The sequence below is a fragment of the Bubalus kerabau genome, chromosome 8 (genome assembly GCF_029407905.1).
Source record: "Bubalus kerabau isolate K-KA32 ecotype Philippines breed swamp buffalo chromosome 8, PCC_UOA_SB_1v2, whole genome shotgun sequence".
In the NCBI taxonomy this organism is placed as follows: Eukaryota; Metazoa; Chordata; class Mammalia; order Artiodactyla; family Bovidae; genus Bubalus; species Bubalus kerabau.
In genome coordinates, this window is record NC_073631.1 from 38,076,329 (window position 1) to 38,148,417 (window position 72,089).

The 72,089-nt window shown below is 36.3% G+C and overlaps 2 long non-coding RNA genes across 2 annotated transcripts; one reads left to right on the forward strand and one right to left on the reverse strand.

Annotated features, from left to right (window-relative positions):
• The first annotated feature begins 32,750 nt into the window (after window positions 1-32,750).
• On the forward strand, window positions 32,751-51,748 carry LOC129658526 (uncharacterized). Its single transcript, XR_008717388.1, has 3 exons — window positions 32,751-32,886; window positions 51,101-51,169; window positions 51,462-51,748. It is a non-coding gene; the product is annotated as an uncharacterized LOC129658526 (long non-coding RNA).
• LOC129658525 (uncharacterized) lies at window positions 43,364-59,836 on the reverse strand. The gene is made up of 4 exons (XR_008717387.1): window positions 59,697-59,836; window positions 55,050-55,215; window positions 54,710-54,844; window positions 43,364-43,515 (listed from the first exon to the last, which is right to left on the reverse strand). It is a non-coding gene; the product is annotated as an uncharacterized LOC129658525 (long non-coding RNA).
• Between the last annotated feature and the right edge of the window lie 12,253 nt (window positions 59,837-72,089).

The window sequence follows — 72,089 nt, forward strand, 5'->3', positions numbered from 1 at the left end:
ATTGTGGTGCTGGAGAAGACTCATGAGAATCCTCTGGACTGCAAGGCTATCAAACCAGCCAATCCTAAAGGAAATAAACCTGGAATATTCATTGGAAGGACTGGTGCTGAAGCTGAAGCTCCAATACTTTGGTTACCTGATATGAGAGCTGACTAACAGGAAAAGACCCTGATTCTGGGAAAGATTGAAGGCTACAAAAGAGGGCAGAGTTTGCTGAAATTCATGTCCATTGAGTCGTAAGTGACTGAACTGAGAGGATGAAATGGATAGATAGCATAACTGACTCAATGGACATGAATTTCAGCAAACTCTGGGAGACAGTGAAGGACAGGGAAGCCTGGTATGCTGCAGTCCATGAGGTCACAAACAGCTGGACACAACTTAGCAACTGAACAACGATAATAGATAACCATTAACCATCACCTGTATTTCGCAAAGGAAATACTAGCCCAATTTGCTTTGAATTACTAATATATCAAAGATATAGAAACAGACTAATTTTTAGTATGAATTTAGAATCTATTATTTCTGAACCTATTCAACATTGTAAATGCAAGGTTTTTTTTCTCTAACTCCTATCTTCCAGGAAAATATCTATAGACACATTTGTCCTTCATCAGAAACATTGGCAATTAAATTTTCAAAACTGCTTGGCTCAAAGTTTTTTAAAAGAGAAGTTGGTAATTGTGATCAGAACTATGATATACCACACTTGTTTAAAAAAATAACTTCCTCAATGCTGATTTTTTTATATTCCTTGACTAGATCATTTAATTTGGAAGTACTTTGCTAAAAAGATCATCCAGAATAGCCTAAGGATGCTTACGAAAGATGGACAAGTTCTGAAGAGTCAGCCAAATTCAGATCTAGTTTTAAGAGATTATTCATAAATATAGTATGTCAGAACAGGTTAGAGATCATATTCATATTCGCCTATTTGTAAATCTTTTTTTCCTTGAATAATGTCCACCTCCACTTCAAAAATGCTTACACACTTGTATAAAAATCTAAGCTGGTTTTTCAATAATATATTTACTTATTATGGACATGTTGAATACTTGATAACATACATGTTTATAACCAAAAAATGTTGCATAAATAGAAAGTCCTGGTTGCATAAAACATGTTATTATCCATAAAGGCAGTATAAATTATCTTCTTATGACAATAAAGAAAAAATCTAAAACAGACTTTTTAAAAAATAAAGGATCATACAGCAAACATTTTCCCCTCATCTTTGGCATCTATAGGTAGAATATCAAGTCTAGTAATAAACTGTGAAAACAAATCAGAAACTTGTTGGATAGAAACCAGCATATTATTTCATTTAAGCCAAATGAATTTAGTTGGTTTAGGGATATATATATATATATATATATATATATATATATATATATATATTACTATTTACTAATATTCATCCTTGGGAGAAACAGAGAATCTCATCTTGAAATATTTTCTAATTTAAGTCCAGCTGTATATATTAAGCAACCATGCCAACTTAAGGAGGCATTTACATGTTCTAATTATAGGATCATAGAAATTACAGATAAACACATGATAGCTACTGATACAGAATTCTCATAGATGAAGAGGAATCTCTTGTGCTGAATTTTACTTAGTAACAGATTTACTTTGAAGAAAAACAATGTGGCTTAGACATTTGAACATGAAAATTTTTAAAGTGTATGACAGAACTATAAATGCATGTCTTCATTGTCAGTCCTCAAGAAGTTAGCAAAATGATGAATTTACACAGAAATAAAGGCATATGGCAAGTGTTGTATATATATGGCATTTCCATATTGTCAAGCAATGCAAAAACTCACAGGACATATTAATTAGATCGATAAAATAATACATACCATTCTTTTCTACTTCTAAGCTCATTCCAACTTTGGCTCTTCCTTCCTTATTCTAGTCTTTGTTCATTCAGCCTTTCTCTTTAAGAAATAAGTAGAAGCTAACACACACACAGAAGAAGGACATGGCACCCCACTCCAGTACTCTTGCCTGGAAAATCCCATGGACGAAGGAGCCTGGTAAGCTACAGTCCATGGGGTCGCAAAGAGTCAGACACGACTGAGTGACTTCACTTCACTTCAACACACACACAAGGCTTAATTTCATCACACATGCCACATTTCTTCCATGGAAGGAACTGGTACTATCATCTGGATCCATTTATTCAGCAATAAAATGTTAGTAAAGATTTATCTCTTCAAAGAAGTTTTGACAGAAAAAACACATCAGTTCAGTTTGCTTCAAAAAAATCATCCTGGTAAAACTCCACCTAGTTTTATACATTTATTAATCTCAATAACAATTATTTTTATTGATATCTTTAACCTAAATCACTCATTTAATAAAGAAGGCCTTTTTAAAGCCTTATTACTTTTAATATCTTAAAGCACCTTTTACTAACTCTTGTTTTTACAGTTCTGAATCCAGTTTTATTCTACATCTGTGAATTGTTTATGGTCCCATATAGTAAAATCTGAATATCTCCCACATTCCCCCATAGGGATATAAGTACTGATCCGGCAGAAATTCCTAAATAGTGAAGTGTCAGTGATTGGCATTCTATCCAACAAAGCATGGAGCCTTGATCCAAGTATTGAAGTCAAGTAATAATCCTCTAGAAAGAGACAAGCTTCAAATACTGGAGATACCAAATATATAAAGGAAGTATAATGAATAAGAGCCAAGGTCAAAATCAAAGTCATATAATATGAGATTGATGTTAGTTGGGAATAGGATCAAATAGATCTGGAGTTATGACAAGAAATCTCTAATTGCTGGGAATTCTATGTATTTGCACTTTGGTCTTACAGTGGAATTTCATGATTGATTATAGAATCAAAGCCATAATAGACTCAGTCTTTTTGAAAAACACTCAAGAATTACCAACATTTTATGATCTTCTTATAGTTTCCATAATAAACATTAATCTGCTTGGCTAACATATATTTTATCTAAAATTTTGACATTTCAGTAAAGTCAATTAAAAATACATTTAGTTCAATATAAAATATTACTTTAGGTATATATTCAAATAGATATTTCCCTAAGATACTTCTCTAAAGCTAAAACAAAAAACTTGCTATGTTATATACAGAAATTAACCCATGTTTACTAAGTATTATAAATGTAGAGGTAATAAATTCTAAAAAAAAAATCACAAAATTGTTAAAAATGGATATTTTTAGCACCATTAGATTGAATTAAGAGTTTTTTTTTCTACTTTCTACATATTTTAGTGACTAAATTTTCATTGTATAAATTACTTTTAATAATAAAGTATTTTTAATTTTTATAAAAGCAATATATATTTCTTAACAAATTTTTAAATACTAAAGCAATAAAAAGCTCCATGTGTTATTTCTATCAATACATTTCACAACTTTACCTTCAGATATAAAAGATCATATTTGTTAATCACATAAAATCAACATTATTCAATTCAGTCTTGTTTGCTCTTACTTAAGTTTTTGAGCTTGAATTTACATACATCCGCTGAAGCTAGAAACGGTCTATAGTTACTATTGTATATATGCCAAAGTTTCTCTGCATGCTCAGTGTTATGATTTTGTGAATTGCTTGCTTTCTGTCTTTTCCTCTCTTTCTGTCTCTTTCTTTCTCTCTTTCTGTCTCTGATACCCACATACCCCATACACTCCTCCTCATTTACCCAATTTTCTTCCAAGGGCATATACATCATGCTAAGAGGCTGGTTGGAAAAAAAATTCCACTGCCATCCACTTATTTGGCACCAGCCTATCCCTAAAATAATCCCTGTCTTGGCACTGATCCTGGATCACCAATCAAAACATCTCATTTCTTTTTGATGAATTTCTTCTCTGAACACCTGGGCTCTTCCTGCTATTTGATCTAAGTTGGGGACTTTCAAAATCACCTAAATTGTCTAATATTGAACATCAAAAAAAAAAAAAAAAAAAAGCTTAGCCCTTAGTCAGATTTCCCAAAGAAAAGCTCTTTGTCTGCAATGCAAATTTTCTATCCTCTAACCAACAATTTTTCAATTCTAAATTTAGGAAGTGCAGCCTTTATCCATCTGTAAAAAATCATGGCATTCTATCCAACAAAGCATGGAGCCTTGATCCAAGTATTGAAGTCAAGTAATAATCCTCTAGAAAGAGGCAAGCTTCAAATACTGGAGATACCAAATATATAAATGAAGTATAATGAATAAGAGCCAAGGTCAAGATCAAAGTCATATAATATGAGATTGATGTTAGTTGATGTAAGTTAGTTACTTAAACCAGATTAATAGAAACCTCCTCACCTTATTGTTGTTTCAAGTAACATTTGACTACAAGTGACAGAGACCAGCATTAGCTAATTTATACCAAAAAAGGAACATAAAAATAGTGCAATTTTAGTTTAAGAAGCAATAAGCATTATACATATTAAGATAATTTTCAAATGCTAATGAAAGCCAGAAAAGAGAACTTGCCTATTTTTAGATAGGGAGATCCAGTGGTATGTTAATTCTCACAAATTCGATCTAAAATTTAGTTCAATCTTGATAATATACCAGTAAGATTTCTTTTAACTATAGCAGCCAATTATTAAGTTCATATTAAAAAGAAAAAAAAAAGGGCAGACAATCCTTTCACAAATAAAAGTGAAAGTTGCTCAGTCATGTCCAACTCTTTGTGACCCCATGGACTATAGAGTCCATGAAATCCTCTAGGCCGGAATACTGGAGCGGGTAGCCTTTCCCTTCTCCAGGGGTTCTTTCCGACCCAGGGATAGAACCCAGGTCTCCCGCATTACAGGCAGATTCTTCACCAGCTGAGCAACAAGGGAAGCCCATACCTCCCAAAGAGCACTGACATGGAACTAACATTGCTAGAGAGTAAAACGTATTATGCAGTTACAGTACTTAGAATACTAACTCTTTATTACATGTTACTACATTACTCACAGCCTACTACTATCTTCATGATACTTCATTGAAGTGTTCAGTTCTTCTAGGAGAGAAGGTACATCTTGAAACTAAGACAACATGATTTGGGAGATGACTAAGAACTCAAAGAAGAATCAGGTATTAAATTAATCCCATTCCTATGTATTTTCTGAAGATAAAAGGAAATGTATATTGTGTATATCATCTTTATTCATGATAGCCTAAAAGTGAAAACAACTTAGTTGTCCATAAATGGGATAATTGATAAACAAATTGCAGTATATTTACACAATGAACTAATAGCAAAACAAAACACCAATACTAAAATAATGAAGGGATCTTAAATACCTAATGTCAAACAACAAAAACAAAGTACCAAAGAATACATGCTGCATGATTCCATATACACTAAGCCCAAGAATACTGAAAAGTAATTCATAGTGATAGGGTCTCAAGAGTCTTCTCCAACACCACAGTTTCAAAGCATCGATTCTTTGATGCTCAGCCTTCTTTATGACTCATATCTCCCATCCATACATGACTACTGGAAAAACCATAGCTTTGACTAGATGGACTTTTGTTGGGAAAGTAATGTCTCTGCTTTTTAATACATTTTGTAGGTTTGTCATAGCTTTTCTTCCAAGGAGCAAGCTTCTTATAATTTCATGGCTGCAGTCACCATCCACAGTGATTTTGGAGCACAGGAAAATAAAATCTTTAACTGTTTCCACTTATTCCCCATCTAATTGCCATGAATGATGGAACCAGATGCCATGATCTTAGTTTTTTAATGTTGAATTTTAAGCCAGCTTTTTCACTCTCCTCTTTCACCTTTCTCAACAGGCTCTTTAGTTTGTCTTTGAAGCCATTCTCAGATTCCAATTCAATTAGCCCATGATTATGTATTTAAAAAAAAAAAACTCAAATAATCGGAAAGCAGAGACATGAAGATGAGAAGCCAACATTTTAAGACATTGGGGGTAACCCTTAGAGCTGTTATAGCCATTCCTTCACCACCCCCCAAGACATAAACACAGTTTCTACTGTTTTGACTTTTGAAAGGGGCAGTCAGTTTTGACTCTGAGATTTAAATGAAGTAACACAATTATTCCAGAACAATATTGGATCTTATAAGAGCTAACTTACTCCCCAAATTATTTTCTCCTTGTTAGAATGTGAGCCTCTAATGTGCTTCACTGTCTGGATGGTCAATTGTTTCTGAATTTATGATTAAGAGTAGTAAATCTTACAGTAACCTGTCCATTTTTATATGAATTGAGTTCCTTAGTGAGTATAACCAAAGCTATAAAAGAGGCAGCATTACTAAGTCTATAATACTAGCAGACATAGAAAGACAGAGAAATTAAAACCAATTTCAGAATAAGTTCTCTTCCAGTACATTTCTGTTATTAATGTAAGGAGTTCAGTTCAGTGGGTTGGATACCACATAACATTCTTGTCTATGTGAGCTACAAAATCCACATTGGAAGCCAATGATTGGTTTTTGTGGAGAAAAAACTACTCAGCCATAGTGAAAGCCAAGTCTATCTTAATGAGGGATAGTACAAGTAGTTGAGAACATATACCCTCCATCACTGGGATCTATTTCTTCAAGAACCATTTAAAAATAATAAGATACCTAGAGACAAGGGCTGATCAATACCTATGAAGCATGAAGCAAGTTATCACACTGAGTATATGAGAAGTCTTTTCTACATCAGAGGTTGTTTTTTTTTTATAAGTATTCAAGGGAAACACAATTATTTTATTGACCCTGACCTACATCTCTCTCTCTAAATTATATCATCTTATTTCATTCTTGCTCTTGCAAAGTTCCCAAGCATCTCATCAGATATCTTTTGCCCAGGAAACTAATACAGTTTCTGATCTGAGGCTTCTCTTTTTTCGGGCAGTTCTGCATTTACAAAGGAAGATAGATGATAATAATTTATGGTAAGTTGTTAAAGTACAAAGTATGACAGATATCTAAGCACTGTGCTAAGGGAACCAGAGAAGAGAATGTTTCAATTAGGTGATGTGAGAGTACTGACTGGAGAAGGCAAGAGTTCAATATGCACTCCCTAGAGAAAAAATAAAATTTTGAAAGAAAATAATGGAAGAATGAAAAAGAAGTGTATAATCTATGAACAAGGTACACTGCTTAATAGATGGATTGTGAAATATTTAGGTTTCCATATTAAAGAACTTGTTTATTTTTTCTGCAGTAGGCACTCATCAGGTGAGTTTGACCAGGTAAGTGATTGAGCCTGACCTGTGCTTCAGGAAGATAATTCTGACAATATCATGCAGAATGGATTAGAATGAAGAATACTAGAGAAGCAGAGATCAGTTTGGAAGAAAAAAAAAAGGACTTAAGACATGAAATGGAAAAAGAAATACATTATGGATATAGAATCAATAGAATTTGATAAGCAAGTAGAATTGAGAAACAACTATTGGGGTAATTCTAAAAAGCTTTTCGTCATTCACCATCTCTCGTGGGAAACACAATGGACCAGAAGTATAAGAAAACAATAGTCGTCTCCCTGAAAACCAAGTTTCAAAAGCATAGTCATATCTCCTAAGTACAAGAAGTGAAGAACATCATATAATGGAGGGATAGGCACTATGAATAATTCTGGGAAAAGACTAGGCAACCTATTAAGTCATTTTTTGTCTGTGAGTTTTGTATTAATGGAATGGAATATGTGTTTTCCTTTTCACAGCATAGCTAACTGCCACTACCTCCTTTTAGCCTGCTTCCCTCTTTCATTCTTGTTTCTGTTTCCCAAGAACTGCATCCTGCATTCCTTCCTTCCAGCACTGTTTTTAGTACACTTGCTTTTTTGTTTTTACATGTTTCATTTAATAATCCTGATTCATTTTTCACCATTGTGAGCTTCTGAAGCCATTTGCAATATTCTTAAGTCAAGACATGTTGATTCTCCATACTGATGGCTGAGCTGCCTAAGACTAAACTGAATTCCCCACAACTTGCTTTGGATTTGATCCATTTTCTTTCCCTGAGTGGGTCCGCTTTTCCTAATGGGGCTCCACAACTTTGCTGGTTTTCTGCTGTTTCCATTTCCTTAACTCTTCACAGCCTCTTATTTTACATCCAGCCTGTCTCCTTTGTAGTCAGAACACAAAGGTACTGGGTTGTCACCATTTTTCAAATACTAATGCTGAGGCAGATAGCCATCATAGTGAAACGGGCGGAAGGTTACTGGAAAGATTCTGAGTGTTGCTTGAAATTTGATGTCATTAGTCACTTTATCCCAAGGTTTCAGAAACAAGCAATACAATTACATGTTACCTATTCTCATATCTTTGCTTCCTCTTACTGTGAAAAAAAAAATTTGCTCTGGAGAAATATTGCTCTAGGCACCAGTGTAGCTGGATCAATATAAAATCAAAGTATATTTTATATCATGTAAGATTTAAGGCTATTTTATAAGTTTTTTGAAATATAGATTAGTTTTTATTTCATTAAGCTTTCTATATGAATTTGTTTAAGTTAAAATGGACTTGCATTCACGAATCCTGGTTCTAAATCTCAAAATGTTAGTATATAACAGTGTTAAAAACAGTCTAAACATTCTATCTGGGTCTTATTTTCTTATTCATAGGATGAGAAACTGGACCAAACAAGCTTTATAGACCCAAACTATTTTAGAACACAGCCAGTATCATGAAGATAGTTTACTCTCATCTTATAAGAGATTATATTATTCTCCTGGCTCTTCCTCCACCTTCATACCTGCTTCTCTCAACCAATAAAAAAAATAAAAACAAAGAAAAGAAATCCTAGAAATTGTACTTTGGTTTAGTAGTGTATTTTTTGTTATGATTTTCATAATTTTTATGTACGTAATAATATCTACTGATTAAGTCAATATCAGAAATTAATTCAAAAGTAAGTTTGCACTGTCATCAAATTAGAAATCCAGTATAATTTCCTTGGCCTCTATATTAATTGTACTTTACAGTAATAATTAATATTCTTTATAAAGAATGGCTCTTTTCCATGTCACAAATTTGATCATGATCCTTTTTCAAATCTACAGAACCAATTTAGAAGAAATGAGATATGGTTTGTGTAAGAATTAAAAAAAAAAGAATAATATCCTATCGTGACCAATTATTTCAAGAATGTTTGCCTCCTGCTGTGTAAAACTTTATTTGCTTGGGGCAGTATGGTGAGTCCTTATTTATTTAAGCCTCATTTAAAATATACCATACAGTACAAAATGCCATATCACAGATGCTGCAGTTCATTAACTCAAGGCCATATCATACTCAAAAAGAAACATAGTTCTTCAATTAATCTATAGATTTTGGATAACTGTCCAGAACTTATTACCATTCAAGATGATTATATACTTTTAGCATTTTTATTTTTGGTTTAGTGAAAGTTCATTTCTCAATAGCATTTACTCTTTGTTCAAACTGCTGCCGACATAAACCATTCTGTTTTAAAAATTCTTCCCAAATTCATTCTCCCATGTACACTTGTTGGAAGCTTTAGTGGTATCTAAATTAGACTTGGCAGAAATAAAGAGACTTTCAACTTTTGGACGGCACCTCCTATGGGGCACTGGTTTGAAAGAGGCAAATTGAAAATGAAAGAGATTTGATGTTTCAAGGACTAAAGCAAAAAATGTTTGGAAGTGGCATAATTTAAAACTACAATAACCTATGTTTACTTATAATGGCTAGGGAATACCATGGTTTGCTTAATTGAGAACTGTAGGTAATTCAAGGATACATATGCCATATGTGGATTACTGATTTTTAAAGTGCAATGTGATAAAATACATTCAGCCCTAAAACTTGGTTTTACCAAAATTTGAACTTTGGGGATTCAGATGGTCCTTCATTGTTTGTATATTCTTGGGTTGCCAAAACATACTCCCTTTCTAGCAAAAGAATGAGTTTTTATTCCATCCCAAAGAAAGCAATGTGTCTTGTAACAAAGAAGAGGGTTGACTGGTTACAAACAATTGTATGTTTTTAAAAAATATGTGTTCTATATTCCTACTGCTTGTCAGAAGAGTCTGTATGTGGGAGCTCAGGAGCAATTCAAGACCTGCACAGGAGGCACTGGATAGAACCTATATGAAGATCTGCTTATCCACCAAGTATTTTGGTCCACTCATTCTACCAAATGGAGATCTACTAGAAGCTAGACGTTTCTTTAAGTAGATGCAATAGAGTTATTGTTCACTTTAGCATTCATTGCTTAATATAGTGAAAATGAAGAAGCAAGAAGTCAGGATTGTGAAGATGATGTAGAAGGAGAAAAGGAAGAAAAAACATGAAAACATATCTGGATTTATCCATTCAAACACAATTAAGCAGTTCTATCTTACAGATGTTGCATAAAATTCAGGAGAAAAAGATTGTTAAGGAATTCAAGTCTAAAAGAGGAGAAAAAAAATATAATACATTATCACAAGTACTCAAAGAGAAGTAGGCAGAAAGTACTAAGGGAAAAAAAAGTAAAAGAGGATGGTCAGATTTTAGTACAAGGAGGAAATTGGAAATTGTTAAGAATGGCCATGGATTGGAGGTAATTTTTTTTTTAATTTTTAATTGCAGGATAATTGCTTTATAATGTTGTTTTCTGCCATATAATATTGTGAATCAGTTGTGTGTGTGTGTGTGTGTGTGTATACACACATGTATATATGGCCCTCCCAAGTGGCTCAGTGGTAAAGAATCCACCTGCCAATGCAGGAGAAACAGGAGATGTGGGTTTGATGCCTGGAGGAGGAAACAGCAACCCACTCCAGTATTCTTGCATAGAAAATCTCATGGACAGTGGAGCCTGGCGGGCTACAGTCCATGGGGTGCAAAGAGTTGGAAATGACTTAGGACACACACATATATATATACATACATAGGCACACATGCATACACACACACACACACACGCACACCCTCCCTCTTGAGCCTTCCTCCCACCCCACCATATCTTGCCACTCTATCTAATCACAGAGCACCAGGCTGGGCTCCCTGTGTTATATAGTAGCTTCCCACTAGTTATCTATTTTACACATGGTAGTGTATATATGTCAGTGCTGCTTTCTCAATATCACCCACCTTCTCTGTCCCCTGCTGTGTCCATATGTCCATTCTCTTCATGTGTTTCCATTCCTTCCCTACAAATAGGCTCATCAGTACCATCTGTTGTTAGATTCCATATATATATGCTTTAATATACTATATTTGTTTCTCTTTTTCTGACTTACTTCACTCTGTATAAGAAGCTCTAGGTTCATCCACTGCACTACAACTGGCTCAAATTCATCCCTTTTTACGGCTGAGTAATATTCCATAGTATATGCATACCACAACTTCTTTATCCATTCTTCATCTCTGATGGACATCTAGGTTGCTTCCATGTTCTGGCTATTGTAAGTAATGTTGCAGTGAACACTGAGGTATACTAAATTGTGCTTTCCTCGGGTATATATGGTTTTCTTAGGGTATAAGCCCAGAAGTGAGATTGCTGGGTCATATGGTACTTTTTCCTGGAGAAGAGAATGGCAATCCAATCCAATAACCTGCCTGGAGAATTACATGCTGGCAGGTTACAGTCCATGGGGTGGGAAAGAGTTGGACATGACTGAGGGTACTTGAAGTTTTTCACCTTGCAACCTGGAAAGTAAGAAACAAACCCCATTTCTCCAAGATTCCCAAACATATCTGGGTATTTCTTAAAACATTCTGTCAACAGGAACTTTGCCTGTTAGTATAGAGGCAAAGGTGGATTTTGCCTCTGTGGGCTTCTCAGGTGGCACAAAGGTAAATAATTCACCTGCCAATGCAGAAGACACAGGAGATGTGGGTTCAGTCTCTGGGTCTGGAAGAGCCCTTGGACTAGGAAATAACAACCAGTAGTCTTTGCTTGTAAATTTATTTTATAAATATGTATTTTATAAATAACCTTAGAACAATCAGGTAGAAATCAGTAAGATTAAAACTTTAAATTCCATGGTTATCCAGTTCCAACCTTATTCTCATGCTTATTAAGCATATGCATAAAACAACCACTCAGAAACACAGACTTTTTTTCAAATACACACGGAGAATTTAGATGAAAATGACCATGTGCTGGATTTAAAGCAAGTCTGTCTTGATCCACTAAGGCAGCTGTAACAAAATATGACAGAGTGGGGAGTTAATAAACAATAGAAAGCTTTTTCTCACAGTTATGCAGGCTGCAGGTCCAAAATCAGGATACCAGCAGGGTCTCATGAGGTCTCTCCTACAGAACACAAACTTCTTATTGTATCTTCACATGACATAAAGGCACTAGCAAGCTCCCTGGAACCTCTTTTATGAGTGCTAATCTCATTCATAAGGGTTCCACCCTCATGACCTAAGTACTTCCCCAATCCCCACCTCTTAATATCATCACACTGAGCAGTAGGACGTCAACATAATTTCAGGGGGACACAAACATTCAAACTATAACAAAGTCTCAACAAATTTCATATCATTAAAATCATGCAGAATATGATTTAGGCAAGAAATAAAAGTAACAAGGGGATTCTTAAGTATTGAAAAATTTTCGAAATTAAATTCTAAATAACCCACACATGGAGGAAAAATAAAAATAAAAACTGAAAAATATTTTGAACTAAATAAAAATGAGAACACCAACAGATTTTCTATATCTAGAAATCAACAAAGGAATAAAAAATACAAAGAAAGTATGAAAGGAAACAATTTAAGAGCAAATATTTATTAAATAGAAATGTGAATCAAAGAAATTAAAATTTTGTTGTATGAAAAGACAATAAAATTTATAAGCCCCTAATCAAGAAAAAAATAAAGTGTATATAATCAATATCAGGAATGAAAAAGGTGTCTTTATGCCATTTTCAACAGACATTAAGAGCAAATAACAATAAATCATAACAATTATCAAGAAAAAGGAAAACAGATAAAATAGACTAATATCCAGGGAAAGATATCCTACCAATATGATAGAAGAAATATAAAATCTGAATAGATCTTTATCAATAATTTATTAAATCTCTAATCAGAAAACTTCAAAAGAATGAAATCTCCAGCCCAGATGACATAAGCAGATGATTATACCAAACTCTTTAAGAAGAAATAATATTCATTTCCAAAATTTTCTGGAAAATTGAAAAAGATGGAGCACTACAGACCTTAATTTATTTAACCAGAGTAACATTGATTCCAAAATCTGACAAATTTAGCATGAGTAAAAATCACTCTTATGATCACATATGTAAAAATCCTAAATAAAATATCCCTAAACCAAATTCAATGCACTAAAAGGATAATAAGTCATTTCCAAGTTGGATTTATATTCGGAATGCAATATGGTTTCAAAATCAGTCCATGTAACTCACCACATTAATAGATCTGCTCTTATTATTCCAGGTAGCTTCTCCACCACCATTCTTTACTCATCTCCACCATGAGTGTGCCCTGGCATGTTGATAAGCTTCACTGGCTTTCTAGTTTGACATGTCAATGGAAGACACTGGGAAAAGAAAACAATAGAAAATTGATATCACATATTTATTCTTGTAGTTCTCTCCCCATTATGCTGTCCATTTGGACTGGTGCATTTATAAACCCCAAGTTAGAGCTTTGATTGTGTAGTCCTCTCTTGTTGTTGGGTAGTTGGTTGCTTAGTCCCTCAGTCATATCCAACACTTTTGTAGCCCCATGGGCTGTAGCCTGCCAGGCTCCTCTGTCTATGGGATTTCCCAGGAAAGAATACTGGAGTGGATTGCTATCTCCTTCTCCAGGGGATTATCCCAGCAAAGGGATTGAACCCATGTCTCCTGCATTGCAGGTGGATTCTTTACAGCTGAGCCACCAGGAAAGCCCACAGTCACCAGGAAAGCCCACAGTCCTCTTTTCAACATTGTATTTCATGAAAGTTAGGGAACCAATGCCCTCCCATCCTTTTGGATTTGATATGATAAAGTTCCCCACTGAAACTAGTTTTGAGGAGCTCTACCAGTTCCTATAATATATTCTTAACCCTCTCTATGTCTTTTTACAACTTCTTTCCTGCTGATCACAGAGAAACAAAAGGAAAGTCTTATGATCATCTCAATACATGAAGAAAAAGTGAAATCATTCTATATTACTTCCTGCAGTAAAGTTTTTTTATTGTGGTAAAAGTCATATAATATAAAACATACTATTTTAACCATATTTAACTGTACATTTCAGTGACACTAAGTACATTCACGTTGATGTGCAACTCTCACCATCATCCATCTCTGGAAATTTTCACTTTCTTAAATTGAAACTCTGTTCCCATGAAATACTAAGTCCTCATTCCTTCTCCCCACCTCCCCACCACCCTGGACCCTGCCATCTACCAATGTACTTTCTGACTCTGAATTTGACTGTTCTAGCTACATATAAGTAGAATTAAACAGTATTTGTCTGCATCTACTGTATACGGGAATGTGTTTTTAAAGGTTAACTTAATATATGTCTTACAAACAGATTATATCTTCTCTTTTTTCCATTTTGCTATATAGTTCAGATCAGATCAGATCAGATCAGTCGCTCAGTCGTGTCCGACTCTTTGCGACCCCATGAATTGCAGCACACCAGGCCTCCCTGTCCATCACCAACTCCTGGAGTTCACTCAGACTCACGTCCATCGAGTCAGTGATGCCATCCAGCCATCTCATCCTCTGTCGTCCCCTTCTCCTCCTGTCCCCAATCCCTCCCAGCATCAGAGTCTTTTCCAATGAGTCAACTCTTCACATGAGGTGGCCAAAGTACTGGAGTTTCAGCTTTAGCATCATTCCTTCCAAAGAAATCCCAGGGCTGATCTCCTTCAGAATGGACTGATTGGACTGCTGCTAAGTCGCTTCAGTCGTGTCCAACTCTGTGCGACCCCATAGACAGCAGCCCACCAGGCTCCACCGTCCTTGGGATTCTCCAGGCAAGAACACTGGAGTGGGTTGCCATTTCCTTCTCCAGTGCATGAAAGTGAAAAGTGAAAGTGAAGTCGCTCAGTCGTGTCCAACTCTTAGCGACCCCATGGACTGCAGCCTACCAGGATCCTCCCTCCATGGGATTTTCCAGGCAAGAGTACTGGAGTGGGGTGCCTAAAGAAGCCTAGAATCCACTCAGGAGAGTATGCAGATACTGATTTGTCAACAGACAGGGTGGAAAGAGCTCTGCATGAGTACCTGCTGTCTCACCACACTCCTTGATACCAGCTTGGGAAACACCTAGGTTCTACTCATTCTGAAGGCCACACAGCCATTCGAATCACCACAAGCAACACACCACAGTTCCTGCTCCCAAGCAAATGCTCCAGCCTTGTCCAACACAAGTCACATGTTGGTGCTGGATGCAGGGCAGGCAGGTCTTTGGAGAAGGCTCAAAGTAGGGTTACAGAGGAGACTGGCGGCTTGGGGTGTGGTCCAGGTAGACTTCTTTTTCACTTCAAGCATCTCTTCTGACCACAGTGATATGAAACTAGAAATCAATAATGAGAAAAACAGGAAAAAAACAAACACATGGAGTCTGAACACCAGCTACAAACAAAGCAAAACAGAAATCATGCAGTAATGACCAGCAAGAAAAGGGACGGGAAAATAAGCAAATATCTGAACATTTACTCCCCCCCCAAAAAAAACACCAGGATTCCTAAATGGTTAATAAACATGTTAAGAGAATACTCAAATTCATTAGTCATCAAGGAAATAAAATTTATAATCACAGTGAAATATTAACCCTCACCAATTAGAACTCATAATAAATTTATAACATCAAGTACTGGTGTAGATGTGGAGCAAAAAGAACAGTCTAACACTACAGTTGGGAATGTCAGTTGGTTTAAAATTATCTGTCAGTCATGAAGATAGATAACCCCTATGATATGGCAACATCATTACTAGAATTATATTCAGAGAGTCAGGTCCATAGGCATTAAAAAGCATGGGTGAGAATGTTCATACAGCATTATTTTTAATAGTCAAAAATTTAGACAATCTAAATATATATCACAATCAAAAGGATTAAGAATGGTAACATTCATACAATGGAGAAGAAGTAAATATCTACTGTTGTATAGACAAGTCTCACAAACATAGTGAAAGAAGCCAGACAAAATGAATATAGCAGTACAGTTCTATTGATGTAATTTCAAAAACAAGACAAAATTAAACAATAATTTTGGGGAGGTACACATACTTAGATAGTAAAATTAAAGCAAAGCTATGATACTATTATAATCAAATTCAGAAGATTGTTTCCTTGGTGAGGATAGGTGGAGGCAAGAGAGGGGTTTTGGAGTTCTAACCAAGTAGTTGTTATATGCTTTTGATTTGCAATTATTTTAATGAGCTTTATAAGTTCTGTCTCTTTTCCTAATGTACATTATATTTTGAAATAAATAAAATATTTAAAATCAAATTATTAAAAAATACTAGATAGAAAATGTAGCTATTAATTAAACTGACTATAGACTTTAGAACAACATTAAAAGCCAGAAAACAAACAAGTGAAAAAAAAACTTACATCAATGATAGGCAAATAAACTATAATTAATTGATTATTTTAAGTTTTATACTCGTTAACAGCACATCTGGATTTTAAAGGCAAAATAAAAATCAGTAATAGACTATAGAGGAAAACATTTTTTTGAACACTTAAGCATAATGGGAAGTTTTGTCCCTGATTTTTTTTGTACTGTGTCTATTATCTTTCCTTTAAAATGAAGAAGTTTTTGCTGATAAAAATAACACTTACCTCAAGCCCATTTTTCTAGAATTCCAAAAATAAAAAAAGGAAAATATTCTGTGCTATTATAGTACTCCAAAAATGTAATGCTAAAAGGTAATTGAGGGACTTTAAGTGTATCTTATTTATAAGATAGAGGAGGGACCTCATATAAAGAGGGTACAACTTTGATAGAGGCATGATGACATTAGAAGTATGGTTGAGTTCAGGAAAATAGGAGTGTCTGCATGTGGCAACAGTCACAATAGCAGAGCAAAAAAACTAAAACTGACTCTATAAGAAGCATTTAGATGAAAGAATATTTAAAAGATCCTGAGAGGAAAATGATTAGACTAGATACTTATTTTAGGAAAACCTCCTCACCGGTGAATATTGGAAAGAGGGACTATTGAAATCCTGGGGACCAATTAGGATCTTTTCAAGTCCAGGAAAGAAGTGATGAACATCTTAACTAAGGAGCAAATACATGACTAGACATGAAAGTTCCAATTTGAAAAAAAGAAAAGAGCAGTAATATTAATAAGACCTAATGAGGATTAAGGTACCAGAAAAAAAAACTTGATTACTATTTCCAAAGCTTTCAGACTGCATGGGGAATTTAATAAAATGTAGTAGAAAAATGAGGATCACACAGGCCACTTTCCCAAGATAGTCCCCCTCTAGGCCTGCTGGCATCGTCATTATTAACAGAACACTTTTTAATTCTCAAAAATGTCCCAGATTGAATGATAAATTCTATGGTCACCTTAGTATTATTATATAGGAAGAAGGGTATATGTGTAACTTGAAAAGCTACTCTAGTTTCAGATATGTTCATTTTGTTATTTTGATATCTATTGATTAACATATTCCCTGTAACAAGAAGTTGAGTTTAAGAGCTATAAAGAAATATCTGAGCAGAAAACTTCAGAGTTTGAAAAAATAATATACAAAGTCAAAGTAAAATACATGAGTGGAGATAATATCATTCTGGAAGAGGTGTTGCATTAAAAAAAAAAAGCCATGGAAGATCTCATTCCCATCTACACCTAGTAATTCAGATTCATGTGATATTCCTTTCAATAGCCAACCTCCTTCATTAAAAAAGGTAGCTTTACATAGGCATTTCTGTCACTCCTTGAAAATTTTTCACTCCTTCTCCTCTTATCCTTGTCTCCTCATTAGCTTTTACCTATCACCATGTAGAGTGGAATTCCCAGGTGACTCAGTGGCAAAGAATCCACCTGCCAATGCAGGAGACACAGATTCAACACGTGGGTCAGGAAGATTCCCTGGAGAAGAAAATGGCAACCCATTCCAGAATTCTTGCCTGAGAAATCCCCTGAACAGAGGAGCCTGGTGGGCTACAGTCCATGGGGTTACAGAGTCAGACATGACTTAGCGACTAAACAACAACAACAAAATGTAGAATGGAAGTTAGCCTTGTGAAGAAAGGGAGTCATCAATAATCAACAGGAAAAGGAAAGCCTTGTTGTTTTTGGAGTGGGATATTTATAACATAAGACTGTCTTATTTTGCTTTTTTAGAGGACTGGCTGAAAACTGTTCATTCTCTGGATAGTATGTGACCCTTCCCTACCCTTATCCACTCTTGCCAAATGGTTCATTGACTCTTAAGTATTGAAATGGCAAGAGTTTGGCAACATGGTTCAGTAAGGCTTAATGTGGGATGACATTCTCCAAAATAATATTTGGTCCGGAGGGAACTTAAGAAGCAGTAGCTAATTGGACTGAAAGGAAAGTTGGGGACATGCACTCCAATTCACTCTTCCCAGAATCACTTCTTTTATCAATTTATAACAGAAATCTCAGCTTAGATACATAAGATCATTCTTCACATTTTGAACGACTTACAATGTATTATTGGTGCTTAATATTTCGTTAGATAAAAAAAAAGGTATATGTATTGAAATCACTTTTTCTTATATTTCTTGTTCAACTGCACTATTCATCTTAGTATTCTTTGTTGCTTGCTGCTCACATAGGGTTATCTTATCACAGCTGGAAAACAATGAAAAAGCAACATAGCTGAGTATAATACTTCAGTTCTAGGCTAGTGAAGTATGGATGGTTTGGAATAGAAAAGAGAAACAGCTGTATGACTTCCTTGAGTATGTGATGGGTAATTTGTCAAGTTCTAAGCAAAAAATCCAGAGAATCATATTATGCACAAGGTCAGTAAAAGTTTTAGGACTGTTTTTTCTAAACAAGATGAAAATGCCAGGAATGGAGCTAAATAACCCAGGCTTCATACTTGGGGGAACTAGGCGAGTTGTCGTCGGATATTTGAGACACCTTATTCTGGCCTATCAAAAAAGTAAAATGACAGCTAACATATAAAGCTAAGTATGCTTACTTTTCATGAGATAGAATGCTATGTGTAGGGATTTGGGGTGTGGGGTGTTGGAGACAAGAAAGAATAAACATACAAGTTAAAAATTCCAAATAAAAGATTTTTGTATATGTGATTAAGTCAACCCTCAGACAGAAGACCTGTGAGGAACAGGATCACCTCACACTAAGCTGTATGGACACCCATCATCTTCTTCACAGTGTTTCCTCATTTTTGTAAATATAGACTTAGAATTTTAAGTTTCATGAAAATATAATTGCCAACTATAGGACTTTTGAAAAGTCATTAACTTTGGGTCTTAGTTTCTATATCTGTCAAATAAGCATGCTGAACATGTTTGGTAGCGAGATAGTGTGGAATCCAGAGCAGCTATGGGAAGTTGGATAAGAGCTGACATGGAAAATTGATTCTATTTTAGCAAAAATCTCTGAATTTTTTGAGAGAGACAATACTCATTGAGACTTGCACATAGACTTAAATGAGAAAAATGCAAAATCAACTACCCAATAAATATAACAAAATCTAAAATCTTCTTCTATAGATCATGATTGCCTGGGATCCTCTATCAGAGAATGTATCTCTTGGACCTACTTCCAGCATTCCTGAGGTCATCACTTATGAAAAAAAGTATGAGGAATATAGGCATTTGAGTCAACCACATGCTATCATGCTATCCAAACAAAAGCAGTTTTGTATAAAAATGATTTGTATGTGAAAAATCATACCAAGTTTAATCACTGTAGATGAGATCATGGATGCTGAGTCCACAGTTCTTTTAAACAAATAGAAAATGGCTGCTTTCACATAGCCTGATCTGATTCAGACTGTCTCAGTTGAACAAGTGACACAGGCTGGTTCTGTTTACCATATTATATAAGTTTCCATATAGCTGTCGCTTTATATATTGTAACTCATTCTTTACTTTTTAGCCCAACTCTCTCAGTGGCTAGCTTCTTAGAACTATGTGTTCTTTTCCATTGTCTTACATTTCTGTTATCCATTGAATTATTCTACCCTACCCAAGCATATTTTGAAAGTATTCAAAGAGAAAAATCTTTTAATTTATTTGTTTGTTTTGAAAAGTTGCAAACTTTGTTTCTAGTTTGGAAGCATTTGAAATAAAAATCCTAATGGCATATTTTGGGAATATTCTCTCTGTGATTCTACAGGGCAAATGTCACAAATCAAACAGTTATAATAGTGGAGTCTTCAGTCACCATCATCCTGAAAAGATCAGTTTACCATCAAGTGGAGAATCATGTTATTTTCTTTTGTGAAAGCTCTACAGAGATGTATTAATTAGTCCAAGTGTAATAAATCATGGAGAAGGCAGTGGCAACCCACTCCAGAACTCTTGCCTGGAAAATCCCATGGACGGAGGAGCCTGGTTGGCTGCAGTCCATGGGGTCTCTAAGAGTTGGACACGACTGAGTGACTTCACTTTCACTTTTCACTTTCCTGCATTGGAGAAGGAAATGGCAACCCACTCCAGTATTCTTGCCTGGAGAATCCCAGGGATAGGGGAGCCTGGTGGGCTGCCGTCTATGGGGTTGCATAGAGTCAGACACAACTGAAGTGACTTAGCAGCAGCAGCAACAGTAATAAATCAAATTGGGAAAATTGTTTGCTAGCAAATATGCAGTCCTTGAGGAAAGCGCCTGAAATAACATTGCTTTACGCTCATAAGAGATAACTCCTCTGAGTTTCTTCAGAAACAGAGCTACATAAATATAACAAGAAAAATCAGGATGGCTTTTCACCACTTAAGACATTAAGGGTTCTCACATAGAACAGTTTTAATAAAGAAATATCGTAGAGCATATTTTATCATCTTTTATAATTTGATTTTGGTAAGAACTTTCTGAAACATATTGACTAGTGAAATATCATGTTGACTTTGCTCTACATTCATATGTTTGTCAGTCAATAAGTCTTTTCAAATAACACAGGATTCAAGAGCAGGAAAATAATAATAAATGATTAGTTTTTAGTGAATTTTAATTCAGTTCAGTTCAGTCACTAAGTCTTGTCCAACTCTTTGCAACCCCATGAACCGCAGAACGCCAGGCCTCCCTGTCCATCACCACCTCTCGGAGTTTACCCAAACTCATGTCCATTGAGTCAATGATGCCATCAAACCATCTTATCCTCTGTCATCCCCTTCTCCTCCTGCCTTCAATCTTTCCAACATCAGGGTCTTTTCTAATGAGTCAACTCTTTGCATCAGGTGGCCAAAATACTAGAGTTTCAGCTTTAACATCAGTCCTTCCAATGAATACCCAGGACCAAATTCAATGGACTGGTTGGATCTCCTTGTAGTCCAAGGGACTCTCAAGAGTCTTCTCCAACACCACAGTTCAAAAGCAACAATTCTTCTGCGACCAGCCCTCTTTATAGTCAGACTCTCATATCCGTACATGACCACTGGAAAAAACCATAGCCTTGACTAGATGGACCTTTGTTGACAAAGTAATGTCTCTGCTTTTCAATATGATGTCTAGGTTGGTCAAAACTTTCCTTCCAAGGAGTAAGTGTCTTTTAATTTCATGGATGCAATCACCATCTGCAGTGATTTTGGAACCCATAAAAATAAAGTCAGCCACTGTTTCCACTGTTTCCCCATCTATTTGCCATGAAGTGATGGGGCCGGATACCATGACCTTAGTTTTCTGAATGTTGAGCTTTAAGCCAACTTTTTCACTCTCCTCTTTCACTTTCATCAAGAGGCTCTTTAGTTCTTCTTCACTTTCTGTCATAAGGGTGGTGGCATCTGCATATCTGAGGTTATTGATATATCTCCCAGCAATCTTGATTCCACCTTGTGCTTCATGCAGCTCAGCGTTTCTCATAATGTACTCTGCATAGAAGTTAAATAAGCAAGGTGACAATATACAGCCTTGACGTACTCCTTTCCTATTTGGAACCAGTCTGTTGTTCCAAGTCCAGTTCTAACTTTTGCTTCCTGACCTGCATACAGGTTTCTCAAGAGGCAGGTCAGGTGGTCTTTCAGAATTTTCCACAGTTTATTGTGATCCACACAGTCAAAGGCTTTGGCATAGTCAATAAAGCAGAAATAGATGTTTTTCTGGAACTCTCTTCCTTTTTCCATGATCCAGAGGATGTTGGCAATTTGATCTCTGGTTCCTCTGCCTTTTCTAAAACCAGCTTGAACATCTATAAGTTCATGGTTCACATATTACTGAAGCCTGGCTTGGAGAATTTTGAGCATTACTTTACTAGTGTGTGAGATGAGTGCAATTGTGCAGTAGTTTGAGCATTCTTTGGCATTGCTTTTCTTTGGGATTGGAATAAAAACTGACCTTTTCCAGTCCTGTGACCACTGCTGAGTTTTCCACATTTGCTGGCATATTGAGTGCAGCACTTTCACAGCATCATCTTTCAGGATTTGGAATAGCTCCACTGGAATTCCATCACCTCCACTAGCTTTGTTCGTAGTGATGCTTTCTAAGGCCCACTTGACTTCACATTCCAGGATGTCTGGCTCTAGGTCAGTGATCACACCATCGTGATTATCTGCGTTGTGAAGACCTTTTTTGTACAGTTCTTCTGTACAAAGTTCTTCTGTACACAGTTTTTCTGTGGCCTGGAAATCCAAGACTGAAGTAATAACTGACGTGGGTATCAAGACGAGGACAACATAGGGGCTCTTTTGGTGTAAGCATTCAAAATGCCAAAAAAATAAAAAAGAATCAAATTCAAATTTTTGCAACCTCTTCTTAATATCTTCTGCTTCTGTTAGGTCCATACCATTTCTGTCCTTTATTGAGCCCATCTTTGCATGAAATGTTCCCTTGGTATCTCTAATTTTCTTGAAGAGATCTCTAGTCTTTCCCATTCTGTTGTTTTCCTCTATTTCTTTGCATTGATCACTGAGGAAGGCTTTCTTATCTCCCCTTGCTATTCTTTGGAATTCTGCATTCAAATTGTTGTATCTTTCCTTTTCAATTGAATTTTAGTTCAATTAACCTTCATTTTGACTGCAATTTCTGACTTCTTCTCCTGCTTCTAGATTTCCTTTAGTCTGGTCAATTGGAAAAGTTAAGTGTAACCAGAATCTGAGAAAAGCAAACATACTGCTGTTCTGCAAAAACTCTACACTAAGTTAAAAAATCTTGAACAGAACACAACTGGACAGTAACCATATTTTATTGAAAAAAAAAATGAATTAGTCAAGGTATCTGTTGATAACTCAATTTAGTAAACTGAGTTTTTTCTAGCATCTGACATTGAGGCTTTTTTTCATGTTATAAATCGTCGAGTGATTGTTTTTTAATTCCAATGATTTCAACTACTATATACATGTGAGAATGACTATCCAAATTTCTGATCCAACTATTCCATGATGTTCAGTACCTATGAATAATAATCCCTTATGCAAGGTCTCCCAGATATACTTACCTCAACAGACTTTGAACTCAAATTTTTGCTTTTCTCTTTTGAAATCTGTTTCCAGTATTCACCAGTTGCTTTTTAATGTATTTCTCACTTTATTATAAGCTTGTTGAGTGTAAAATGTGTGCTTATATTTACCTCTATGTATACTCAACACCAGAACACTGAGAAAATTAATGAACATTTGAATGACAGTCTAGATACAATCAATCCTGAAACCTCAAATTCATCATGGCTATTCCTTTAGTACATTGCTCCTGACACATCCGTTCCTTTGAACTTGTTTGTTTGTGTTTCTAATAACTTTTTTACTAAGCCCAGGTCAGAGTAGACTGAGGTGGGGTAAACAGGGGCACCGATGCTGTGTATATTACAGTTAGAGTAGACTACTTAATCAGGATCTTTGTCAAAAGAGAGACCTGTGGCTTGGAAATCCAAGACTGAAGTAATAACTGACATGGGTATCAAGACGAGGACAACATAGGGGCTCTTTTGGTGTAAGCATTCAAAATGCCAAAAAAATAAAAAAGAATCAAATTCAAAATAACAAGATGTATTGTAAATTGAGAACTTGGGAATTATTTCCTATGTAAGAGGAATGAATTGTACACGTTCACCCAGAGAGATGAATTTTTCTAGACATTAACTCTTTGCAGAAGCTTTCTATGCTATCATGGAAATAGGTACTATATTCTCTGGATGGAGGGCCCATCTGCTCATGTCTTAACCATTGCTATTTTTATTGAGAGAAATTCTTTGGTTTATCCTCATTGAGACATGTTATACTTCAGATAAAATGTACCTTTCTTATTATGTCCCATGACTGAGCACAGATTACACATACATGAGCAGATTCTGTCTTAGAAAATGCTTATCATTTAAAGGGTATGACTTGTGCCATCGAATATGAGTACTGAAAACTAAAATACAATTTTTATTTGATATACAATTCTATAATACAGCATTTGCATAGATACGCAGAATACTTTTTTCCCTTGGGGAAAACAGTTTTTTTTTTTTTAAATTCCTATAAGTGTGAAAAATATTAGATAAATAAAATCTTACTATTCAGCATTTTTAACATTGTTAATACTCATTAACTATAAAATCCAGAGGACAGAAGGGCATGGTGGCCTATATTCAATGTGGTCATAAGACTCAGACATGACTTACTGATTAAACAACAACCCAGTTGTAATATTTTTTTAAGATGTTATATTTTCATAGCTGATATGAGGACTGAATGAAACCAAAATTTTTATTTTTAAAAAATATGCAGCTAATTCTCCTTTTTCCATGTGCAAATATTAAACAAATATTCCCTGAAGATTTATATAAAGTTTTCCTTTCCAAGACTTATATTTAATTTTGGATTTAATCATCTTTGGAACTATTCTCACTTAATTTTGCTCAGGGTATATTTTGGAGTAAACAGATACTTGTTTATATACTTTTAAAAATGAGTGTACTTCATGAACTGGTACTTTTATCACACACAAATAATTATAGCCAAAAAAGAAAAATAAGATTGTGGGGGCAGGAAAACCATCTTGCACTGAATCTCAAAGGGTACAAAAAGTCCTGGGAAGCATTCCATGCATTTGCCCTGGGAAAAGGCATTGTAATTTGAAATGCTATCTCATAACCCATAACTTTCATATTGCATGGGCTATACATTTTTATTCTTTTTAAGTGTAGGAATAAAAAAGCAAGTCGTTTTATATATTAAAGAACACATAATAGATATAGGCATTTTAGCAGAAAAACAACTTATAAGCACCATGGAAGAGAGTTATTGAGGTTCTAAAAACAGCATGTTGAAAATCCAGTTAAGCAAGTCAGATTTGCATTTATGGATGAGTCCCTTTAACTGTCTCATGCAACAGATATAATGTTTAACACACTGTGCATCTTCAAAAGAAAAAACAACCCAGTTTGAGACTTAGTAGAACAATTTTTATGGGATATTTATCCCTCATATATCCATATAGAAAAGACCAACAAAAACCCCACCAATATTCTTCTTCTACTCAAAGAATAATATTTTTAGAGTTAATCTTCATTCTACAAGTTTTTCTTTATAAACCATCATATGTTTTATTTATTTACTACATAAAAAAGACCTATGATTCTTTAACAAAACTCTAAACAATATAGTAAATATGAATTATATTTTATATGAACTTGACAGAATTACAAATAACAGTTAATAAACATGAATTATTTTCTGCATAAAATCACAAGATACTTTGTCTAAAAAACTGCCATTTCATCATATACTGAAGATACTGTAAAACCAATTTAGAAGACCCTCAAGAAAACAAAAAGTCCAAGAAAAATAATTCCCTATAAACTTGCCTCTATGTTTCTTCTTTATCATGTAACATAAATGAAATCTTCAAATTTACAAGGGCAAAGGAGTAAAGTAGTAAACTTAAAGATAATGTAGAATAGCACCAAAATTAGGAACACACAAATATGTATCTAATAGTAACTAAACAATAGTAATTGAATCAGCTCCAAACTCACCTCCCCAACAGAACATTGTTGTTATTCAAAATCTCCCCCAAAGAACTCTATTTGGTTGAGACAAGGCTTTGATAGACTGCCTTAATAGGTACTATTACTGAACCATTAAAACTATAATTTAAGCTGAATGACAGGCAGTCAGGTATTTTCATGAAGAGTAAAAATCGGAACCAGGTTCTGGTTCAAGGTCTGTGTCCCATGCCAGAGACCAGTTGGCTGCTCCAGCCAAAGAAAGATCCTCTAGAGTGCCAATCAGGGAGGCCGCCGTAAAAGGAAGGCACCTGCTAAGGAAAGTCCAATAGGATGAGTAAGGTACAGAAGAAGATGAGCAGTCTCATAATTAATACTCAGGCATTTGATGCTTTTGAATTGTGGAGCTAGAGAAGACTCTTGAGAGTCCCTTGGACAGCAAAGAGATTCAGCCAGTCAATCCTAAAGGAAATCAACCCTGAATATTCAATGGAAGGACTCATGCTGAAGCTGAAGCTCCAAGACTTTGGCCGTCTGATGCAAAGAGCCGATTCATTGGAAAAGATCCTGTTGCTGGGAAAGACTGAAGGCAGGAGGAGAAAGGGACAACAGAGGATGAGATGGTTGGATGGCATCACTGACTCAATGGACACAAGTTTGAGCAAACTCTGGGAGATAATAAAAGATAGGGAAGCCTGGCATGCTGCAGTTCATGGGGTCACAAAGAGTTGGACACGACTCAGCAACTGAACAAAAACAATGTTTGCAGGCTGGCATGTAATCGTTGTTACCCATCCATAGGCAACAGGACCACAGTCATCAGTCTGAGCTATAAATTAAGATGTGAATTATGGAATGGAGTTTGAGAGATGACTGGCAGGATCAAGATTAAGAAATTATCTGCTTACTACTTATAATAGCCAAGACATAGAAACAACTTAATGTATATCAACAGATGAATGGATAAAGAAGAAGTAGTGTATATATACATACATATATATACACACACACACACACACACAATGGAATATCACTCAGTCATAAAAAAAGAATGAAATATTTCTGATTACAGTAACATGGATGAACCTAGATATTATCATACTAAGTGAAGTAAGTCAGAAAGAAAAAGACAAATACATGACATCACTTACATGTAGAATATGAAAAAAATGATACAAACAAATTTATTTACTAAACAGAAACAGTCTCAGAGAACATAGAAAACAGACTTGTGGTTGCCAAGGGGGAGGTGGGTGGAGGAGGGATGGATTGGGAGTTTGGGATTAAGCAGGTGCAACCTACTATATATAGAACAGATAAATAACATCATACTGGATAGCACAGGGAACTATATTCAATATCCTGTGATAAACCGTAATGAAAAATGATATAAAGAATATATATTCATATATAAATGAATCACTTTGCTGTATACAAAGTGATTTACAACATTGTAAATCAACTATACTTCAATAAAATAATTTTTTTTTTAAGAAGTGGCCCAGTTACCAAGTTTGGTCTTCAGCTCTAAAGCTGAACTAGAGAAAACAAACCATCTAGCCAAAATTTTAATTTTAAACTCTGAACAGTTTAGCTTTAAGCAGCAGCTCAATTTTATGACTTGTATAAACATGATGGTCAGGTGTAGTATAAAAGAAATATAATTTGGGACACCATGAATGCTTGTACCTCAGTTCTAATGTGTCATTAGGCAATTCATCTTACTATAACTAGGGCATCAAGCCCCTGTTTTGTAATGGATTATTTCTGAGTCAACATATCATGGCAAGTTAAATAATCTAAGTCTCATATCTCCATCTGTAGATACAAAACAGTAAAACCTACCTCTTAAGCTTCAAAGAGGACTTTTTGATGGTACTCAACAAATGTTAGCTTTCAGTTGCTGAATACAGACAATTGAAAATAATTCCTGAGTTAACACAGGACAGTCTGGGAGTTGGAGCATGATTAAGCTCCAGCTGATTGATAGGAAATATATCAATGGGTCTATCTACTTGGGAGAAGCTGAGGGAAACAAGAGCAAGGGACTACAGAGATGGCTGATAATTATTTGTCATTAGTACCTTTCAGTGAAGCAATTTATTACGTCCTCTTCAACCAAGAGATAAAATCTAATGGTATAGTGCGTGCAGTGCAGTAATGAAGGACGTAAAATAAACGACTCCACAGAGTAGAAGTGAAGCAAGAAGGGCTAAAATCCCTGAAAAGAGGGGTTTGAAGAAAGAGAGGAATAGACTGAAGACTGCCTAAATAAAAAAATATTAAAAAATAGTCCCAATTTCCACTTACAGTCATGGAGATCTCAGGAAGGAAGTTACTGTCTGATAGAAAGTTAAAACAAATGAAAACAAAAAACAGCCAGTCCTGTTAACATTCAGTAAAATTTATGTAATATTTACCATGTGCAAACCATGGTAGAGTAAGTGGAGAGTAGGAAGAATGGATAGGATTCCAAGGATAATTTATCTTTGTCAGAATTGTCCAGAGCAAAAAATAAATGTCTCTTTTTTAACTATCAGACTAGGAAGTGGAGTTGGGTGGACATGAAATTTCATGCTAGGTCCTATGAAACACACAGGGCCAAGTTGCAAGGATCTGATAAGATGAACTAGCTGAGAGCAAAGAGAATGAAGAGAAATATTTTGGAAAACACATTGGTAGTAGGATTGTATAAGGAGACAGCCTGTGTTTAGAGAATGGAAGAGAGAAGAGACCCACAAGAGGAGCAAGTAGAATAAAGGATTAAAGCTCATATATATACATGCACTCATGTTGAATTGCTTCAGTCATGTCCAGCTCTTTGCGATCCTGTGGACCATAGCCCGCCAGGCTCCTCTGTCCATGGGATTCTCCAGGCAAGAATACTGGACTGGGTTGCCGTGCCGACCTCCAGGGGATCTTCCTGACCCAGGGATCAAACTCATTTCTCTTAGGTCTCCTGCATTGTCAGGTGGGTTCTTTACCACTAGCGCCATCTGGGAAGCCCATTCAATCCCTGTGTCAGGAAATCCCATGGAGGCAAGCACAGCAACCCACTCCAGTATTCTTCCCTGGAGAATCCCATGGACAGAAGAGCCTGGCGGCTATGTTCCACGGGGTCGCAAAAGAGTCGGACACAACTGAAGTGACTTAGCAGGCATGCATATATAACTACGACCTTAAAACATCTGTTGCTTGTGTTTGTTTTTTTTTAATACTGCTTAAATGAATGAAATTTAATAGTAAATATAATTTTTTTAAGTTCATCCTAAGAAATGTACTTAGCTATTTTGTTTATGTGTCCTCCCTCTGAGATCAGCAAATTTATTTTTAAAAGAAGTATCAAGGAACCATGGTTAGTTATTCCCATAAACTCTATCTCCATTTGATTCAAAAGAATTAAAATCTGGCATGTATCTCTTTTGATTAAGTATACATGCTTTGATTAATGAGCAATTAATGTCTTATAATTTGACAAAGGTAGATATATCATAGTCTTTTTCAAGTTACTCTCTTAAAGGGTAAAAATCAGAATTACTTGTTTTCTCAGCCAACACATTTGATAACAACAGAACTTTACTATCCTGCAAAATCAACATTTTACAAGCTCCATCCTTTCCTTAAATACATTACTCATTATCTATCTTGCTTTTTCCTGATAAATGGCTCCAGGTCACAATCAGTCATCAAATCAATTGGGAGGTGAGTCAAGCCCCTAATCAAGACAATTTTACAACTTTTCCAGTGACTCTGCCTGGGCTTGCTGAGAGCCCTAAAAGGGTCCTTTGCCTCCTACATGCTCTAAAGTGCCTTTTGTGTGTTATCACAACACTATCAGTATCATGAATTCAAGATATGTTTGTTTTAGTGAAGTCCTTACTTTGCAATACTCTGAAGAATCTTGGAAATATTGTTCAAGATGTCAGTTCCTTCAGGCTCTAAGAATGACATGTACCTTGGCTGAACTTTAAAATAAATTCTACATTTATCACTGTTTTACTGCATCCTTTTATTTTTGTTGGTTTCTCTTACAAGCATGAATTCTCTTTGATCTTCCCATACTTTGTAGCCACACAGAAATTTATAGAGTATGAGCCTCAATCTTTTTTCCTATAAAACAGCCTTGACAACTTAGTGCCACTATATTTCTCTCCTATAAGAACAAAAGATAACTAATTTTCAGTATCTGATCCTAGTTTATTCTTTCAAAATTTTCAAAATGTATCTTTAAAAACTTGCAACCCAAGTTATTTACCAAGAATATGAAAAAATATTTAAATTTCCTATATATATCCAAAAATTTCTGGATTTCCAACACTCTGAGACTTCCTGAAAGTAAAAGTCACTCAGTTGTGTCTGACTCTTTGCAACCCCATGGACTGTACTGTCCAAGGAATTCTCCAGGCCAGAATACTGGAGTGGGTAGCCTTTCCCTTCTCTAAAGGATCTTTCCAACCCAGGGATCAAACCCAGGTCTTCCGCATTGCAGGTGGTTTCTTTACCAGCTGAGCTAAAGGGAAGCCCATGAGATTCACTAGTGAATAATATTTTTTCTTCACATTGACATACTTTTTTTTAAAAAGTCAACATGTACTATTTTTTTCTCCATTTCAATCAATCATCTTCAGCAACCTGTAGCCCAGCCTACACTCCACACACACAACCTTTGAGAGTAACTAACAGTGACAGGATTTGGAATAGCTCAACTGGAATTCCATCACCTCCACTAGCTTTGTTCGTAGAGATGCTTTCTAAGGCCCACTTGACTTCACATTCCAGGATGTCTGGCTCTAGGTCAGTGATCACACCATCGTGATTATCTGGGTCGTGAAGATCTTTTTTGTACAGTTCTTCTGTGTATTCTTGCCATCTCTTCTTAATATCTTCTGCTTCTGTTAGGTCCATACCATTTCTGTCCTTTATTGAGCCCATCTTTGCATGAAATGTTCCTTTGGTATCTCTGATTTTCTTGAAGAGATCCCTAGTCTTTCCCATTCTGTTGTTTTCCTCTATTTCTTTGCATTGATCGCTGAAGAAGGCTTTCTTATCTCTTCTTTCTTTGGAACTCTGCATTCAGATGTTTATATCTTTCCTTTTCTCCTTTGCTTTTTGCTTCTCTTCTTTTCACAGCTATTTGTAAGGCCCTCCCAGACAGCCATTTTGCTTTTTTGCATTTCTTTTCTATGGGAATGGTCTTGATCCCTGTCTCCTATACAATGTCACGAACCTCATTCCATAGTTCATCAGGCACTCTATTTATCAGATCTAGGCCCTTAAATCTATTTCTCACAGGACTGGAAAAGGTCAGTTTTCATTCCAATGCCAAAGAAAGGCAATGCCAAAGAATGCTCAAACTACCGCACAATTACATTCATCTCACATGCTAGTAAAGTAATGCTCAAAATTCTGCAAGCCAGGCTCCAGCAATATGTGAACCGTGAACTTCCTGATGTTCAAGCTGGTTTTAAAAAAGGCAGAGGAACCAGAGATCAAATTGCCAACATCCGCTGGATTGTGGAAAAAGCAAGAGAGTTCCAGGAAAACATCTATTTCTGCTTTATTGACTATGCCAAAGCCTTTGACTGTGTGGATCACAAGAAACTGTGGAAAATTCTTTAAGAGATGGGAATACCAGACCACCTGATCTGCCTCTTGAGAAATTTGTATGCAGGTCAGGAAGCAACAGTTAGAACTGGACATGGAACAACAGACTGGCTCCAAATAGGAAAAGGAGTATATCAAGGCTGCATATTGTCACCCTGTTTATTTAACTTATATGCAGAGTACATCATGAGAAACGCTGGACTGGAAGAAACACAAGCTGGAATCAAGATTGTTGGGAGAAATATCAATAACCTCAGATATGCAGATGACACCACCCTTATGGCAGAAAGTGAAGAGGAACTAAAAAGCTTCTTGATGAAAGTGAAAGTGGAGAGTGAAAAAGTTGGCTTAAAGCTCAACATTCAGAAAACAAAGATCATGGCATCTGGTCCCACCACTTCATCGGAAATAGATTGGGAAACAGTGGAAACAGTGTCAGACTTTATTTTTCTGGGCTCCAAAATCACTGCAGATGGTGAATGCAGCCATGAAATTAAAACATGCTTACTCCTTGGAAGGAAAGTTATGATCAACCTAGATAGCATATTCAAAAGCAGAGAAATTACTTTGCCAACAAAGGTCCAGCTAGTCAAGGCTATGGTTTTTCCTGTGGTCATGTATGGATGTGAGAGTTGGACTGTGAAGAAGCCTGAGCACTGAAGAATTGATGCTTTTGAACTGTGGTGTTGGAGAAGACTCTTGAGAGTCCCTTGGACTGCAAGGAGATCCAACCAGGCCATTCTGAAGGAGATCAGCCCTGGGATTTCTTTGGAAGGAATGATGCTGAAGCTGAAACTCCAGTACTTTGGCCACCTCATGCGAAGAGCTGACTCATTGGAAAAGACTCTGATGCTGGGAAGGATTGGGGGCAGGAGGAGAAGGGGACGACAGAGGATGAGATGGCTGGATGGCATCACTGACTCGATGGACGTGAGTCTGAGTGAACTCTGGGAGTTGGTGATGGACAGGGAGGCCTGGCGTGCTGCAATTCATGGGGTGGCAAAGAGTTGGACATGACTGAGCGACTGATCTGATCCAATCTGAACAGTGACAGGAAAAGTGTTCTTTGACCTTTAAATCCTTCCAATCTGGTTATCTATTTTCTAATCTCAGTAATAACTCCCGTCACTAATCTACTTCTTTCTTTCAATTCCTTTCTCCCTTCCTCTTTTCTTTCTTCCTTCCTTCCCTCCCCAATTAAATGTTCATTTGTCTTCTACTATGTTTTAGCCTCTAGGGCTAAGTGTTGATGATAATAGAAATGAAGAACATGAAGCCTCAGATCTGAGAAGTTGCCAGGATCCCAAGGCCATGGGGTAAGTATTGCTGGGACAGTCATATAAGAGCACAGGGGAGGAGAATCCTTAGTCGTACTGCTTGCCAGTTTCAATTAGTATTTGCAGCTTTCTGATAGGATTCATTATCAATCAGTGGTGGTAGCTCCATCAGTGGTGATGGTTACTTGTGGGATTCAGTGTTCTCAGCAGGAGCCTTTCAACAATTACTTTTGATGCTCACTGAAGGTACTCCCATGACTTGCTAACCTTTCTCACTGGACTGATCTGAGATAATCTTCTGTAGGACAGCCTATGGCAGCATTTTTGCTGACCCTTTAAGTAGCATACAGGGTCTTAATCAGCTTTTTTAAAGAAGGGTTATCTTAAGTGTTAACACAGTTTAGCATAGCTTTAGAGAAGCATATCAGAATGAAACTTTCAGAGTTACAGTCTACAGTGGCCTGAAGTGCCCCTCATTATGGCCATTAAGTAGTGTGAATTCTCATAGTTCCGAAGGAATTTTTATAATTGTGTTGCAGCATACACTTGGTTGAAAAAATAGATCACAGAATGTCATCCATCTCTGTGTTCTGGAAGGAATGCTGCTAAATCTGATACTCATACTGAGTCATTAAAAAGCTGAGCCGAAAAGAATTCAAGATCCTTTAGCACTCATGTAAATCTCTGGTAGACAGAGATTTGGATTGCCTAGAGAATTTGGAATTCTTTATGGAAACAAATAGTGACTAGACATTTGCTAAAATGCTACTCTTCAAATAAATGCATGACAAAAGTAATGCTTACTGTCAGATATTCCTAGAGTACTAAGAAAGAAATTGAGGATGAGAAGGAAGAGACAGAAAACACAAGGGACATATTCAACAATAGTAGTAATAGCTACTGTTTATCCTCTGCACTACACCCTGTACATAAATTACTACATTCAATCCTCATACAATCTTTTAAGGCTCAGCAAAATACTTATGGGCATTTAACAATGACAAGCTGAGGCTTAGAATGGAATACTACTACTAATTATCAGTTATGTATGTATCAAAGTATATAAAACTACATAGGTATTATGCCTATGTATTTAGAGTATCTGACAAAAATCTAAAATTTTCTCATGTTCTTATTTTCAGGAGAAGATAAAAAGAATCTTTTCCAAGATATTTATTGGTATTACATTTTCTTAACTAAATGGTGTTCAAATTAGCATTAAGTGGTCCACAAAATTTTTCTGGACTGTGACAAAATAAGCCAGACTGAGAGCAAGATTTTAGACACATTGGTAAATAAAAATGCAACACACCCATCAAATATATGCATTTGATCATTTATCGAGTAATCAATTTTTATTGTGCTTTTAAAAAGTACAAGTTCATAATAGTTTTATTTTAAAGCAAACTACTTGCTTCACTGTTCATTAGAGAGGCACAGTCTTGAGTTACCCACAAAATCTAAGCTTCAATTGAGACTTTGATAACTCGTGTCAAATTATACCCACACATAAGGGAGATTTATATATATATATATGTTTTCAGGAAGACATTAAAATCTGGCTTAAACATTGTTGCTGTGGTGGTAGAGTCACTAAGTCATGTTTGACTCTTTGTGACCCCAGGGACTGCAGCATCCTAGGCTTCCCTGTCCTTCACTATTTGCCGGAGTTTGCTCAAACTCATGTCCATTTAGTTAGTGATGCCATCCAACCATCTCATTCTCTGTCTGCCCTCAGTCTTTCCTACTATCAGGGTCTTTTCCAATGAGTTGGTCTTTGCATCAGATGGTCAAAGTATTGGAGCTTCAGCTTTAGCATCAGTCCTTCCAGTGAATATTCAGGGTTGATTTCCTTTAGTATTGACTGGTTTGATCTTTGCAGTCCAAGGGACTCTCAAGAGTCTTCTCCAGCACCATAGTTCAAAAACATCAATTCTTTCGTGCTCAGCCTTCTTTATAGTCCAATTCTCACATTCATACGTGACTACCAGTAAAACCACAGCTTTGACTATATATGGACCTTTGTCGGCAAAGTGATGTCTCCACCGTCTAGGTTTTTCATGGCTTTTCTTCCAAGGAGCAAGTGTCTTTTAATTTTGCGGCTGCAGTCACCATCAGCAGTGATTCTGGAGCCCGAGAAATTTCTAGTTTTTCATGCTGTCAATTTTTCAGCTGCTTTGTTTTTGTGATGCCCAGTTTCTTTTTTTTTTAATTACTTATATTTATAGTGATTCACAATTTACACAATATGCAAGTATAAGAACCAGAATTCTTCCATTTGCCCAATAACTATAAAGAAGTAAACTCCTATACATAATAATTCACAAAAGAGGAACCACATTTGAAGAAAAATTACCTTACCTTCTTTAGTAATAATAATACATATAGATGATTTAGATACATTTTTTTTTTCTTATGAGCCTTCTGGACAACATTTATCAATGACCAATAACAACTATGTATAGCACTGCCTTTTTTGCTATGAAACATCTAACAGACCTTGTAAAAAATTTTCTATCAGGGGTTCTGTCAACATTCTTCAAGGTTAGTGGGTAACTTAAATGATGGACAAATTCTATTCTGATCATAAAAAATTGTATAAGAAAGTCTAACACATTTTTGTACATATGACCTGGTCCACATTGCTATCTATAAATATATAGCTAAGTCCCCAAACTAAATCTGTGGTGGTTGAAATTGAATTATTTTGCAATTATTTTAGTTATTCCCATCCTGAAAGCTACTAAGAGATTGAAAGAAAAAAATAAAAATCATTATGGCACATCAGTCTTATTCCTTCATATATATATGTGCTCTTCAGAAAAGTCTTAAACTTCTACTTCAAGACTGTCACATTATGATTATTTAATAACCATTAGGAAATTTAATTATAACCTAAGCATATTATGATGAAAAGTATCCAGTATCAGTAAGTGCTTATGAAAACAAAAGGAACTGTATCAGCGGCAAAACATTTACTTATGTAGAAGAATTTAAAAAATCTTCAACTACAGAAGCATAATGGAATTAAACTAAATGAATAGTTTTGTATACTAGACAATAATTTCTAACACTGGGATATATTAAGAAAATGGTTGGAACAACTTACTGCCTATTTTTTTTTTTTAAGGACATTAAAATGACAAATCTTAAAACACAACCTGGCTCCTCTTTAGACTGAAAATAAAATAAAGCTACCAGCTGCTTAGATATTATTTTATGAGTAACTGTGGCTTCTGTTACAAGCCCTGTTTCTTGTTTTTTGAACAGCCTGAAAAAAAACAGACTTCTTTACACATAATATAAGAGCATTAAAATAAAAATTTTAATTTATAATTATATTAAAATTAATATCACCTTTATTCTTAATATTAACACAGATTTATGAGCTTATCTATAATTTACTGAGGATTTTTAGTCTTTAGAAACACCAAAAATATACCAAGAACAAAGAAAAGAAAATAATACTTAAATGCCGTTAGGAAATTACATTTAAATGCAAGGGGCTTCCCTGGTGGCTCCAATTGGCACAGTGTTAACCATCTTGATGGCCCTTATCTCAGAGTTACTCATCCACTAACTACGGTGGCCCATTTTTTTTTTTTTTTGCAATTGAAAGTCATTTTGTTTCAAAGTGAAGTGCAAGTCGCTCAGTCGTGTCAACTGTTTGTGACTCCATGGACTACCAGTCCATGGAATTCTCCAGGCCAGAATACTGGAGTGGGTAGTCTTTCCCTTCTCTGGGGGCTCTTCCCAACCCATCGATCAAACTCAGGTCTTCCCTCATTGAAGGCAGAATCTTTACCAGTTGAGCCACAAGGGAAGCTCGAAGGTCATTTTGCTAGTCTTCCAAGCCACTTACCACTATGTTATAACAATGCACCATCTGATATCCCTAGGGTGAATGTGGTGAGATTTGGTATTTTAAGCAACAAAACATTTGGTTAACATTATGCTAAGTATTTTAATTCACTGTCTAATTATGCTTATTTAAATATTCCTATTATGCTTGTTTTGTCCTTATAAAAAGGTTTAAAGGCTTTCTAAAGAGCCTCTTGATGAAAGTGAAAGATAAGAATGAAAAAGTTGGCTTTAAACTCAACATTCAGAAAACTAAGATCATGGCATCCAGTCCCATCACTTTATGACAAATAGATGGGAAAACTGTGGAAATAGTGGCAGACTTTATTTTTTGGCACTCCAAAATCACTGCACATGGTAACTGCAGCCACAAAATTAAAAGACGCTTGCTCCTTGGAAGAAAAGTTTTGACCAACCTAAACAGCATATTAAAAAGCAGAGACATTACTTTGCCAACAAAGGTCCATTTGGTCAAAGCTATGGTTTTTCCAGTAGTCATGTATAGATATGAAGTTGGACTATAAAGAAAGCTGAGTGCTGAAGAATTGATGGTTTTGAACTGTGATATTGGAGAAGACTCTTGAGAGTCCCTTGGACTGCAAGAAGATCCAACCAGTCAATCTTAAATCTTAAAGTCCTAAACATTCATTGGAAGAACTGATGGTAAAGCTGAAACTCCAATACTTTGGCCACCTGGTGTGAAGAACTGGCTCATTGGAAAAGACCCTGATGGTGGGAAAGATTGAAGGTGGGAGGAGAAGGGGACAACAGAGGATAAGATGGTTGAATGGCATCAACTGAATGGATGTGAGTTTGAATAAGCTTTGGGAGATGCTTGGTGATGGACAGGGAAGCCTGGCGTGCTGCAGTCCATGGGGTTGCAAAGAGTTGGGTATGACTGAATCCCAGGGATGGTGGAGCCTGGTCGGCTGCTGTCTATGGGGTCGCACAGAGTCGGAAACTACTGAAGCAACTTAGCAGCAGCAGCAGCAGCAGAGCCACTAAACTGACTGAAAGGCTTTCTAAAGTTAACCTAGGAAACTGAAATTTAAATGTACCGACAGTTTGTTGCTGGTGGTGGTGGTTGGTTGCTTTTTAAAACTCAACCCAATGTCACAATGATGCACTAAAATTCCTATGTAGAAATAACAGTAACAAGTTGGGTAAATAGACCTTTAAATTGTAAGACATTTGTCAGCCAAGGTCATTTTAGTACAGATTTAACCAGGCTGACTTTCTAAGCTTCCTAAGGAGAAATAATGTATGGATGGATATAAAACATGTGTTTTGGTGGGAAAAAAAATCATCTTCAATAATGAGTTTGGTAAGTTCAGATCCTGGAGCCTAGAAGTCAATGTTTAAATTTGACTCAGTTTCATTCAATCAGCCAGGCATAGCTGTGCTCACTTTTGTGGAATTCTAACTTGGGTTGAAAAAGTAAATTATGTTTTCATTGCTCCAGTGGCAGGAGACATAAGAGAATGTTTCTTGTCATAGGTGGAGTGGGGCCTGAGGATGTCCCTTCTCCAAAATAAAATGTGATCCTATCATAGATCAAGGAGTTCCTAACATGGGAGGAAAGCAAGAGAACTATGGAGAGCCCCTGAAATTTTAAAGCAGGGAAAAGTCAAATTTAAATTTCCACAACACTCTTTAACAATCCAATGTCTTTATTCTCAAAAGCAGCGGTCAAAATGAGAGAAAAAAAAAAAAAAAGATGTAGAAAGAATCCAGCTGTGGTATTCATTTTTAGCCCAAAGTAAATAATCATTGAGCAGAAGTTTCTTTTCCACATATTGCTGGCTTTCAGCAGATATACACTTTTAATCAAGAACACGTGAGAGAACTTGAAGTAGCCCTTACAGCTCAAGCCAACACCTCAGTGGTTCTGGATTCTGACCCAGTGGCCACTGCCGATGGCTCACACAAGGATATTTAAAAAGATTAAGAATGACTCCTTCAACTTAGAGATTCTTGTTTTCAGAAAAGCCATGGCATCTCACAAGCAATAATTACTTATGATTTACATAGTTGAACTTATCCAACCCAAGAACAGCTACTTTAGCCTTTAGCAATTTTTTACATTTATGCCCATGGCATTTAAAAGCAGGCCTATTGGGTGATAAGGATTGACATATTAGTATATACACTATGTATAAAATAGATAACTAATAAGAACCCACTGTATAGCAAGGTGACTCTACTCAGTGCTCTGCAATGACCTAAATGGGAAGGATATCTAAAAAAGAGGGGATATATGCATACATATAACAGATTCACTTTGCTGTACAGCAGAAACTAATACAATATTGTAAAGCAAATATACTCAAACATTTTAAAAAGTGAGCTTAAATTTAGCTATAGCCTGGCTATTACTCTATTTCTCCCACAATGGATGATGCATTTTACTTGTCAGGATTAAATCATTTAAGTGACAGTAGATAACATCAAACAAAGGCCTCACAGATTAGACAACTCTCTTAAATATAATTTAAGATTACTTTTATTCATTCAATAAATATTCACTGAGCAACTTTGATGTGTCAAGGCCCAAGTTAGAGACTGGTGACAAAGTTGTAAAGAAATCATCAGATCTTTCGTCCTCAAGACCCAAAGAGGTCATGTATGTGTGGATATTGGTATGTGATGTGGGTGTGTTTATGTGTGTGTGTTATTTGGTTGGGAGATAATTTTTAAAAAAAAATGACACCTACAAATATATCATTATAAGCCATAGTGAATGTTATGAATGAAAAGTAGAAGATTCAATGAAAGATTATAATACAAGGCCTCATTTGAATATGTGTACTTCCAAAGTGAGCGCAATCAGTGTTGTCTTGAATTGACTCAATGCAGTCTGACACAGGCAATGTTTGTGTTGTGCATCCCTCTGTATCTCTTTTAGGTGATTTCTTTCAGCTCCTTATAGTGATCAATGTCTCTCCTATTCACACACTTCCTTTCCAGTGAGTGTCATGGGACTTGGATATGAACCCATATTCCTCTATTTCTCATTTAACTAAGGTCACACACATATTGCTACTCTTGGTGGTGATAACAGTGTTAGCCATAAATGTGATGTATTTGCTAACTACTTGTTAGCAATATCTTGATTCTTAAAAAGAACAAAAGTAACTTCAGGAAACACAGAGGCTGGTTGAAAATATGTCTAACAAAATAGGATCTTGATGTTCCCCTCAAATAACAGTGCAAAGAAAGTTGCAAATTCTGGTCCCAATTATGGCCAACCTTGAGCTAATGAATTGCTCTTTTCTGTGTAATCCTAGCATTACTCCACTGAAAAACTCCCTCAATTTTCTTTGGTCTATTATCACTTTTGTCAGGCATTTTTTCCACTTAAGCCAAAGGAGATCCCATTTCAGAAGAATATTTATGTGTAGTTTTTTCTTCTTGAAGAAAAATGTTTTTCTGCCTTCATGGTGATTTGCAATTTTAGCATTTAAAAGATGAGTACTAGAGCTTGATAGATTAGATGATTCAAAGAACACTGATCCATCCTGAAAGTGAAAGTGTTAGTTGTTTGGTAGTATCTAACTCTTTGTGACCCCATAGACTGTAGCCTGACAGGCCCCTCTGTCCATGGATACTGGACAAGGATATCCAGGCAAGGATACTGGAGTGGGTTACATTCCCTTCTCCAGAGGATGTTCCTAACCCAGGGATCAAACCTGCATTGCTGCATTGCAAAAGGATTCTTTACTGTTTGAGCCATCCCAGCAATGGTTATCCATTCTAATTTACATTCTAAACTGTGATGCCTATGATCCAGAGTCAGCTTTGTTATGAATGGGATCTAACACCTTGTGAAGATACATTGTGCTGAATTTTAGTTCTCATTTGAAACACAGAGATATAGCAATCTCTATAGTCACTTTTGATTTATTCTAAGACACATTAGAAGTTGTTCTTACTCTGAGTTTCTGTTTATTATGAGACAATGTATTATAAATTTCTCGATATATAAGCTTAAAAATAAAATACAGTTTTTGTGGCAATTATAACCAAACTTAGCACATTTAGAGATTTTTTTTAGGAAATCTAGAACATTTATATGTGCAAAGTTTAGTTGTGGCTTACAAGAAAAGAATACAGCCCTTCTTTGTATTTGTCTATGTGGGATGGGCCCTTTTTAGCCAAGAGGTTCTTACAATTAAAGCCTCAGAATATATAACAGTAGAATTGTCTATCTAATACCATTTATTGTGTAAGTAGATATCTGCATAAATATATAAACATGACCATTATGTTTTCTTGCTGGGAGGTAAAGGCAGAATGAAGATGTGGGTGAAAAATGCCTATAAGTGTTAATCACCAAATAATACGTTAAAGTCATAGGCCAAAATTCAACTAATGTTCAAAGTAGAATTAGTGTATTTTACTTTGCAATCCATTTATATTCTCAAAGCCAACGTATTTATTAAGGCATTCCACTATAATTAGAAGACCTACCATATGAAAAAATAATTAGTAAGTCCAGACTGGGTTCTGAAATGTAAACCTTTTTTCCTATACTAATGCCTTTAATAGACTGAATTTCTTATATAAACAGAACACTTTTGGTTTGGGAGTAGATGAGTAATTGATTGAGCACAAACTAACATTTTTGTTTCCTGATATAGTTATGGTTAGTATCAGAAAAAGCTGTAGTGTTCAAGTTATTAAAGTTTCCAGTTTTAGAAAGAATACCAAGAAGCTCTGGATCATATACAAACCTGAGGAATGACGTGGTCCAATTTTGGTCAAAGGTAAAGACACAAGAACAACAGTAGAAATTGAAGCTTCATTATTTTTCCTAAAATGCATCTTTATAGTGATCTAATAAAATATTAATCACTGATAACTGTTTAAGGAGAAGTAAATTCTTAACATTACTTAGAGTTTTAAATATATAAACCATCTAATATTCTCACTGCTTGCTTATATTTTTGTTGAATAATTTATTCAACCACATCTTGGAAGGTTATTTAGTAATCACTTTTTAGAATTTTATGTAAATAGGAATCTTTTAATGTTAGAATTTCAAAATTCAATATCAAAAGTTCAATTCAATCTCAATCTACTCTGCACTGCTGCTGGATTGCTTCAGTCGTGTCTGACTCTGTGAGACCCCATGGACTGCAGCCTACCAGGCTCCCCGTCCCTGGGATTCTCCAGGCAAGAACACTGGAGTGGGTTGCCATTTCCTTCTCCAATGTATGACAGTGAAAAGTGAAAATGAAAGTGAAGTCGCTCAGTCGTGTCTGACTCTTCGCAACCCCATGGACTGCAGCCTACCAGGCTCCTCCATCCATGGGATTTTCCAGGCAAGAGTACTGGAGTGAGGTGCCACTGCCTTCTCCGATTGTGAAGACTAAATTTGGTTAATACATATAAAATACAGAATAGTCCTTGGTAAACAATATCACTCAATAATGCTTTAAATAATAATCTATATAAAACAGCTTAGTACTAGGTACTTAGTAAGCACCCAAATATGTTAGCTAGTTAGCTAGTACTAGGTACTTAGTAAGCACCCAACCATGTTAGCTAGTAATATGCTTATTATAGAAATAGAATTGGTCTGATTTCTTGCTTTAGTCAAATCCACCAGATAAATTTTAGCCAACATGTGACTTGTGAGGCAGCCATGTCTTAATATAATTTTACCATGAGAAATGAGCTTCCTTTAAGAAGTCTAGGTTGGTTCACTGATAAAGGGATAAACTAGCTCATTGAGCCATGTCCCAACACTTAAAAGACAGTAAATCTTTTTATAATCCTAACCACAAACTACATTTGTTCAATTTACTGGTTACATTAACTTCAGACAAACATGCATTGGGAAAAAATCATAGCTCTTTTTCTGTGGAATGCCTTCATAAATTCTTGTTTTCTCAGTGAAAGCAAACAACCATCTTATAAAATAGTATGGTTTCTTTTTTGCAAAAATAATTTCATATTATAAAAAGTAAGTGATTAAAGTTTTCTACAGAACTACAATGGAGCACATCTTGCTTTATCTTCTTCATCACTTGTCTCCCTGGCAGGCAGAACTTTCATGTTCAAATACCAAAGGCATTATTTTCTAAGAGGGAGCTCTTCAATACCTTCCCTGAGCAAGAGGCATTTTTTATTCAACAAATATCTAAGTATCTACTTTGTGGTAGGGTATGTGCTGACACCTGGGGATACACTAGGAAACAAGAAACAAGGCATCTGCCTTCCCAGAACTTATAACCCCATACATGAGAAATAAAACAAACTGATCTTTTGGACTCTGTGGGAGACGGAGAGGGTAGGATGATTTGGGAGAATGGCATTGAAATACATATAATATCATATATGAAACGAGTCGCCAGTCCAGGTTCGATGCACGATACTGGATGCTTGGGGCTGGTGCACTGGGACAACCCAGAGGGATGGTATGGGGAAGGAGGAGGGAGGAGGGTTCAGGATGGGGAACACATGTATACCTGTGGCGGATTCATTTCGATATTTGGCAAAACCAATACAATATTGTAAAGTTTAAAAATAAAATGAAATTAAAAAAAAAAACTGATGAATAGCATCACTCATGTTCCATGTAAATCACAAAATAAAATTTGAGTGACTTTATTTGAGAGCAAGTTGTTTAAGGAAATAAACTGCAGAGGAAATAAACCTACAAGTGAAAAACCAGAAGGGGAGCAGCCCAATTGTGAATGTTGTTGGCATTCTGAGTGAGTTACCACGGGGTTCAGGAGACATGCAGCAGAAGAGTGACAGCCAAGGTAGCACACCTCATGGAGTACAAAAAATACGCAGAAGCTGGAGAGAGAAAAATCCAAGAACAAAAGGCTAAAACCTTGAAAGGAAACGGGGAAATGAAAGCATCATGTCTAGTAATTGTGGGGTATTGAGTTACATGCGGGGAGAGTCAAAAGGCCTCCTGTGTCAAGCCTGACAATGCAGACAGAAATAGTCCGGGTACTGCAGCCAATATAAACAGAGTGTCAGAGAACAAAAACTGGGACAAAACAATGACTGGCATCAACATAGTTCCTACAGACTTGCAGTGTAGTATTCAATATAGGGAAAGTTTTACTTATAATTCAACTCAGAGTTGTATATTTGTTTTTCCACCCTTGGTGAAAGCAGATAGAATTGTCTATTAAGAGTTGAGTATAGTTTTATACATACTAATCTCAGGAAAGTTCTGTTTTAAGTCTAAAATTAAGATCCCCAAATTGATATTAGCCATAGGCAAAACATGCTTCCTTGGTGGCTCAGATGATAAAAGAATCTGTCTGCAAGGCAAGAGACCTGGGTTCAATCCCTGGGTCAGGAAGATGCCCTGGAGAAGGGAGTGGCTACCCACTCCAATATTCTTGCCTGGAGAATCCCATGGACAGAGAAGCCTGGCAGGCTACAGTCCATGGGGCTGCAGAGTTGGACATGACTGAGTGACTAAGCATATGCACATAGGCTGCTGCTCCTGCTGCTGCTGCTAAGTCGCTTCAGTCGTGTCCAATTCTGTGCAGCCCACCAGGCTTCCCCGTCCCTGGGATTCTCCTGGCAAGAACACTGGAGTAGGTTGTCATTTCCTTCTCCAATGCATGAACCTGAAAAGTGAAAGTGAAGTCGCTCAGTTGTGTCCGACTCTTAGGGACCCCATGGACTGTAGCCAACCAGGCTCCTCCGTCCATGGGATTTTCCAGGCAAGAGTACTGGAGTGGGGTGCCATTGCCTTCTCCGATGCACATAGGCAAAATATCTTAATTCAGATAGAACCTAAAGTCCCAAGCTATCCCAAGCCAAAAACTACATTTGTCCCAAGCAGAAACAGACACCCTGATTTGGCCCCTCTGCTTTTGCACACGTGGAATAGAAGAAAATACTACAAAGCTGTGTTAACAGAGAGCCACACCCACTATGCCAGTCAGGCCATGAAAAGAAACTGGAGACACTTCACAGAAAGTAAGATGAACGTGGTGACAGAAAACTCAGGTTAAACTTGATCACTTATTCCCTATGAATGGGTATCAACTTCATCTAAATCTCAGTCTCTCTTTACTTGTATAAAGTAAAATTCATCTTTTGTGGCTTAGATTGTATTCCACAAGAATCTGAATGCAAGACAAGCATATGAATGAAAGCTGCTCATTTCAGAGGTGATCCCAAGAAGCTCTGGTCAGAAATGGGGAAATGAAAAAGAAAGGAAGTGAAGCTAAGAATGGCTGTATTATAGAGCAGATGACTTCTGTGGCTGTGATCTCTGTGGGCACTTGGGGAGCTCTAGGAAATCATGTGGAACATGCTGCAGAGTTGCTGGCCCATTGAAGGGAGAGGGAGCTGGGCACTTTACCTACTAATTTTTAGCAATCATGGTTTGAGAGCTATTTCCACGAGGCATTACTTGTCTACTACTGTCTGGCTACTCTATGTACCCCACAGGGAGTTCTGATGTCAAAGAAACCTTCAGGCAAAGAGTTAGAGAGCAGATAATGGAAGCTCTCGGGAATAGTGAGCACAGAGGGAAATGGATGAGATGCCACCAGTGTCTGCAATACATACTAAATTCAAATAAACTTTTCTATGTCAAAAAATTGTCAGAACCATGAACTACTACATAAATTGATATCAAATCAATAGTAGGTGGAAATAAGTCACAACATTTAGTACAAATGTAGTTCTGATCACTGCAGACTTTGAGTAATAATAGAAACAATTATACTTTTAGAATTAGCAGATTTAGTATATTTAATCCAGGCATTTATCCGGCCATATCACTTTTCCATGCTTAAATGATTTATCTGTATAGTGGGGTAATAGCTTTCTTAGAGCAAAGATGAACTTGTTAAATGAGATGAAGAGAGGATGTTCCTAGTGTGATACTTAACCCACCGTGGATTTTCAATGTTAATTCTCTCCCTTTCACCTTCCTTTATTATTTAAGGACCACTCCTATTTAGAACTGCTTAGCGTTTTCCATATATCACTCTGCTGCTGCTGCTACTGCTGATGCTAAGTCGCGTCAGTCATGTCTGATTCTGTGCAACCTCATAGACGGCAGCCTACCAGGCTCCTCCATCCCTGGGATTCTCCAGGCAAGAACACTGGAGTGGGTTGCCATTTCCTTCTCCAATGCATGAAAGTGAAAAGTCAAAGTGAAGTCGTTTAGTCATATCCAACTCTTAGCGACCCCATGGACTGCAGCCTACTAGGTTCCTCCATCCATGGGATCTTCCAGACGAGAGTACTGAAATGGGGTGCCATTGCCTTCTCCAATATATCACTCTAGCCCATTAAAAACAAGTTGAAGGAATTTGAATAAAAATAATATTAATTTAACATTACATAATGAATACCTACTGTGTGACATAGTCAACAAAAGAATCATAGTTAGTTGTAGTCAACAAAAGAGTCCAAAATACAGTACTTGGGTGCAATCTCAAAAATGACAGAGTGATCTCAGTTTGTTTCCAAGGCAAATCATTCGACATTAGAGTAATACAAGTCTATGCCTCCACCACTAACGAAAAAGAAGCTAAAGTTGTGGGTTCTATGAAAACCTACAAGATCTTCTAAAACTAACACCAAAAAAAGATGTCTTTTTCTTCATAGGGGATTGGAATGCAAAAGTAGAAAGTCAAGAGATACCAGGAGTAACAGGCAAATTTGGCCTTGAATTGCAAAATAAAGCAGGGAAAAGGCTAACAGAGTTTTATCAAGAGAACATACTGGTCATAGTAAATACCCTCTTCCAACAACACAAGAGACGACTCTACATATGGACATCATCAGATGGCCAGTACCAAAATCAGACTGATTATATTCTTTGCAGCTGAAGATGGAGAAGCTCTATAGAGTCAGCAAAAACAAGACTGGGAGCTGACTATGGCTCAGATCATGAACTCCTTATTGCAAAATTGAAGCTTAAATTGAAGAAAATAGGAAAAACCCCTAGACCATTCAGGTATGACCCAAACCAAATCCCTTGATTATACAGAGGAGGTGATGAATAAATTCAAGGTATTAGAACTGGTAGACAGAGTGCCTGAAGAACTATGGCTGAAGATCCATAACATTTTACAGGAAGAGGTAACCAAAAACATCCCAAAGAAAAAGAAATGCAGGAAGGCACAGTGGTTGTCTGAGGAGGCTTTACAAATAGCTGAGAAAAGAAGAGAAGCTAAAGCATAGGAAAAAGGGAAAGATATACCCAATTGAATGCAGAATTCCAGAGAATAGCAAGGAGAGATAAAAAGTCCTTCTTAAGGGAACAAAGAAATAGAGGAAACCAATAGAATGGGAAAGACTAGAGATCTTGTCAAGAAAACTAGAGATACCAAAGGAACATTTCATGCAAGGATGGGTATGCTAGAGGACAGAAACACAAAGGACCTAGCAGAAGAAGAACACATTAAGAAGTGGTACCAGGAATATACAAAAAAGGTCTTAATGACCCAGATACCCACAATAGTGTGGTCACTCATCTAGAGCCAGATAACCTGGAATGTGAAGTCAAGAGGGCCTTAGGAAACATTACTATGAACAAAGCTAGTGGAGATGATGGAATTCCAGTTGAGCTAATTCAAATGCTAAAAGATGATGCTATTAAAGTGAAGTGCTGCATTCAATATGTCAGCAAATTTGGAAAAAATGTTAGTGGTCACAGGACTGGAAAAGGTCAGCTTTCGTTCCAATCTCACAATGCCAAAGAATGTTCAAACTAATGTGCTCATCTCATATTCTAACAAGCTAATGCTCAAAATCCTTCAAGGTAGGCTTTCGTAGTATGTGAACCTAGAACTTCCAGATGTATAAATAGGATTTAGAAAAGACAGAAACCAGAGTCCAACTGCTAACATCTGTTGCATCAGAGAAAAAGCAAGGCAATTCCAGAAAAATATCTACATCTGCTTCATTGATCACACTAAAGCCTTTGACTGTGTGGATCACAACAAACTGTGGGAAATTTTAAAGAGAAAGGAATACCGGACCACCTTACCTGACTCGTGGGAAACTTGTATGCAGGTTTAGAAGCAAAAGTTTGAACTGGACATGGAACAATGGACTGGTTCCAAATTGGGAAAGAAGTATGACAAGGCTGGCTATTATCACCCTGCTTATTTAACTTCTATACAGGGTACATCATGAGAAATGCTGGGCTGTATGAATCACAAATTGGAATCAAGATTACCAGGAGAAAGATTAACAACCTCAGATATGCTGATGATACCACTCTAATGGCAGAAAATGAAGAGGAACTAAAGAGCCTCTTGATGAGGGTGAAAGAAGAATAAAAAAACTGCTTAAAACTCAACATTCAAAAACTAAGATCATGGCATACAATCCCATCACTTTATGGCAAATAGATGGGGGAAAGTGAAAACAGTGGCAGATTTTATTTTCTTGGTCTCCAAAATCACTGCACATGGTGACTGCAGCCATGAAATTAATAGACACTTGCTCCTTGGAAGAAAAGCTATGACAAACGTAGACAACATACAATATCTTAAAAAGCAGAGATATCACTTTGCCCACAAAAGTCTGTATAGTCAAAGCTATGGTTTTCCGGTAGTCATGTACAGATGTGCGAGTTGGACAGTAAAAAAGACTGAGCACCAAAGAATTGATGCTTTTGAACTGTGGTGTTGGAGAAGACTCTTGAGACTCCCTTGGACAGTAAGGATATTAAGCCAATCAATCCTAAAGGAAATCAACTCTGAATATTCATTGGAAGGACTAATGTTGAAGCTGAAGCTCTAATACTTTGGCCTCTGATGCAAAGAGCCAACTCATTGGAAAAGACCCTGATGCTGGGAAAGATTGAGGGCAGGAAGAGAAGGGGGTGACAGAGGATGAGATGGTGGGATGGCATCACCAAGTCAATGGACATGAGTTTTAGCAAACTCGGCGAGATAGTGCAGGACAGGGAAGCCTAGTGTGCTACAATCCACGGGGTCTCAAAGAGCCAGTCGTGACTTAGCAAGTGAACAATAGCAACTGGGTGACAGATATTTTACAGGCACTGTGCTTAAGACAGTAAGATCAGAGACCAAAATGTTTGTCTTCAAAATACTGTGAAAAATAGATAGATGAAAAATTTTGTACAAAGAACTTTGTACTCATGATCACCATTATTTGTATATCACTACTATTATCATTATTGCAATATCAGTAATATGAATTTCAAAACCACTGCAGTGGTTATCCAGGGCAGCAGTCCACCACTTCAAAATTGCATAACACATTCTTGATTTAAAAAAAAAAAATAAATAAACAAAAAATCAATTTAGAATTATTCAAGATAAGTTATTTCATTAATCATTAATACGTGACTGCACTTCTATGAAATCATGTATTATGATTTTATTAGTGATAATTAAAAAATAAGAAAATGAACAAAAAAGAGATTGTCATGATCTTCCCAATGCTAAACATCTATGAAGTATGACTTGTAATATAAAAAGTTAAAGAAGAATACAAATGCAGTTGTAAACAACTAATGACTTGGATATGCTTAAAACAAAAGAATTCATTACATTTAATGAACACTAAAGCTGCCTATATCATGTTGATCCAAATTGTTACTTTAGGATGGCTGCCTGGTAGACAGGAAGCAATTTGGTCCTTTCTGCAATACCACCAGAGCCAACACTCCCAGCAAGTGTGTTGAAAGATAAATATGCTTAATGGGGGGAAAGTTATGAAAGTTGAAAAATAATACTCTTTTAAGTAGCATATTGCTTTAAAAAGTAATTATAAGGCACTTGGGAGACTGATTCTACTATACATAAACGTTATAATGAACCCAAACTCCTAAATAACACTTGGAGAAGAAAACTGCACAACCCCAGTGGAGCATGGCATAGGCTGATATCTGAGCAGTGAGCTGGGAAGTGACCCATCACGAGGGTTACTCAAATATTTGGAATAAAATGGCAATGGTTTTGCTTATTTTATTTTTGAATAGATCCTCATAATTTGTTCCTTTATTTCAATCAAGGAAACATTATACCAATGAATTAAGGAAATAACTGCTTTTACTTTCCCTTGGAGACTTTTCTTTTTAAATCAATGCTTCATTAAGTATAGTTCATGTGCAAACTGTTGAGGTTTTACCTAAGTAATTATCTTATTTACATTAATCTACAGAATTCTACAGCATCAGTTTTTAGCAAAAATAAATTTGTGTGTTAAAGTTATGTTTAATTGATATTAGTATATAATGACAATATATTTTTTAAATTTTAGAATGTGTCACACATATTTCCAAATCTACTATCTCTATCCCTAAAGAGAAAGGAAAAAATATATGTCTGTTGTCAAACATACACTTAAAATCCTTTGCTAGATCTCAAAGATATATTAGGGTACACTAACATAAGCATTGAGTAGAAGGTAATGATGGATAGTGGATTAAGCAAACGCTACTTTAGAGTCAATAATGACTCCCTCCCACAAAGAAACTATATAGTTCAAAGAATGCTTTGAAGGTGGGTAGAAGGCAATGGCACCCCACTCCAGTACTCTTGCCTGGAAAATCCCATGGACGGAGGAGCCTGGTAGGCTGCAGTCCATGCTAAAGGTCGGACACGACTGAGCGACTTCACTTTCACTTTTCACTTTCATGCATTGGAGAAGGAAATGGCAACCCACTCCAGTGTTCTTGCCTAGAGAATCCCAGGGACAGGGGAGCCTGGTGGGCTGCCATCTATGGGGTCGCACAGAGTCGGACACGACTGAAGCGACTTAGTAGCAGCAGCAGCAGCAGCAACTTGTTAAAATCTAAGTTTCAGATTTAATAAGCTTCATCATTTTTATTTTTTTTTTTATTTTTAAAGAAAATCAGGGGAATAAACTTTTCTCTCTTGGCAAGTTTCTTTAGAAGCATAAATTTGAACTGTAATTTCAAAGTACCCATATTTTTTAAAGTAATTCAGGATAAAATATGACACCTAATTGAAAGCCATTCAGTTGGCTTCATGTTGGGTTACATATTGATTTTAGAGCCATTTACTAAAGTTTAAAGCTTGGAATGGATTGGCTTCATCAAACTGACACCATAAGTAGTTCTTTAAGGCCTGACTACTTTATATGATGTATTCTTAATTCTGTTAACAGTGACTTAGAGAACAGTTATGCAAAGCTTCCACCTGTCTATAATCTTTCTCCAAAATTTGAAACTTTCAACTCTATTTGGAAGAAGAGCATGGGAGCATTGCACTAAACTCCTTCTGAATATTCTCTACCATTTCAGTCATATGTTATCTGCTGCTTTTCAGGGTGTAGGGCAGTGTTGCCATGTAAGAGGGAAGAGGATCTAGTGTAGTAATCCTCAAAGGTATTGCGTATGATCCACCTTAAAAATAAAGTACTAAGCCCTATACTCTTCCCAATATTTAAGCAAGAAAAATTACTTGCCAGTAATGGGAGACAAGATACAAAAGGAGGAAGTAGTGAAATCTCTGAACAAGTAAGTAGGCAATGGCCAAGAGGTAAGTTAAATCTTTATTTATTCACTCATTCAACAAGTTCTGCTGACCTAATTCCACGAGCTAAGAACTATGGCTAACATCAGGCCAGTTAGAAAGGTAAGCCATGTCTTTCCTTTCCTCTTAACTCCTACTAGAGTTGGATTTATATTGATTAAAATAATCTTTTACCAATTAATTTTGAAAATTCATTGCTAGCTTATTCTTTTTTTATACACAAAGTAAAATGAATTTGAAGTTTTTCTATGCTAACATCACTTCATTTAAACTCAGATACATTCTTTTGAGGACTTCCCTGGTGACTGAGAGAGCAAAGAATCCTCTTGCAATGAAGGAGACCTGGGTTCGATCCCTGGGTAGGGAAGAACCCCTGGAGAAGTGAATGGCTACCCACTTCAGTATTCTGACCTGGATAATTCCACGGACAGAAGAATCTGGCAGGCTACAGTCCATGGAGCCGCAAAGAGTCGGACACCGCTGAGTGACTCACTTTCACTTTTACATGTTCTTTTGAATGTGAGATAATAATTTGAAGTAAAAGTCATTAACAAGAGTCATTTCAATGACTAATACAAGCAGAAGTCAAATAATAAAAATGAATGAGAGTTCAAGAAGCATCAATAGAATTACTCCTCAAATAAGCCCGATTATGAGAAGGAGGGGTAAGGATGGACTATATCTTCAAAGGCTAAGAGCTGATAACACTGGGAAAAAAGGGTGAGAAATGGATGGAAGTTGGGCAATCATAGCAGAAGTTTAATTGACCCCCTTACTATAAAAAGGTAATTTTAATCTATTAGACTGCTATCATAGGACCACGGAGCTTCTTCTTAGTTTCCCTACCTCTATCTTATCCCCAAGATTCATTCATAGCAGGACAAGAGCAAATTATGACCATGTGAATCCTAGTTCTGCCCCTGATTAACTTCATATTCCTGGGCATCAATCGCCATCTAGACCCTTCATTTTTTCCTACCGTAAAATGCGAATTATATTGCAAAACTTATAAGGTAATTAAACATTTACATAGTGAGAATTTGAGAAAATGGTGATTAATACAGCATCTGGCACATGGTAAGACTACAAAATTTTATGCTATCAAAGGAACTGTTACATTAGGCTCTAATAGAAGCAACAAATGGTAGGTGTTAAATTTAATACTAAACCACAAAGTTCACATAGAATGCAGTAGAAACTGTGATTACCTATATAACAGTAAATGTATATAGTTCATGCAGGTACATCTTAAAATATTAGTCAAGAGTGTGATTTAACACTGGCTACATATAATCATCTTAACACAGAACACTAGAGCTAATTTAGTTTTCCTTTCAAAAGTTCATAATGTTGGTTGGGAAATTTCAGCCTCCAAAGAACAAAGTTTCTATGACCTTTTTATAATTTTCAAGTATTTGATAAACTGTCCAAATAGACTTTGATATAAATTATTTTGGTATTATTTGCTAGCTAGCTAACTTTTTCTGAGGGCTTTTGAAAGTATGTGTCAGGTGTTGTGTTGAAAGTCCTATTTACATGTTGTCTCATCTAATTCTCTGAACGACCATGTAAAGTTGATACCGAATGTAATACCTTGCTCTCTCCTCCACACACACACACACCCACACAGTTTATAGAGAGGAACTTGACACTTAGAAAAGATAATCAGTCCCCTGACACACATCTTACAAGTAGCAGAAATGAGAAGACACATCATAGTGTTTTATAGCTAGGATAAAATAAAGTAAAATCACCTTTACCACATAAAGACAGAATTAATATATACCCTGGGATACTTCTGAAAGATATGCAGTTTTTCATTCCACTAGCTGCTTCAACATCATAAGTGAAGAAATACTGAATATGCTCCAAGTGTTAAGAGTTTGGGTGAACTGTAAGTAGTAAAGTGGTTATGAATTGAGTTGGGATACTTTCTTGTTAATTCCATAAAACTTGAAGGAGTTTCTTTTTCAAATAAAGAAAGATATAAAAGGGGGTTTAATTTTTTGTTTGGGTGTTTTGTTTTTTTTACATACATCATACAATTGATAGAAAATAAAAATGCCCCTTAAAAAAGGTATACAACTTAAAATTGATATTAAATTTACAGGAAAAGATAGGGAAATAGGTGAATACTTAAGAATCCTACGTGGTTTCCAGTCCTCTGTTTCTTCCAGAGTAAACCCGTGAAATTAAGTTAAACTTGACATTAGATCAGCTATTTCATAAAGAAGCCAGTCAATGTTTTAATGCCATCTGACCCAAGACTTGCTATTCAACAAATTGATTTCTTTTATATTTCACAAGAAATTCTCAGAAGAAAAATTATGTGGTAGAGAAGCAATTGCTACAGTCTTATTTAGCCTTTTATAATTTTCTAGAGAATAAATGCTTTTGTTTGCCAAAGGAAATATAGTCAACAATAAAAAAAAATTAGTATTAGTTTCATAGAAAGAAATGAAGCTTTGTCCTTGCCAAATATTTTAACATCTGAAAATGTTGGTATTGGTACTAAAATGAAATCAAATGAAACGTGTAACATGTAATGAGGTTTTCACCACTGCCAATTTAATTCCTATGCCAGTAACTTCTTGTTAGTTGGTGTGATTCTTTGACATATTGGTTTCTACCCCTCTCCTCAATGGTTTAGATTTTATTTACACAGTAGAGTAGTAAAACTAGTAAAATATGTTGAAAAAAAAGAATATTTCCACAGCATGTTTGAAAAACACAAAACTAAAGCCTGATTGAACCAAATGTCAATGTGTAAAAGCTTTTAACAGAACCTCCCCATTCACCAGAGACATTCTTATCAAAAATATATACGAGTCCAAAGTCAGCCCAATTAGTTGGTGGAGAGAGCCTAAGAATTAGTGTAAGAAAACATTCCTTTACAATCACAAATAGCTCCTCAGAGAGATGACACACTGAGATTGGACTGTTGTTAGCGTCTGTTCGTGGATTCTTAGATGCAGAAGGGAGAGACACAATTCAAAAAATGGATCAAAAAAAGAGGGGGTTGTACCAAGCCCAGGGGTCCTAAGTGTTGAGTAGAATGTGTGGAGAAAAATTACTATTAAAAGTAATCATATAATATAAACTAAAAACAGAACTAGCTTTGATCTGTTCCATATATATACATATACATACACACACACACACACATATATACAGATGTATTGAGGAACCTGAGACAAAGAGGCACATAAACCATAGACTTTCCTCAATCCCCAGGGACACCTGCAGTCTGACATGTTCTTTAGAAGTGAAGATTGCCTATGGCTACTACCCTATGAACTTAAAACTTAAGAACTTAAAAATTGTGCTTTAAGTTTTGATGAAAGTGATAGGAATCCCTTTCATCTTGTCAATGTCTCCACAATTCTTTACATTTGACTTGCGTTGTATCTAGCTTAGAAAGCTGAATTGAAAAAGCATTATTAATTTTATTGTGGCTAAAGCAGAAACTGACATGTTCTTCCTTCTTCCTAGGTTTAAAATTGAGAAAACAAAATAAAACTAACCTTGGGGGAATAGGGTATTTAGTATGTGACCCAACTCAAGTTCAGAGAAGAGGTGTTCCTTGTTCACAAATTTTATAGTCTCTTCACATCTGTTGTAGATTTCATCAGCAATTTCTGTTTAGAATTCCTAATTTTCTGAAACCAAGAGATTCAAAGGAAAAACTCCATGAGACTAAACAAAAGAATTCTTTCATTTTTGAAAAATGATATATTGGGAACATTTAGAGAAGATGTGGAAGTGAGAAGTCTTGAATTAAGATAGTATCTGATAAATTAGAATGTTCCTACAAAGAACAGGACATTAAGGGAATATTTCCATCTCAATGCTAGCAATACTTACAAGCCTGTTCCAAATTCCTTCCTATTTTTTCCAACAGGTCCTATTATTTGATGCACATGTTTTCCTTCCTCGCTCTCCAAATTCCCTTGTCTCACCTATATTATTCTTCTGCTTAAATGAATATAGATCAGAATACTGATTTCCAAGTTCTTGCTTAAGTTGTTATCTATATAAAAAACAGACAAAAATATTTTAATTTGGTTTAAGTTTCTTCTCTCTAGTAACTATACAGAAACAGACTAGAATTAAAAATTTAAAAGAATGCATGTTGGTGGCGGTGGGGGTACATGTTAACTTCTGTTGATTTTTAATAAATATCTGGTCTAATCTAGCTTGTATTCTGATTCAGCCCCCTGATTCTGCTCTTAGCATGACCTCTTATGAATCATATGTTAGTCTATAGTACTCAAACAGCAAGTTAAAGACTGTTCTTCATGTTGCTCAACCAGGCATAATTCTCAACACCTTCACCTTTTTTAAAAAATAAGACTGTATTTTTTAGAGTAATTTCAAGTTCCCAGCAAAACTGAGCATCAGGTACAGAGATTCCCCATATATCCACTCTTCACACATAAACATAACCTCCCTATTATCAACATTCCCCACTAGAATGGTACATACATACATTACAATGGATAAACCAACACTGACACAGTTCAGTTCAGTTCAGTTGCTCAGTCATGTCTGACACTTTGCGACCCCATGAATCGCAGCACGCCAGGCCTCCCTGTCCATCATCAACTCCCGAAGTTCACTCAGACTCATGTCCATCGAGTCAGTGATGCCATCCAGCCATCTCATCCTCTGTCGTCCCCTTCTCCTTCTGCCCCCAATCCCTCCCAGCATCAGAGTCTTTTCTAAACACTTCGCATGAGGTGGCCAAAGTACTGGAGTTTCTGCTTTAGCATCATTTCTTCCAAAGAAATCCCACGGCTGATCTCCTTCAGAATGGACTGGTTGGATCTCCTTGCAGTCCAAGGGACTCTCAAGAGTCTTCTCCAACACCACAGTTCAAAAGCATCAATTCTTCGGTGCTCAGCCTTCTTCACAGTCCAACTCTCACATCCATACATGACCACAGGAAAAACCAAAGCCTTGACTAGATGGACCTTTGTTGGCAAAGTAATGTCTCTGCTTTTCAATATGCTATCTAGGTTGGTCATAACTTTCCTTCCAAGAAGTAAGCGTCTTTTAATTTCATGGCTGCAATCACCATCTGCAGCAATTTTGGAGCCGAAAAAAATAAAGTCTGACACTGTTTCCACTGTTTCCCCATCTATTTCCCATGAAGTGACGTGACCAGATGCCATGATCTTTGTTTTCTGAATGTTGAGCTTTAAGCCAACTTTTTCACTCTCCACTTTCACTTTCATGAAGAGGAACTAAAAAGCCTCTAGATGAAAGTGAAAGAGGAGAGTGAAAAAGTTGGCTTAAAGCTCAACTTTCAGAAAACTAATATCATGGCATCTGGTCCCATCACTTCATGGGAAATAGATGGGGAAACAGTGTCAGACTTTATTTTGGGGGGCTCCCAAATCACTGCAGATGGTGATTGGAGCCATAAAATTAAAAGACACTTGCTCTTGGGAAGGAAAGTTATGACTCCAGGAGATTCTCCCAACCCAGAAATTGAAACTGCATCTTTTACATCTCCTGCATTGGCAGGCAGATTCTTTACCAATAGTCTCACTATTGGGAAGCCCCAGGTAAGGAATACACAGGCAAATCCTAGAAGGCCAAATTTTAATATAAATACAAAATAAATAAATAAAAACATCAGAGGCTGAACACCACGGGAGTCACAGACTTAGCCAAAACAAGTAACAAAATAAAGAAACCAATAAACGAACAAACAAAATAGCAACGACAACATTCAGAGCTTGAGGGGAGGGATATGAACTTAGAATTGCTACAGTTACTATTCAAAAACTCCAGTTTTCAACAACAATAAAAAAATAACGAGATTCGCAAAGACATAGAAATGTGTTATATTCTGAGAAAAAAAGCCAAGAACAGAAATTGTCCCCAGGTGTTGGACTTGGCAGACAAAAATATCAGAGCAGCTATTATAAATATGTTCAATGAAGTAAAAGAAGCCATGCTCAATAAATTAAAGGAAAGTATGACAACAGTTAACCAACAAATAAAAGCAAATACATAGACATGAAGTAACTTTAGTGGTTGCTTAGGTGTAGAAGCATGAGGTAACTTTGAGGCAGGAGCAGAGTATAGAATAAATTTGGAAGGATGGTAGAAAGATTCCAAATCTGGATTGTTGTGATGCTTGCTAAACTCTATAAATTTGCTAAAAATCATTCAATTAAATATTTACAATAGGTGAATTTCATAGTATAAAGTTTATATCTCAGTAAATTTATCTTAAAAAATTGTGTACACTTTGGTATTTCTTGATCCCCTGATGTTTCTCTCTATATTTTATCCATTAGAATTTATTGTAAATACTGAATCCAGCTTAACATCATTAAAATATTCAAAAATTTCAATACTTACTGGTAACATTCCTCTTCACAAGTCCTTTATCATTGTTTCTATATATTCCAATTTCTTAGAAAGGTGTAACAAATAACTAAGAACCATTTTTAAAACGTTTATCTTAAGATTATGACAAAATAGCCAAAATACTGCTAATTTAATGCTCTTGATTTCTCATCTGGACACTTAGAATTAATCCCTTATTCCTGTTTCATGATTCATCCTCCTCACTTCTATTCACACACTGGAGTAATTTTATGAACATAATTCCACTCTCTTTTTTTTTTTTTTACAGTTTGCTAATAATTCTCCAAGTATTTTTTTCTCCCTCTCTCTCCATCCTCACCTCCCTCAATCTTTTAACCTGGAGTCCACAAACTCAAAAAAACTTGATAGATTAAATTGGGATTTTGTAACCCCTGAAGTAAGTAAGTAAAAGATTTCTGTATACGCAGATTTGTGCATATATGAGGATATTTTCTCTACGCTATTAAAAGACATGTATTCCTCTTTCATATAACTGTTAGAATTCAAAGCAAGAGATTCAAGGGCTTTATCATATTCTGAAAGGAGCTAGTTCCCTGAAAAGTGTAAGAAACATGGTCCTTCTGTATGTCATTTCAGTTCTCTTTACTGACACATAGATCCACCTGTACCTGAACCTAGCCTCCTTCCAGTACCAGTTCATTTCCCTTCTTTTTGCTTCATGTGCTTCAAGAGATAGGCACCATTTTTAATGCCCTGAAAAGACACCTCTCTGATTTGCCTCTCTGCATTTACACAGATTCTTCTCTTTCTGCCTTCTTGCAACCCACTCTATCTGGTAAATATTTATGCACACTTTTCAGTTGCCTCTTTCTCTAAGAAGTTTGCATGATCCTGTTAGAAAAAGTCCCTTGTATTCCTCTATCATGTTGAATCAACTATAAATGGACCTGAGTTACAAAACCACATTTATTGCAATTCTTGTTCAAAAAAGTTTTCCTAATCTAGACTGGGAGCTCGGGGAGAGGAAGAACTCAAGTGTGTTTAGTTTCCAGCCAGATAGTAGGCATTTAGAGGCACTTTAAAACAAATCAGTTCATGAACACAGAGGCTTTCTGGGCCAAATAACTTTTCCTACCACTTTATGAAGGGATAAATTTGTTTCGAGAAGAAAGACAAATTTTACTGGGCTATAGTAGACAGATTAATGACTTCTCAGTCCATATCTTAATTTCTGAAACCCATGAATATATTGCTAAAAGGCATTGGTGGAAGTTAAGTTGTAGATGAAATTAAAGTTGCTAATCAGTTGACCTTACAAAACAGAGATTATCCTGGTTTATCCCAGTAGGCCCATGATCTTCAAATGGGTCCTCAATTGAGAAGAGTCAGAACCTGAGAGATGGCATCAAGGGGAAAGTCTGACTGGCCATGGCTAGCCTTGAAGATGGAGAAAGGAATCACAAAACCAAGGAATACATGCCACCTCTAGAAGTTGAAAAGGGCAAGAAAATAGATTCTTCTCCCAGAGCCTCCAGAAAAGGACACAGCCTTATATATACACCTTGGGTTTTAGTCCAGTGATACTAATTCAGTTTCAGACTTCCAGACTGTTCCACTAAATCTGTGGTAATTTGTTACAGTAAACACATACCCACACACACAAACCTGGACTTTCTATCAATACTTCCTATATTTAAAGTATCCCTGCTATAAGTTGAATTGCACCCTCTCAAGAGACATGTTTAAGTCCAAAATCCCAGGATTCAAAATGTGACCTTATTTGGGAATAGTGGTGTTGGTAGACATAGTTAAGTTAGGATGAGGTCATATGGGATGAGGGTGGGTCCTTACTTTAATACTACACAAGTCCTTTTAAAAAAGAGGAGACAGCCATGTAACAACAGAAGCAGAGATCCAAATGATTCCTTTACAAGCCAAAGAACTCTAAGAATTGCTGGCAAACACCAAAATCTGGAAAAGGCAAAGAAGAATTTTCCTCTACAGGCTTTAAAGGGAACACAACCCAGGCAGAATCATCTTGTCAAATTTTAGCCTCCAGAATTGTGAGAAAATAAATTTCTGCTTTTTTTAAAGCCACCCAGTTTTTGGTTTGTTACAGTAGCCCCAGGGGAAACAACACTAATACTAATTCAGACCCCCTCATACCTGAATTCTAATTTCAGAGTGTTGTGCATTCATCAAATCTCTCTTTCAATATTTCTCATGATCACTTTCAAAAATCCAATTAAATATATTCTTCAGGTTGTTGCAGCAGTTGCTACATTAACACAACACAGATTTGACAGCCAAATGTTGAGTTTGCAGGAGTCAAGGAGCAAACAATTAGGCTCAAACAGCTGACTCTACTCATGTGTCAATGAATTATCTGCTATAAGCCCCACAATACAACCTCAGAAGGAAACCAAATAAAAAGAGACAGGTTAAAAATTTTGTTTTAACATTCATGAGTTTTGTTTTAGTGAACAAAACAGTAAGTCTTGCTTTGGAGAAAGATATAGAGGCATTAATACATTTCATCAAAGTTGGAGTTAACAATGTCTGACAGGTTAACCACACAAAAAAAATCTCCTTAAACTCCAAATTTCTCCAAACTTTCTTTTGGGCCAAAGGCGGGGGAAATGGTTTTGTAACTATTCCTGAATCTTTTTATTTAATTTAAAACTGATCAATAATAGTATCTGTAATGCAACAAGTTTGTCTTCTAAACCACTGTATCCCAGTGTTCATTCCTTTTAAATTTAAGCATTTATTTTATACTTCTTGCTTAGTGATTAATCATGAACTGCTTTGTTAAATCTCCTGTTATGAACCCTTGCTTTTCATATTGTGAAAATACACCTGTTCCTGTTTAAGTCAGAGGCAATATGAAGACAATTGATGATTACTGCAATCTGTTAATCTCCATAGACAGGTACTCACACATGGATGATCAAAATTCCTTATGAAACCATTCACTTTTTCACAATGGCTTCAAATCCTTTTGAAAAGAATGTCTAAGGAAAAAGTACAACTACTTATAAAACAGTTAGCTATAAACTTAGGTCTCTTTTTATTTAGTATATAAAAATCAAAAGAAGAGAAGCAATTTTGCTTTTCTTAGTTTTATTAATACAAGTAGACTAAACTCTTATGTTGGAAACATTCCTTTTAAGAAACTCCTGGCCAAATGCTTTTCAAATAAGTTTGAGTTTATTAGGAAATGCTGATGGATCATAGTAGATGAAAGCCCTAGCTGAAATAATGACATGTTACTAACAGCCTTGGTAAACTAGGCTTAATTACATGGATTAATCAAGCTCAGTTAATGATTATTTTACAATTCTACCATATTTGTTTGAACATCATAATGTGTTTTTAATGTACATTTGCCAAGATTTAAACTCCAGTACCACATCAAAACTGAGCTGACATTAATCGCATGATGAGGTAAATTTTAAAGTATAGATGTGATCAAGATGTCTTTCAAATATAACCAAACATATGGTTCTTTGAAACTATTCTTAAAATTAGTATTCTCAATCTTTTTTACTGATTGGTTCTTAAAACCAGATTTTTTCTTGAAATTTTGCATTAGAATTCAACCAAAGTCTTTGGCAAATTTTCAACTAATGTTTATTATTACTTTCAAATTATGTTTACTTTCCCAATAAGAAATGAATAATTTCCACACTGAATTAGTGTGCTGGGGTTGCCATAACAATACCCCAGACAGGGTTGATTACACAACAGGAATTTATTTCCTCATAGTTCTGGATACTATAGGTCCAAGATCAAGATGTCAGAGGACTAGCTTCCTCCTGAGAGCTTTGAGGGAGGGAACTGCTTTAGGCCTCTTTGCTTGGCCATCTTTTTGCCGAACCTCACATCATCTTCCCTACATATATGTCTGTGTTCATATTTTCTTTTTTATAAGAATACCACTCAAACTGGATTACAACCAACCTAAATGACTTCACTGTGACTTAATCACCTTTGCAATGAACCCATCTCCAAATATGGTCAGATTCTAAAGTACTGAGGGTTAGGACTTCAACATAATTTTGTGGGAAGAGGGCATAATTCAGCTCATAACACAAGCATAATTCACACTACAGTGTTTACAAGACTTTAAGTAGCTATAAATCCTTTGAATTGAAAAAGTAATATTTTTATGCTTAATGCACAGTGGCAGCTTTATTAATTCTGAACATTTAGCTATTTGACTTTTTTTCTCCTGAACTAAATTCATCGTTATAGAGTAATGAAAAGTAAGAACTTATTTTCAAAATCTTGATATTACTTTAGAAAAATAGATATGTTAGCAAAACATAGTAAGCATTGTCTATGAAGTGTTAATTTTCACACTAATTACATCTGGGATTTTCACTGTTTGAGATGAGCACATAAATTTGTTGTTTAGTCACTAAGTTGTGTCCAATTCTTTGCAAACCCATGGACTGTAGTCTGCCACGCTTTCCTGTCCTTTACTATCTTCTGGAGTTTGCTCAAATTCATGTCCATTCAGTGGACAGTGATGTTCAGTGATGCTATCTAATCATCATCATCCTTTGAGATGAGCACATAAAGTTGACAAGAACCCAAAAGTTTGATCTGAAAAGCAAAAATGAACTGTTTCTTATGCAGTGAAACAGACATCATCAACCAAGGGAACTCTAGATTCAGAGCTGTAAGTGTCAATTTGAAGTTGATTTTGGAACATGACCAATCTCCAACTTCATTGCTTTTACACTAATGTATCAGTCACAACCAAGTGTAAGATACACAACCTTATGCTTAGGACCATACTACTACCTTCTCTGAGCTCTGATTTCCAGGCACAAGTTCCTTCTTGATCTCCTAGAAATAATTTCTAGCCTTAGTTTTTTTTAATTCATGGAATTTTATTAGTAGTTATGTCTAATAAGAAAAAAAAATTCTTGAAAATAAAGCATATTAATTTGTAAATCTTCCCTGAGATGAATGATTTTGGTATGTCCTCACCTGACAGAATATTTGATTTATGTAAGGGTGGGGTTGCAAGTAGATTCTGAACATCTATAAAAGAAGAGAGGGAGCAGAAGTAACACCAAGAAGGAAAGGCCAAAAAAGGAGCTAAAATCTCTATTAAAAAAAAAAAAAAGGATGAAAACCTAAGGATTTTTTTTTAGTCACTTCAAAAATTTGACAGATATTAAATACATATTTTAATGTGCACATTTGTATAAATTTACATACACTATATATGACATATATATATATAATACAAAGAGAGTCAAAGATAACAATTCAACTTATATAATAAGGAATAGTATAAAGACAAGAATAAAAGATAGTATATTTTATTATACACTTTGAGTTCAGAAAACTTAAAAATTGGTGGAAGGAGAGGAAAAGGTTAGTTTTTTATATGAAATAGTTCATGTTAATATTAAAAGCCAGTTAGCCTCATTAAAACATTTTGCATTTTAATCCCACCTACACTCCTTAGTCTTTGATTTTGCAAGAAGGTTTTCAAACAAAATATTCTCAGCAGGTAACCCAATGCCTATTTTCAGGCTTGGATAATTTTATGAAAGATAATATCAATCAGAGCACATTCAGCCCATCTATTACTCAGTACCCCTACACTAAGGCAATTCCAGGGCCATTTAATTACCTTCTGCATTTCTTTGCAAGTTTAAATGTGAAAGTGAGATGGGAAGCCAGACAGCTGAGGAAGAGTAACCATAAAAGAAGAGGCAAGCTAAAGCTAAATGCAATAAACCTAATCTTGAACACAAATGCACACAGCTGTGCAGTCCTCAGGCACCAGAGAGCCTAAGTGTAATGCAATATTAAGGAAAAACATCCATGTTCTCTGGAAGAAGCGTCTCTATTTCTTTCTTACACCAAAAAATCTTAGATTTTCCATTTCTTCCTTTGCTTTCTTACATAAAGAAATCTTAGATCACCAAACAGGATGCATTTAGAAGTGCTTCCTCTCTTTGAATGATCCCTCAGTCTTGAAAGCCCAGGTGAAAACAAACAAACAAAAAAAACCAGATTCCTATTCTCATTCCAACCATTACCTTATGCTGAGTTATTTCTGTGGTGTTCAACAATTTAGAATAATTGGACAATGAGAACTGACAATTTTTTAGAAACTTGAAACAATTTCTGGAACACCTGTATTAGTAACATATATGCATGCATATAATTTAAGGTCTATCGTCACTTATTTGACAGTGCATCCTACATAATTTAACATGCTAAATAAACCTAATTAGTTTAACATCTCTCTTTGACAAGGTGAAAAATAAATCTTTTGAAGTTTTCCAGGGGGCCTCTTGGAAATCTCAGTTACCCGTAGTCAGTCAAAAAGATACCATTTAGAATGTAATTCTTTAAAGTTGCCAAAACATCAAAAGGTATGAACATTTTACTAAACAGGATCACTAATTATTATGAAATAGCCTTTATTTAACTAAAATGATAATAGAAGATTTTATAACAAATACAAGAAGTTTACACAGTTGTGAACAAAACTTTTTTGATATTGAAGAGACTGGGTTTCCAAAACTAATCAAAAGCTTGATAAAACAAATGAACAAACTTGAAGCACAGTCAGTTAGTTGAAAAGACACAAAATCTTTGCTGTCCAGGCAGATTATTTTAAGGTAAACAAAAATCTTTGTTTATACTTCCTTATTAAGAGTGGACCAATGCTGCTGCTGCTGCTGAGTCGCTTCAGTTGTGTCTGACTCTGTGCGACCCCACAGGCGGCAGCCCACCAGGCTTCCCCATCCCTGGGATTCTCCAGGCAAGAACACTGGAGTGGGTTGCCATTTCCTTCTCCAATGCATGAAAGTGAAAAGTGAAAGTGAAGTCGCTCAGTCGTGTCTGACTCTTCGCGACCCCATGGACTGCAGCCTACCAGGCTCCTCTGTCCATGGGATTTTCCAGGCAAGAGTACTGGAGTGGGGTGCCATTGCTTTCTCCAGTGGACCAATAGTAAAACTAATAAAATTGCATTCTTTTAATGGAGAGAAAACCAAACTAATTTTGCCACAGTTTTCTTTTGATATTAAAACTAATTAAAAAAAAAATCCATTCCAATATTAGTAATCTTTACCACACATAAAATTCCTTTTCCATGAAAGTTATAAAACTTTTTGTGTCCACTTAATTTTGTCCTTTTTTTTTTTTTTTGGTCCTATTTCTCATTATGGATCAATCATTTCACTTTAGGAAAAAAATCACTCTTTTTTCTTTAACAAAAAGGTATCTTGATACCTTACCAAAAATCCATTTCACTTTGCTTACATAGAGATGCTTCTCTTACTTCTAGTAGTTTTAACTACATATATTAACTAGAATTATTATCCCTTAGAATCCTTAAATCCTAGTGAAAAATAAGAACTTAACAACTGTGGACTGTTACATTACCATTCTGTTGATTGACAAAATTTATAAATATATTTCATAATTTCTAGATGTATGTTCTTCACAATAAGCTTTTCATTGTGGCACAGAACATGTTTGTACTAATAAGCCCAAATACCTTTAGTCCCTGTGTAAAAGGAAACCAATAAAAGATAAGCCTATATTCAGTAATTAATCTTTCAGTATCTTATCTTATGTGGAATTGATCTAGATATTCAATGAATATTCATAATTTAATTTATTTCAGTATAACTTTAGGTATCAAGTTATCAAAAAGATTTTGAGTAGACATAATTTAAAGTATTTTTAAGTAGACATACTATAAAATTAAATTATTGTTGAAAAGTTCTTAGTTATATCTATTGGAATTGTTTATCTTAGTTATATTGTTTGACTTCTTCTTTATTGTATTTAGATTACTCGTGAAAATTTCATAAGAGATTAAATAGCTAATTGTCATTTTTTTTCATGGAGCCAAAGCAAGAATAATACCCGGTTGTGGATGTGACTAGTGATAGAAGCAGGTCTTATCTGTAAAGAGCAATATTGCATAGCAACCTGGAATGTTAGGTCCATGAATCAAGGCAAATTGGAAGTGCTCAAACAGGAGATGGCAAGAGTGAACGTCGACATTCTAGGCATCAGCAAACTAAAATGGACTGGAAAGGGGGAATTTAACTCAAGTGACCATTATATCTACTACTGTGGGCACCAATCCCTTAGAAGAAATGGAGTAGCCATCATGGTCAACAAAAGAGTCCAAAATGCAGTACTTGGATGCAATCTCAAAAACGACAGAATTATCTCTGTTCATTTCCATGGCAAACCATTCAATGTCATGCTGATCCAAGCCTATGCCCAAACCAGTAACACTGAAGAAGCTAAAGTTGAATGGTTCTATGAAGACCTTCAAGACCCTTTAGAACTGATACCCAAAAAAGATGTCCTTTTCATTATAGGTGATTGGAATGCAAAAGTAAGAAAAACCTGGGGTAACAGACAAATTTGGCCTTGGAATACGGAATGAAGCACGGCAGAGGCTAATAGAGTTTTGCCAAGAGAACGTACTGGTCAAGCAAACACCCTCTTCCAACAACACAAGAGAAGACGCTACACGTGGACATCACCAGTTTGTCAACACTGAAATCAGATTGATTATATTCTTCGCAGCCAAAGAAGGAGAAGCTCTATACAGTCAGCAAAAACAAGACCAGGAGCTGACTGTGGCTCAGATCATGAACTCCTTATTACCAAATTCAGACTTAAATTGAAGAAAGTAGGGAAAACCACTAGACCATTCAGGTATGACCTTAATCAAATACCTTATGATTATACAGTGGAACTGAGAAATAGATTTAAGGGATTAGATATGATAGAGTACCTGATGAACTCTGGACAGAAGTTCATGCCATTGTACAGGAGACAGGGATCAAGATCATCCCTATGGAAAAGAAATGCAGAAAAGCAAAACGGCTGTTTGGGGAGGCCTTACAAATAGCTGTGAAAAGAAGAGAAGCAAAAAGCAAAGAAGAAAAGGAAAGATATAAGCATCTGAATGCAGAGTTCCAAAGAATAGCAGGAGAGATAAGAAAGCCTTCCTCAGCCATCAGTGCAAAGAAATAGAGGAAAACAGCAGAATGGGAAAGACTAGAGATCTCTTCAAGAAAATTAGAGATACCAAGGGAACATTTCATGCAAAGATGGGCTCAATAAAGGACAGAAATGGTATGGACCTAACAGAAGCAGAAGATATTAAGAAGAGGTGGCAAGAATACACAGAACTGTACAAAAAAGATTTTCACAACCAAGATAATCACAATGGTGTGATCATTCAGCTAGAGCCAGATATCCTGGAATGTGAAGTCAAGTGGGCCTTAGAAAGCATCACTATGGACAAAGCTAGTGGAGGTGATGGAATTCCAGTTGAGCTATTTCAAATCCTGGAAGATGATGCTGTGAAAGTGCAGTGCTCAGTATGCCAGCAAATGTGGAAAACTCAGCAGTGGCCACAGGACTGGAAAAGGTCAGTTTTAATTCCAATCCCAAAGAAAGGCAATGTCAAAGAATGCTCAAACTATCACACACAATTGCACTCATCTCACACACTAGCAAAGTAATGCTCAAAGTTCTCCACGCCAGGCTTCAGCAATACGTGAACTTCCAGATGTTCAAGCTGGTTTTAGAAAAGGCAGAGGAACCAGAGATCAAATTGCCAACATCTGCTGGATCATAGAAAAAGCAAGAGAGTTCCAGAAAAACATCTATTTCTGCTTTATTGACTATGCCAAAGCCTTTGTATGGATCACAATAAACTGTGGAAAAATCTGAAAGAGATGGGACTACCAGACCACCTGACCTGCCTCTTGAGAAATTTGTATGCAGGTCAGGAAGCAAAAGTTAGAACAGGACATGGAACAACAGACTGGTTCCAAATAGGAAAAGGAGTATATCAAGGCTGTATATTGTCACCCTGCTTATTTAACTTATATGCAGAGTACATCATGAGAAACGCTGGGTGGAATAAGCACAAGCTGAAATCCAGATTACCGGGAGAGATACCAATAATCTCAGATATGCAGATGACACCACCCTTATGACAGAAAGTGAAGAGGAACTAAAAAGCCTCTTGATGAAAGTGAAAGAGGAGAGTAAAAATGTTGGCTTAAAACTCAACATTCAGAAAACAAAGATCATGGCATCTGGTCACATCACTTCATGGGAAATAGATGGGGAAACAGTGGAAACAGTGTCAGACTTTATTTTTTGGGGCTCCAAAATCACTGCAGATGGTGACTGCAGCCATGAAATTAAAAGACGTTTACTCCTTGGAAGGAAAGTTATGACCAACCTAGATAGCATATTCAAAAGCAGAGATATTACTATGCCAACAAAGGTCCATCTAGTCAAGGCTCTTGTTTTTCCAGTGGTCATGTATGGATGTGAGAGTTGGACTGTGAAGAAGGCTGAGGACCAAAGTATTGATGCTTTTGAACTGTGGTGCTGGAGAAGACTTTTGCGAAATCCAACCAGTCCATTCTTAAGGAGACCAGTCCTGGGTGTTCATTGGAAGGACTGATGCTGAGGCTGAAACTTCAATACTTTGGCCACGTCATGCAAAGAGTTGACTCATTGGAAAGGAGCCTGATGCTGGGAGGAACTGGGGGCAGGAGGAGAAGTGGATGACAAATTTACACTAGCTTTTGTTTCTGAAGTTCATCCTAGATTATATAAACTTGAACAGGCTTCTTTACAAATACATCCAGAGGTAAAAAAAAAAAAAAAATCACACACTTAGAACAAACATACATAGTCACACATACAGACAAATGCAAATAGAAATCTTATAGCTTTTGTTTTAAAATTTACAGTTTTAGAAAAACTGCATCTATGGATTTCCCTGGCAATCCAGTGGTTAGAAGTCTGCCTTTCCACTGCTGGGTGCACAGATTCAATCTGTGGTCAGGGAACTAAGATTCGTAATGGCACAAGACCAAACAACATTAAGAAATAAAAAAGCTGTATCTAAATCATGTTTCTGTCAGATGTCCTACATTAAGGTAACCTGCTCAGACAGCTTAAATTTTTACTAACATCTGTGAAGGATGTTAATATTTTTTTCATTCACCCACTTTCCAAGAAGCCTTCCTTCTTTCTCCACCCCGCCCCCACTTCTAATAAGAATTACCTCCTTAAATTTGCATTTCAAAGAGGTGCAAGTTACTCAGTTCCAGGAGTAGACAGGGTAGAACATTTACATCTCAAAAACACAGGGAAAAAGTTTAACTTCCTCCAAGGATTTTTTTGTTTGTTTGTTTCCTGAATCCATAATTTTGCAATACTAAAAAGTCTTTATAAATAAATGGAAAAGGCTCTGCCTGTGTAAAAAGGACTGGTGGTCTTTGAATTGCTTCTAAATATTCATTTCTGTTCTTGTAAAAACTCAATTTACAAGGCAAGTATAATCATTTTTAATTCCTCAAGTAACTGGACTGTAACCCGAACGACATCAAAGGGTTGATCTACCCATCCATCTACATTACTTTCAATTTGCTTCTTTAGATCAAGGAGCACTAAGATGGAAATCAAGATTTCTGTTCTCGATTTAGAACTGTGTGTCTCTGGAATGTTTTTCTTTGCCTCTGGGTACATAATTTCCTTTAGTTTAAGGCAGAAGAACTAAAACAATGTTCCCATCTGGCTCTGAATATCAGCTTCTGACCATTGTTTTTGTTTAGCCACTAAGTCCTGTCTTCAGGCCCCACGGACATGCTATGGGTGGCATGCTAGGCTTCCCTGTCCTTCACTATCTCCTGGAGTTTGTTCAGACTCATGTCCTTTGAGTCAGTGATGCCATCCAACCATCTCATCCTCTGTCATCCCCTTCTCCTGCCCTCAGTCTTTCCCAGATTAGGTTCTGACCATTGAGATGCTTTAAAAGAAAAACAATAGAAACAAACACTTTCAAATATCTTGCCAGGTTTCAGCTGATACAAACAGTAAATATTAATGGCAGTACTGAACAACACCTTGGCTGTAAGAAGTATCCCCCAAAAAGGTGCAAAAGATACCAGCCTCCCAAGATCCAGAGCCATGATTGAAGAAAGCAAAAGAAGATTTAGACAATTCCCCTGAGAGCTAGGAACAAAGGGTAGGACTCCAGCTGCAAATGGGGTGCAACCTGCATTTCTATCTGGCCGTATTTGGGTACTCCCAACCCGGTGGTTGCCAAGCCAAATACTCAGGACACAAAAGAAGAAAAACAAGGAGACAAGGAGACAATAACTAACACTGACAGAGAATGGATCAGTAGCTAATGGGTCTGGATTTAGAAAGGAAGGGACAACATGAAATTTTATCATCCTCTCTTGACTGGGCACTACAGACTGAGATCCTAAAAAGTCTACTCTAATTGGAATTCTCATCATTCACTGGCTTCAGTCAGTTTTCACAGGATTTCATCTGCAGAAGCCTGAAGGTTTAAAATCAAGAGTGTAGCTCTAGTATCTGCCAGAACTCGTCAAAGTTTATTATTTATTTTAGTTCTCCTGGACTATTTAAAGGAACAACTAGTAGCAGTTTACCAGAGAATCTCTTGGAGGCCTGTCTACCCTGAGAGGATAGATATGGTGGCATATTTAAGACCACTAACTTGTTGGACTTTTACCATCTTGGAAACTTTTCAGAGTAAAAGGGAATTTAGATAGATTAGAAGACTGTGAGCACTTAGGTAAAGGAATAGAGGGGAGTAGTAGGAGTTATAGGCAAGTTTGACCTTGGAATACAAAATGAAGCAGAGCAAGGCTAACAGTTTTCTTCATGAGAACACATTGGTCACACCATCTTCCAACAAAACAAGAAAAAACTATACACATGGACATCACCAAATGGTCAGTAACAACTGATTATATTCTTTGCATCCAAAGATGGAGAAGCTCTATATACAGTCAGCAAAAACAAGACTGGGAGCTGACTGTTGCTCAGATCATCAACTCCTTTTTGCAAAATTCAAGCTTAAATTGAAGAAAATAGGAAAAACCACTAGACCATTCAGGTATGACCTAAATTAAATACCTTACAATTGTACAGTGGAGGTAATAAATAGATTCAATGGATTAGATCATATAGACAGAGTGCCTGAAGAACTATGATGGTGATTTATAAAATTGTAAAGGAGGCTGTGATCAAAACCATCCCCAAGAAAAAGAAAAGCAAAAAGGCAAAATAGTTGTCTGAGGAGGCTTTACAAATAGCTGAGAAAAGAAGAGAAGGGAAAGATATACCCAACTGAGATATACCCAGTCCTGGGAGCTGTGGTATGCTGGCATAAGTCCTTTTGAAAGAAGTCACCATTGCCACCATTACCCCTAACTAGCTTGACCTCAGGCCAAAACAGGGAGGGAACACAACCCCACCCATCAAAATAAAATTGGATTAAAGATTTACTAAGCATGGCAGCCCATCAAAGTAAGATTCAGATTCCCCCACAGCCAGTCATTCCTATCAGGAAGTTTCTACAAGCCTCTTATCCTCATCCATCAGAGGGGAGAAAGAATGAAAACCACAATTACAGAAAAATAGCCAATTGATCACATGGGTGAATTTAACTCAGATGAGAGTTATATCTACTACTGTGGGCAAGAATCTCTTAGAAGAAATGGAGTAGACCTCATAACCAATGAAAGAGTCTGAAATGCAGTACTTGAGTGCAATTTCAGAAACAACAGAATGATCTCTGTTTGTTTTCAAGGTGAACCATTCAATATCACAGTAATCCAAGTCTATGCCTGAATCACTAATGCTGAAGAAGATGAAGTTGAATGATTCCATGAAGACCTACAAGACCTTCCAGAACTAACACCAAAAAAGACATTCTTTTCATCATCAGATCAGATCAGTCACTCAGTCGTGTCCGACTCTTTGCAACCCCATGAATCGCAGCACGCCAGAGCTCCCTGTCCATCACCAACTCCCGGAGTTCACTCAGACTCACGTCCATGGAGTCAGTGATGCCATCCAGCCATCTCATCCTCTGTCGTCCCCTTCTCCTCCTGCTCCCAATACCTCCCAGCATCAGAGTCTTTTCCAAAGAGTCAACCCTTCGCATGAGGTGGCCAAAGTACTGGAGTTTCAGCTTTAGCATCATTCCTTCCAAAGAAATCCCAGGACTGATCTCCTTCAGAATGGACTGGTTGGATCTCCTTTCAGTCCAGGGGGCTCTCAAGAGTCTTCTCCAACACCACATTTCAAAAGCATCAATTCTTCGGTGCTCAGCATTCTTCACAGTCCAACTCTCACATCCATACATGACCACAGGAAAAACCATAGCCTTGACTAGACGGACCTTTGTTGGCAAGGTAATGTCTCTGCTTTTGAATATGCTATCTAGGTTGGTCATAACTTTCCTTCCAAGGAGTAAGCGTCTTTTAATTTCATGGCTGCAGTCACCATCTGTAGTGATTTTGGAGCCCAGAAAAATAAAGTCTGACACTGTTTCCACTGTTTCCCCATCCATTTCCCATGAAGTGACGGGACCAGATGTCATGATCTTCATTTTCTGAATGTTGAGTTTTAAGCCAACTTTTTCACTCTCCACTTTCACTTTCATCAAGAGGCTTTTTAGTTCCTCTTCTCTTTCTG